The sequence below is a fragment of the Hibiscus syriacus genome, unplaced genomic scaffold (genome assembly GCF_006381635.1).
Source record: "Hibiscus syriacus cultivar Baekdansim isolate YM2019G1 unplaced genomic scaffold, ASM638163v2 tig00002880_pilon, whole genome shotgun sequence".
Lineage (NCBI taxonomy): Eukaryota > Viridiplantae > Streptophyta > Magnoliopsida > Malvales > Malvaceae > Hibiscus > Hibiscus syriacus.
In genome coordinates this window covers 546,749-618,837 of record NW_024061952.1, presented here as the reverse complement: position 1 = coordinate 618,837, position 72,089 = coordinate 546,749, and the positions used below count along the sequence as shown (strand labels likewise).

Below are 72,089 nucleotides of genomic sequence, written 5' to 3'. Positions count from 1 at the left end.
ACTTTGGGATCGAGGAATTAATAGTAATTTGGTAAAATATGTTTTTAAGGGAATTGATGAAATTTGATTAGTAATTGGATTTTAAAGGCATATTTGACTTGTCAAAGGTTTGACTAAGGTATTTGAAATATTAGAAAGGATTGGAAACATGATTGAAGATTGGGTATGATTTTTAGTTTTAAGTGTTCTATGGAGAATTTTAGATGTTAAAATGGATTTAATTTATGTAAGTTGGTTGGGATAAGTGTTAATGAGTTTAAGGATATGAATGGAGTTAGAAGTATGAGATTTAGGTGAATTTTGGGTCAAATTCGAAGTGAAATAAGTGAATTTTAGGCAAGAGTATCAGTACTGGAAGAACACTATTGATACCATATGAATTAGATGAACAACATCGGTACTGAAGGGGTAGTGTAACATCCCAAATTAGGGTCAGTGACTAAATTGCAAATTTTAAAAGCTATATGCTCGATTTTGAAATAAGTTAAAAGTTCATGGATTTAATTGAAGAAAGTTGATGTTGGGTTTAATGGTAAAGTTTGGAAATAACAAGGGTATTATGGTTTTTTCTAAGAGAAGATTTTTATTCTTTTTTTAAGGGATATAAAAACGTGGGAAATGAGATAATTTCTCCAGAGTATTCTTCAGTCTTCTTCTTCCTTCTCTCCACCGTGAAGCCTTGTATAAGGTAAGTGGGTCTTCAGTTGGTTAATTCTTTCGTTTTAAAGCTTGTTTTGATTCTTGGGATGTTAAGAAAGATTAAGGAAAGCTTTAGGTGGCTTAAAACTCAAAGATTAGCAAGTTATGAGAAATTAAGAAAAATGAGTTTTTAAGTGAATTTTTGAAATAGAAGGAGTTAATAGATTTTGAAGTTTAATTTGACTTGTCAAGGGTTAAATTAAGAGATATGAAATGATAGAATGGGCTTTAGAACATGTTGGAAATTTAGTGTGATTTTTGAATGCCATGTAAATGATAGAATTTTGAGTTTAAAGAAGTGATTATGGAGTAGAAATGAGTTTAAGTATATGTATGAAAGTTAGGAATATTAAAGGGAGTAAAGTATGAAGTGTTGAGCTGAAAATGAAGTGATTTTCGAGCTAAAAATATGATTTATAGGCAAGGGGAATCGGTACCCATTCAAGGGGAACCGATACCCCTTCAAACGAATAAAAATTTCCAGAATGACATGAGGGAATCGATACCCCCATAGTAGGGAACTGATTCCCCCTAAAGGAAAATTGTAAATATTGGTTTAATAAGTTCGTTTAAGTTGCTAGTATCAGATTACAAGGTGTAGGTATCTAATAATTATCTTAAAATGTATAATTATGTAGATTCAGAGCCTAAACGAGTTCCGGAATCATTAACAAGTAAGATCGATAAAAAGGGAAGATAAGAGATTGGAATGGACTAGTGAGGCCAGGTGAGTGCATATTAGTATTATATGATGTTAAATGGAAATAAGACTTGCGACAAGTCTAGTTTCCATAGTAAAATGCATGAATTCATAAATAAAAGTATATATGTGTATGATTTATATGTGTTGACATGTTATTGTATATATGTATTATATGGTTGATGTGAATATGTGATATGTTATGATGATATAAACCATATGATAGATAATAAATTTTATGAATATAAAAGATAAGTTATGTGATAAGATCTTTGATATATACATATATATAAATGAAATATTACTACGTGAATACAAGTTATGAGATAATTTAAGTAATAATATGAGAATATGGTAAAAGTGAGTTTATGAGAAAGGATATGAACTAAGTAAGCAAAGGTTACATAAATAATATATTAACTAGGAGACTTGAACTTCAGTGATACTATGAGCATATAAGATAAGATAGAGGAGAAAGATTCATATGCTTAAATAAAATTATGATACATTAGTTGTATAATAGAAGCTACGGAGTGATATGAAATGATTATAGGAGTTGTACGGAATTTAATTAAGTAAATATATTAAATTGTATATAAAAGAAATAATAGAAGTAATATATTCAGGTTTATAAGTATAATGTATGTTAGGTAATGTAAGTGCATACCAAGAAATACATAATAAGGTAGATGATATGATGTAAATTATATTATGAATTAGTGATGTAGGAATGAGATATAAATATGCAATAAAACTTATGTGTTATATGATAAATATGAACATATGAGAATAAGAGATTAGATAAGTGACTTGGTGATAGAAGCTATATGACCATGGATTAGGTAAATATGAATAATTTAAGTGATATGTAACTATGAGTATTTGAGTATGTATCCATGTGAGTTGATTCATGAGGTTATATGAAATATTATACTATATGACTATGTGAGTATATGAAAAAGAATATAGGTACATGCAAGTTATATCGAAAGGAGTTGTGTAACCATGCCTGATATGTATTACATGTATGAGAATATAAGAGAATAAAACATAAACTATATGAAAAGATATGATTCATGTGATGTGAACCATGTGAACATATGAGAAAGTGTATAAGTTATATGTATTACATGATATATGTGATTTTACAAGAAATGACTTGAGCTATGTGATTGCATGATTATAAGAGATCAGACATGTGATAAAAGATAATTAATATGCATGTGTGAATATGAAATGATATAAATGACAATGCTCATGTTGTGTGTCATGAGAGCTAGGGGTATAGTTGGCATGCCAAGAGTCGAGGGTTTACGCGGTCCTTCGGGATATATATATATTCTTTGGAACATGTGTGAAGTCTTGTGAGACACATACTTGATCCCTAGTATATGTATATGATTCTTAAGGAATGATATGTGGTCCTTATGGACATTATTATATGGCACTACGGTGCAATTCTACGCGGCACTACGGTGCAATTCTACGTGGCACTTCGGTGCATTTATATGAGCTGTGGTGACAGCATTAGTGCACAACCTCCATAGACTCACATATCTATAGTTCTCACATATGTACATGGGCTAATCAAGAGATATAAACAAATATATGTTAGTGATATGATAAATGTTATAGAAATGATATGATGTTGTGTGTGTATAGTGTTTGATTGAAAAGGTTAAGCATAAAAGTATGTGATTACATGATAAACTGTTAATGATGATTTATGTGTATGTATGTATTTATTGTAATTAATCTGATATGATTTTACATGATACGAGGAAATCATGTAATTTGGTATAGCATGATAGAACAGAACATGCATGTATTGATATATGTTATAAAGTGCATTATAAGTTTTATGCCTCACTAAGTCATAGACTTAGCGTGTGATTGTTTCACACGTAGGTTACAGAAGCTAGAAGAGAAGCGAAGAAGAGTAAGACAGGTCAACACCTCCCTTACAAAATTTCAGATCAGAAAATAGAGAATTTAAATGTTTTTGGTTATTTTGAATATAGTTGGCATGTACTAATTGGTTGAATTAGTTATGCTCTGATTGATTTTGGGTATTGTGGTCAATTTATGTAACTAAACCGCTTTTACTTTAGTGAAAGATTTAAATTTCTTTGAATTTTGTAAAGAGTCAAAGTTTGAAAAGTCAATGTGACACCTCAGACTCGTATCCGGGTCGGGTACGGGTTGGGGGTGTTACAGGTAGTATCGATATTAGGGGTATCGATACCAATAGTAAGGTATCGATACTGTAATTGAAAAGGAAATTCAAGAATGCAATTCAGGTATCGATACTGAGGTAGGTATAGGTACTATATAAGGGAAGTATCGATACTGGGGGTAGAGTACCAATACTGTTCAACTTAAATTTTTGAAATAGGTGTTTTTATTTAGTTGATGTAAATGCTAATTTGTTAGCAGTAATTGAGCTTCGATATTTTTTTTGTCATGTTAATGTGTAGATTTGGATCGAAAGCATGTACCGAACGAATCGACGTAGTAAAGAGATTGAACAAAAGTGAAAATGATTTTACTTAGGACTTAAGTGAGGCAAATGTGATTGCAACTTATTTTATATTTGATATGAGGACGGCTTGCGATAAGCCAACCTTAAAGGTTTTCAATTGAAAATTATTTTAATTATTTTATGTTAAATTTTATTATTTTACCTAAATTATATTTCATATGCATTGTTTTGATTTCGTTACTATGAGTATATATGTTCTATGTGAATGAATGATAATTTGAAGAATGCTATGTGAATACCTATGTGTTTAAAGGCCAAAGTATATGTTATGAGAATTAGAAGTATATTTGGCATACTAAGAGTCGAGGGTTCTACGCGGTCATTCGGGATAATTCTATGTGGTTCTTCAGGACAATTCTACAAGGTCCTTCAGGACAAATCTATGTGGCACTTTGTTGCATATTCTACGTGGCACTTCGGTGCAAATTCTACGTATCAGTTTCGACTGTAATTACCGTGCACAACCTCAAAGTACTCACATACCTTGAGTTCTCAGTGAAATGCGTTGGGCTAATAAAACAAATTGATATGAATTGAACAATGTATAACAATATACATTATTTTTATGAAGTGTATATTGGTTTCCGTATTCAATGTTTTCTCTGAAATATTTAAGCAAGTGTTTTTAATTTTTTATTATGCTCATTTATGTCTCACTAAGTCAACAACTTAGCGTGTGAGTGTTTTCACACGTAGGTTCAAAGAGATCCGAAGAGTAAAGCTAGGAAAGGACAATATACACTTTGAAGAAGATCAGATCACAACGATTTGAACAGTATGTGCTTCTTGTTATTTTGAAAACTTGTTGGCATGTAAGATAAATGTACTACGAAGGTTTAAATTGCAAATGCTATGATCTGTTTTGTAATTATACTATTTAAAGTTTATATAAATATATTAAATATTTATGTTCATCGTGAAATATTAATTTCCGATATTAATTTTTGTATGAGGGCTTCACCATTAAAATAAAAGTAAAAATTCAAATTTTAATCAGATTTTCAAAGAGTCAAAACTTTGAAAAGTCAATGTGACACCTTATATTCGTATCTAGGTCAAGTTCAGGTCAGGGTTTTATTGAAATAAACTATTATTTATGTTCTTGTTGGAACACACTAGACTCTCCAACTCCATATTCCGAATTTGTCTCTCTAAATATTTCTTTTGAAATGTAAACTTCATGATTGTTACTTGAAGAATTAATTAGTGAAACCTCAACTCATATATATGTCTTGTATATGCCTGGATAACTAAGAAAATTTCATGTTTTACCATATATTTGCTTGATCTTTAACATCATCTGGTAGTTCTGTATTACTGAGCTTCCCAAAGCTCACTCCGTTACTCACAATTTCAGGTTAAAGGAATGTATCTTGTGCAGTATCGACATTAGTATGTGAGTTTCTTTGACATTTTTTGTAGAGTATGGTAACAATATAATTAGAGGGCATGTAGGTCACATTTGTTTTTATGTTGAGGCTGTAACTTGTATTTATATTCGATATTAATGAATTATGTTTAATATATAAATGTTTTTTTTGAAATTGTTGAAAACATTTTGATATTTCGATATAACAAATTAAGTTAAATGAATTTTAAGATTTTCCAAAATGATTTTCTAAAGTATGTTCGATAAATTTATTCGAATATAAAAACATTACTCCAAATATTTCAAAAATCATTTTTAATCCTTACTTAAGTGTAAAATTAAGTTTTAATCTTAAAACAATTTCAAAATAATCTTTCATAGTATTTCGAACCATTTCAAACCCAAAATTTCCAGATTGCTCATAGGGAACCGATTCCCTCCCATAGGGGGTACCGATTCCCCCCTGAATGGTTTGACTCCGAGATTTCCAGAATGCTCGGAGGGAACCGATTCCCCCCTGTTCAACGGTCGAAATATTTGAATTTTACACTTAGGGAACCGATTCCCTATAAGGAGGAACCGATTCCCCCACGCTCCAAGCTGTTTTATTAATTGTTTTCACACTAAAACGGCTATATTATCTTCATTAATTATCCCCAACGTTCAGAAGTGATTCAATGTGTATTTAAACAAGTTCTGAAGCCCTTGATCAGCAAGAAATTATAGAGAAACAAGAGAGAAAGCATCAAACACAAAGTTTGTGCAATTCAAGCCAATTTTCATTCAATATTCATTTTGCTTTCAAAGAACACTTATTGTGCTCATTTGTAATTTTCTTTGAGTGTTCTTTTCTTGTTCTAGAATTATGCAAACATCTTACCTTGTGAGGTTTTCTTGTAAGTTTGCAAATTTGTAATCTTCTCTTTGGGAAAAAGAGTGTTCTCAAGAGTTGGGGTATACTCTTGAGGGAATTGTAAGGTTATCTCTTTGGCCTCAAAAGAAAGAACAAATTAGTGAATTTGTTGGAAAATCCTTAGTGTGGATAGCTAAGGTAGTGGACGTAGACTTTGTTTGAGAAAGTCGAACCACTGTAAATCGCTGTGCAATTACTTTCAATTTTCTGCAAAAGCTTCCACAAAAATTTTAATTGCCAATTCACCCCCCTCTTGGCCAATTCCGTCAATCGATTAACTCAACAATTGGTATCAGAGCCTAACTCATTTGAAGGTTTAATCGCCTCTTGAGTCGATTCAGGAAGAGTTATATCGATTATTAAAGTCATCAATGGCCTCCGCTTCAAACTTCGACTCTGGTCTCGATTCGATACCCGCCAACAAGCCTCCTTTCTTCAATGGAGCTAACTATGCCTATTGGAAGAATAGAATGATGTACTTCATTCAAGCAAGTGACATGGGAGCATGGAATGCTGTAGAAGAAGGATACATCAAACCTCTCACTCATCCAAGGTTGTGGAGTGAAGGAGAGACAAGAATGTTCCAGCTCAACTCCAAAGCCATCCATATTATTTTTTGTGCTCTTGGACCAGATGAATACGGAAGAGTTTCATCGTGTACAACCGCCAAAGAAATATGGGACAAACTTCAAGTCACACATGAAGGTACAGATGAGGTAAAGAAATCAAAAATTAGTATTCTAACGCATAACTATGAAAATTTCAGGATGAAACCAAATGAAGACATCAAAGCTATGACGGATAGATTTTCAACGATTGTCAATGGTCTCAAATCATATGGAGAGATCATCTCAAATGAAAAGCTTGTGAGGAAGTTAGTCTACTCCCTCCCAAAATCATGGCAATCAAAGAAGACGGCAATCATCGAGTCTAAGGACCTATCGTCCTTAACTCTTGAAGAACTTATCGGTTCACTCCTCACTCATGAGATGATGCTTGAAGATGAGGTGGACCTTGATAAAGTTAAAGAGACACCAAAGGAAAAGGAGAAGAAGAAAAATATTGGAGTTGCTCTCAAATCCATAAAAGATGAGAGTGATTCTAATAATGATGATGATGATGAGGAAATGGCATTGTTTGCCAAACGGTTCAGAAAAATGATGAGACCTTACCAAGGAAGAAAATTCAAATGAAACGAAGGCCTCAAAAATGAACCAAAAGAGAAGGACCCAATCATTTGCTATGAATGCAAAAAGCCGGGGCATGTCAAATATGATTGTCCACAATTGAAGAAAAAGGGTCAATCAAAGAATAAGCACAAGGCTCATGTGGCTACATGGAGCGATGAAGAAAGTTCCGATGAAGAGGAACAAGAAGTAGCAAACTTGTGCTTGATGGCATTCGGGGAAGATTCTAAGGTAACCTCTAACTCATCCGATTTTGATGATTTATCTTATGATGAGTTATTTGAGGAGTACAATGGGTTGGCTTCGGATTATGAGAAATTGTTTTTAAAATATAAAAATGATGTTTCAAAATTGAAAAATGAAAACAAACTCATATCCAAAACCAACAACGATCTTGAAAGTAAAATCAAAGATTTGCAAATCAAACTAGAAGAGTTTGAAAAGAAAAATTTAGATTTGCAAAATGTACTTTCAAAGATCAATGATGATCATCAAAAGAAAATTGATGATCTTAAAACTTCTTTTTGATAAAGTTAGAACAAAACATTTTGAAAGAAGTGGAAATTCAAAATCCAACTTTGTTAGAAAAAGTTTTAGAAACTACAATCATAGAGGTCCCCAAAGAACCTCTAATGGAAAAATCATTAGAAGTATGTGGGTTCCTAAAGAACTCATTACTACTAAAGATAAAAATATCCTACACAAATGGATACCTAAGGGGACTAGGATTTTGGAAACTAATGAATATGGACCCAAAAGAATTTGGGTACCAAAAAATCAAAAATTAATCTATGTTTGTAGGGAAAGGAGCATTGCTACAAAGCACGGGAAACAAATTCAAATTCATGGTACCTTGATAGTGGATGCTCAAGACATATGACCGGAGACAAAAGCTGGTTCATTGAGCTTAACGCCAAAAATGGAGGAGAAGTGACTTTTGGAGACAATTCAAAAGGTCACATTGAAGGTATTGGTACAATAGGTAATACCTATTCCATACAAATTAAGAATGTTTTATATGTGAATGGATTAAAGCATAATCTATTGAGTATTAGTCAATTATGCGATAAAGGATTTAATGTCTTATTTGAAATTAATGGTTGTAAAGTCATTGACATTGCATCTAATCGGATTATGCTTGTTGGTCATAGAATAGGAAACATTTACATGGAGCATTTAGATTCTATTGATATGACTAATTTATGCCTAGTTGCTAAGGATAAGCATGATAGTTGGTTATGGCATAGGAGACTAGGTCATGCTAGTATGAGTGTTTTGCAACGGTTAATTCAAGGAGACTTAGTAAGAGGGTTGCCTAAGCTTAAATTTGATAATGATAAAATCTGTGATGCTTGTGCTAAAGGAAAACAAAAACGAGTTTCTTTTAAATCTATTAATGATGTATCAACTAGTAGAGTATTACAATTGATCCATTTAGATCTTTTTGGGCCAACTAGAACTACTAGCTTGGGAGGAAAACAATATGCATTTGTCTTGGTAGATGACTATTCTAGATACACTTGGGTTCTATTCTTAAGTACTAAAGATGAAGCATTAGAAAATTTCATCACATTTTCAAAAATAATCCAAAATGAAAAAGGTTACTCTATCACTAGTGTTAGAAGTGATCATGGAACTGAATTTGAAAATCTTGGATTTATTGAGTTTTGTAATTCTAATGGTATTAGCCACAATTTTTCAGCGCCTAGAACCCCTCAACAAAATGGAGTTGTTGAGAGGAAAAATCGAACTTTAGAAGAAATGGCTAGAACCATGCTTTGTGAAAATAATTTGCCAAAATATTTTTGGGCGGAAACCACAAATACCGCTTGTTATGTTGTAAATCGAGTAATGATTAGGCCAATTCTAAAGAAAACTCCATATGAAATTCTCAAAAATAAAAAGCCTAACATTAGCTATTTTCATCCTTTTGGATGTAAATGTTTTGTTTTAAACAACGGTAAAGAAAATCTTGGTAAATTTGATGCTAAAAGTGATGAAGGAATTTTTCTGAGTTATTCCTTAAATTCTAAAGCTTATCGTGTATTTAATAAAAGAATTTTAGTTGTAGAAGAGTCTATACATGTTGTTTTCGATGATAATCCCCTTCCGATGAAGGATTCTTCTGTTAATGATGATGTAGGTATTGTACAAGCAAATGACGTTAGACATGACGTTGGAGAATCATCATCAAAGGAAGAAACAAAAGATGAGGAAACTCATGATCCCCTCGAGAATCCAACCATTGAAGAAAGGGAAGTATCTTTTCCAAGAGAGTACAACTATGTCAATGATGGTGAAATTATAGGTGATCCATCAAAAGGGGTAACTACTCGATCTTCTCTTAGAAATATCTGTAATTATGTTGCATTTATTTCATGCATAGAGCCTAAGAACATCAAAGAAGCATTAAAAGATGAACATTGGATTATGGCTATGCAAGAAGAATTAAATCAATTTGAGAGAAGTAAAGTATGGACATTAGTTGAAAGGCCTAGTAATAAATCTACTGTAGGTACTAGATGGGTTTTTAGAAATAAACTTGATGAAAGTGGTAATATAGTGAGAAACAAGGCTAAACTTGTTGCTCAAGGCTATACTCAAGAAGAAGGCATAGACTATGATGAAACATACGCTCCCGTAGCTAGGATGGAAGCAATTAGAATGTTATTAGCATTTGCATGTTTCAATGAATTTAAATTATATCAAATGGATGTTAAAAGTGCATTTTTAAATGGTTTTATAAAAGAAGAAGTGTACGTGGAACAACCTCCAGGTTTTGAAGATTCAAATTTTCCGGATCATGTTTTAAAATTGACAAAAGCTCTTTATGGTTTAAAACAAGCTCCTAGAGCTTGATATGAAAGATTGTCAAATTTTTTAATTGAAAAAGGTTTTTTAAAAGGAAAGGTTGACACTACATTGTTTTTAAAGAGAAAAGGTAAAGATTTATTAGTAGTTCAAATTTATGTTGATGATATAATATTTGGTTCTACTAATGATGTTCTTTGCCAAGAATTTTCTAAGCTAATGCAAAGTGAGTTTGAGATGAGCATGATGGGGGAGCTCTCATTTTTCTTGGGACTCCAAATCAAGCAAAGAAAAGATGGCATCTTCATTAATCAAGCTAAGTATGTCAAAGATATGCTCAAGAAGTTTGGACTGGAAAATGGGAAACCTCATAACACTCCAATGAGCTCTTCAACAAAGCTTGACTTAGATGAAGGAGGTAAATGTGTGGATGTTAAATTATATAGATCCATGATTGGCTCATTGCTTTATCTAACCGCAAGTAGACCGGATATTACGTTTAGTGTTTGCTTGTGTGCTAGGTTTCAATCATGTCCTAAAGAATCACATTTACTAGCTGTTAAGAGAATCTTTAGATACCTTAAGGACACTCCTAGTTTAGGACTTTGGTATCCTAGAGACTCTAGCTATAGCTTGCATGCCTTTTCTGATGCGGATTATAGAGGATGCAAATTAGATAGGAAAAGCACCTCCGGTACTTGCCAATTCCTTGGAAATATGCTAATTTCTTGGTTTTCAAAGAAACAAAATTGTGTTGCATTATCTACCACTGAAGTAGAATACATTTCAGCCGGTAGTTGTTGTGCACAAGTTTTATGGATGAAACAACAACTTTTTGATTATGGAATTGAAGTAGGTACAATTCCTATCAAGTGTGACAATACTAGTGCTATTTGTCTCACTAAAAATCCCATCCAACACTTTAGAACTAAGCACATTGAAATAAGACATCACTTCATTAGAGACCATGTCACTAAGGAAGATATAGTTTTAGAATATGTTGATACTTTGCATCAATTAGCGGATATCTTTACAAAACCCTTAGACAAGGAAAGGTTTTGGACACTTAGAAGAGAATTAGGTTTAACTAACCTATCTTTACTTAGTGTTTAAAATAATTTAGCACTTTTAATAAATACTGAAAAATGCTTATAATAATTTTTGATTGCATTCTTGCTATTAGTTAGGGGAGTTTATGATTCTTAATGAAAATTAATTTTATGTTCAAATAATGTTTAAAGATTAATTTAATTGTTTGAACATAATTATTTTTCAATATATGAGTTGCCTATACCACTAGAGAAGATTAATTTAGCATTTTATGTGCTTAAAAGTTAGATTTTAGCATTTTTGTGCAGAGGGAATCGATCCCCCCATGAGGGAACCGATTCCCCCTTTGAAGGGGAACCGATTCCCCCCACAGGGGAATCGATACCCCCCTGGGGTTCTGTTAAAATCGGGCAGAACACCCCAAAATTCCCAAAACCCTTATATTTTCTTCAAACCGTTTCTCACCCTCCTCAAACACTCAAATCTCCTTTCTTGCCTCAAATCATCGATATTAATCGGAATTCGCTTCAAATATCATCTTCTAAACCTGTTGGAATCATTAAAATCGTGCAAACAACATCTAAATCCCCTCAATCTTCATCTTTCAAGGTAAATTTTTCTAAACTCTCTATTTCATTGTTTTTGAACATAGGATTAGTTTCAATTAGTTCTAGGTTAAAATAGTGATCGGGCATTGATTATTTAGTGATTAGAAACTAGATGTTACAACTAATTTCATCAAAAACACAAGAATTTTTCAAAATTTTTTAAATTTTCGAAATAAAAAAAATGTTATTTTTCAAATTATTGTGTTTTGATTAAATTATGTTGTTGTTATGAAAAACTATACATATATTGTTTCTCAAAACCATATTTTTCAAAAGTTTTTCAAAAACTTTTCCCATTAGGATTGATTTAGAGAATCTTAAAATATTGAGGACTCATTTGAGTTTTGGGATTAATTGAATTGCATACATTTGTTTTTAAAATTGCAGGTTATCAATTCTATTCTGATTTCCTAAACCATGTCCACTCCTAAACGTGCTAGGTCTTCATCTAGTCGTTCTAGTCGTCAACCAAATCCTCCTCCTATTCCTCAAAATCCTATTCCAAATCTTGATCCTAACTTGACTATCCAAAATTCTTGTTTCAATCAACCGGGTCCTAAAGATTATCGTTATTGGTTTTACCAATATTTTGACTCGTATAAGATTAGGGAAGAACGTATCCCATCTCTTCAAACTATGGTTGACATTAACTTTAAATATCTCCCTATCTTGCACGAATGGAAATTTGATAAACTTTTCGAACTTGAACCCATTGTCTATCATCAACTTGTTCGTATCTTCTACTGTAATGCCGTTTGTATCAAAAATCGTGACAAAACCAAAACCATAGGAGTGCGTTCCTACCTCCTAGGTCAATATTTCCATCTTGATCCTGATTACATAGCCAATGCCTTAGGCTTGGATAATGAAGGTTTATCAAACGAAAAACAAGTTTTAGGCTCACGATATAAACGGAATGATAGTGCAAGTGTTTTAGATCTCCATGAGCGTTTTCTTCATCTTATGATCACTTGGTGGTTTCGACCATCCGGGGGTCATTATTCTACTCTTAGAGCTTTAGACCTTTGGTGGTTGCATTGTTTTGAAAACAATATAAAAATAAACCTTTCCGAGATTATCTTTGCTGAGATCGTTGAAACCGTTAACTTAGTGCCAAATAAGAAACTCTGTTCTTCACTAGTTTACGGTTGTATCCTTAGTAATCTCTTTTCTAAAGCCGAACTCCGAGTTGGTCTAGATGCCTCATTTCCTCTTAAGAAACAAATCAATCTTCTTTCTTTAACAAGAGCGGGATGGGTCAAAAATAAGGAAACTGGTACATGGGTTCGATCTTCTACTCCGGGAGCTAGTTCTTCACAAGCTCCACCCGAAGCTGACGAAGATCCCGAGTTTGAACAATTAATGAGGGATATCGATGAAGCTGAAGAAGAACCTGAACAACCCGAGGAGCACGCACAACAATCGACTCAAATGCCTCCATATTTTCAATCCTTTATGGAGACATTTGATTTCCGTTATGCGACAATGGATTCGCGTTTTTCCTCTATAGAGTCTCATTTATCCACAATGGGAGCTCAACAATTAGAGATTCTTCAGGAGATGCGTGCAAACAATGAAGCAACCAATGCTCGTATTAATGAACTAACTCATGAAATGGCTGCTATGCGAGCCCGTTTTCCTCCTACCGATCCGGATGCTTGATTTTGTGTTTAGCTTTACAACTTTGAACAAAATGAATATTGTTTCAACATTTTGAATTGTTTGATTTTGTGGATTTTGGATTTATGGATAGTGTGAACTTATATGTTTGGTGTGTTTTATTCGTTATTGCATCATTTACATCATTATTAGCAATATGACCAATTTTGCCATATCACATTATTTATGAATATTGATTACGGAACTAATGGCTAACGTTTCTCTTAATTGTGATCTTAGCAGCTTATGCATACATATACCTAATCAAATGGCTTAATATTTTTCACGTTTATTTGAATCTTTTTGATTTAACAAAAAGGGGGAGAAGAAGTGTGTTTAAGTGTGTGTTTTTAAAATGATAAATGGGAGAAGTGTTAAAGTAAGGGGGAGTAATTTCAAAACTTGATTTCAAAATCTTAAAATTACTAAAATGTTTTGTTATATCAAAAAGGGGGAGATTGTTGAAAACATTTTGATATTTCGATATAACAAATTAAGTTAAATGAATTTTAAGATTTTCCAAAATGATTTTCTAAAGTATGTTCGATAAATTTATTCGAATATAAAAACATTACTCCAAATATTTCAAAAATCATTTTTAATCCTTACTTAAGTGTAAAATTAAGTTTTAATCTTAAAACAATTTCAAAATAATCTTTCAAAGTATTTCGAACCATTTCAAACCCAAAATTTCCAGATTGCTCATAGGGAACCGATTCCCTCCCATAGGGGGTACCGATTCCCCCTGAATGGTTTGACTCCGAGATTTCCAGAATGCTCGGAGGGAACCGATTCCCCCATAGGGGGTACCGATTCCCCCTGTTCAACGGTCGAAATATTTGAATTTTACACTTAGGGAACCGATTCCCTATAAGGAGGAACCGATTCCCCCCACGCTCCAAGCTGTTTTATTAATTGTTTTCACACTAAAACGGCTATATTATCTTCATTAATTATCCCCAACGTTCAGAAGTGATTCAATGTGTATTTAAACAAGTTCTGAAGCCCTTGATCAGCAAGAAATTATAGAGAAACAAGAGAGAAAGCATCAAACACAAAGTTTGTGCAATTCAAGCCAATTTTCATTCAATATTCATTTTGCTTTCAAAGAACACTTATTGTGCTCATTTGTAATTTTCTTTGAGTGTTCTTTTCTTGTTCTAGAATTGTGCAAACATCTTACCTTGTGAGGTTTTCTTGTAAGTTTGCAAATTTGTAATCTTCTCTTTGGGAAAAATAGTGTTCTCAAGAGTTGGGGTATACTCTTGAGGGAATTGTAAGGTTATCTCTTTGGCCTCAAAAGAAAGAACAAATTAGTGAATTTGTTGGAAAATCCTTAGTGTGGATAGCTAAGGTAGTGGGCGTAGACTTTGTTTGAGAAAGTCGAACCACTGTAAATCGCTGTGCAATTACTTTCAATTTTCTGCAAAAGCTTCCACAAAAATTTTAATTGCCAATTCACCCCCCTCTTGGCCAATTCCGTCAATCGATTAACTCAACAGAAATCATATATTTATTTATAAATTGTTTCACGATTTAAAATGGTTTAACAAAATTTTTATTTTTTTTGGATTTTTATTGTGGGTAGCTCCAGTGGCCCTTACCTCGAATCAGATTGGGTTACCCGTATCGGTATGAGGGTATTACATTATTATAATCGATTAATTTATTGATTAAAAAGCGCGGGGAAATTCTTAGCATTTTGAAATGAACCAAATCAGAAATTAAAAAGTGGTCAGGTAGTAATTCTGAAAGAATCGCTGAATCTATTCAATAATTAGAAATGAAAATCCAACTTCTGGAGGTTTCACTTCAATCATGTTTATTATCTGCGAACGTTCTGGACTCTTTGGGGAAGTACAGGAAAGAACTATGGGATTTATACCGTTTAGAAGAAAGCATATGGAATAAGAATTCGAGGATAAAATGGGTGAAGTACGGTGATCATAATTTGAGATGTTTACATATTTGTGCCTCAAATAGGAGAATGATGAATTCTATTAAGGCACTTCGAATGATGGGGAGGACTGTCTCAGATCTAGAGCAGATTAAAAGTTGCATTCATGATTTTTTTCAAAGAGCCTACAATAGTTGTTGGAGAAGATGAATATGAACTTTTAAAGTTATCATATAAACAGACATCCATCATTGACAAACAGTTTTCGGAAGAAGAGATTAGGGAAACAATTGCGTAGTTCGATAGTAACAAAGCCCCTGGACCAGATGGTTTGAATACGGGTTTTTTTAAGAAGTTCTGGTTAGATATTAAAGATCCTATCCTGAAATTTTTCAAAGACTTTTATCTGGGTAAGAGTTTGGAAAATGGGATCAATCATGCTTTTATCACTTTGATCCCGAAAAAATCTTTATCGGAAGGTTTGGAATATTACAGACTAATAAGCCTGGTAGGAGGCGTATATAAGATTCTTTCGAAAGTATTATTAAGAAGATTGAGAACTTGTATCAACTCTATCATAAGCCCTAATCAATTTGCATTTATTTCAGGCAGACAGATCCTAGTTTTTTCATTCATTGCGAATGAAGGGATTGATTATTGGAGAAGAAAATGGTTAAAAGAATTAGTATTGAAAGTGGAATTTAGGAGAGCTAATGACTTCGTTGAATAGCCTATAATAATTCGAATTATGAAAGAAATGGGCTTTGGGGAACATTGGATTTCTTGGATTAATAAGTGTATTTCTACTTCTTCCATCTTTGTTCTAATTAATGGTGCAACTACAGATGAGTTCTCAATAACCAGGGGCCTTCGTCAAGGATGCTCTCTGTCACCTCTGTTATTTATTCTAGTAGGAGAAGTTTTGAATTTGTTACTGACAAAAGCATCAGAGGTTGGACTTTCAAGGGTTTCCTATTGGGCAACTTTGATAATTCCTTCGTTTTATCACATCTTCAATTCACCGATAATCTAATCATCTTTTGTAATGCCTCAAGGGGAGAAATCATTAATGTCATTTGGGTATTGAGAATGTTTGAGATGATGACGAGTTTCTATTTAAACTGTTCTACAAGCAGATTGTTTGGGAACAATTTGGATGAAGTATCCCTTAACGATTGGGCATTGGCAGCTAATGTTTCAGTAGGTCAATTTCCTTCTAAATATTGGTTTGCCCCTTGGTTCTAAACGAAACTATATGGCTCTTTGTGATCTCGTAATTCAAAATTTTTATGATAAGCTAGCGGGGTGAAAAATAACAACGATGCCTTTGGCTGGTATGTTGGTACTCTTAAAGTCATTTATGTCAGCTATGCCAATATATTTTCTTTATATCTTTAAGATGTCGGTCATTGTTTTCAAGAAGTTGAATGCGAACATGGCCAGGTTTATTTAGGGTGAAAAGAGTCGGATTCATTGGGTCAAGTGGTCTATAGTTTGTTTACCTAAAAATTATGGTGGTTTGGGGGTGCCTGATCTAAACATTATAAACCAAGCTTTATTAAGAAAGTGGTCTTGGAAGTTTGGAGTTGATTCAGATTCGCTTTGGAAAAGTTTGATATACAATAGCTACAACGTGGGTCCTCTGTCAATCTTAACAACCTCTATTTCAAGCGTCCACCATGGTTATGGAGATGAATTATCAGGAATTGTATGAACGAGGAAAGGTTCAGAGTGTGTTTTAGAAACCATATCAAAGCGAGGGTATGTGATGGAAATTCACTGAAGTTTTGGCATGATATATGGGTTGGTGATACCCTATTGAAGTCCCAATCCTACGAATTTTTTCTTTATCTTTAAATAAGGGTGGGAAGATTGCTGAATTTAAGAGTTTTGGTCCTCTAGAATGGGTATGGGGCATTCAAGTGAGAAAGAATTTAGATGATTGGGAGATAGATCAATGGTTAATTTTAATGTCTCTTTTATCAAGTATTAACCCTCGATCGGAAGCTAAAGACAGGCTTGTGTGAACCGGGACTGGAGAGGGTCTATACACTATCAAATTGTACAGGGAATAGAGAGAATGTGATACTATAATATGGCCTAATTGTGTTTGGAGAATGTTGAAAACATTTTGATGTTTCGATATAACAAATTAAGTTAAATGAATTTTTAAGATTTTACAAAAGATTTTCTAAGTATATTCGATGTAATTATTCAAAATATTACTCCAAGTCTTTCAAAGTTCATTTTAATCCTTACTAAAGTGTAAAATTGTGTTTTATACTTAAACTATTTTAAAACAATTTTACAAAGTATTTCGAGCCTTAATCGAGCCAAAAATATTTTTCTTTTTAAAGGGTTTCAAGAAAAATCAGATTGTCCAGGGGGTACAGATTCCCCCCCAGGGGGTACCGATTCCCCCTTGTCTAACGGTCAAAAATAGATTGCACTTAGGGAACCGATTCCCCACGAGGGAGTATCGATTCCCCCCACACTCCAAGCTGTTTTATTAATTGTTTCTCATCCCCAAACAACTCCAAAAACATCCCCAACGACTATATACGACTTCAAACACATTCCAAGCTATAAATACAAGCTAAGGACACTTGAAGAAGTAAGAGAACAACTATTAAAGCAATCAAACACAAGAGAAGAGTTTTTCATTCTTATTTCATCTTTCTCTTGTAAATATTTTGTTCTTGTGAGCTTAATTCTTGTAAACACATACCTTAGAGAGGTTTTATTGTTTACATCTTTTATCCTTTTGTAAAGGGGAAAGACTCTAGCTTAGCCCGTGTAAAAGCTAGGGAAATGTTCTAGTTTAGCCAGGAAAAACTAGGGAGTTTGTAAGGTTACTCTTTATCCTAAAAAAAGAACAAATTAGTGAATTTGTTGGAAAATCCTTGGTGATGAGCTAAGGTAGTGGACGTAGACTTTGGTTGAGAAAGTCAAACCACTATAAATCGCTGTGCAATTCTCTATCTTTCAATCTCCTTACTCCCTAAACACAAAACTGTTCCGACCCCTCTTTACAAACCGTTCCGGTTGTCGATTCGAGCTTCCGAAAATCTTAATAATTGGTATCAGATCCTAACTCGTTAAGAAGGTTTAATCACCTTGAGACGATCCTAGAAGAAACTCTACTAATTCCCGACGCAACCGACAAAGAAATGACTTTTTCCTTCGGTGCTTATTATCTTGAAGAATATCCTATTATGGATTCACAACCAGTCAACAAGCCACCCTTCTTCAATGGAGCAAATTATGCACATTGGAAGAATAAGATGATGTACTTCATTCAATCATACAATCTAGGAGCTTGGTACTCAATCATGGACGGGTACTCCTCTCCACCCGGCAAGTACAACGATTGAAGTGAAGAAGAACAGAAAATTTTTTAGCTTAATTCTAAGGCTATACATATTCTATTTTGTGCTTTAAGCCCAAATGAATATGGAAGAATCTCATCTTGTTCCAGTGCCAAAGAGATTTGGGATAAGCTCCAAGTCACTCATGAAGGAACCGACGAAGTGAGGGAATCAAAGAAAAGTCTTCTCAACCATAGCTACGAGAACTTCAAGATGAAACCCGATGAAGACGATGATGAACAAAAAGAAGAGATGGTCAAGCTCTTTAAGGAACTCAAGAGATTCATGATTTCCAAGGAAGTGAAACATGAATCAACCAAGAAGAAGAGTCCCCCGGTATGTTTCGATTGTCAAAGAAAGGGGCATATCATGTATGAATGTCCTCTTCTAAAGAAAAAGGGGAAGAAGGCATTTGTTACATCTTGGAGTGATGAAGATGATTCCAATGATGAAGATGAAGTAGTCAACCTATGCCTCATGACCACTCAAGAAGAATTCGAGGTATCTTCTAACTCAAATGAATTTAATTCATTTACTTTTGATGAGTTACAAGATGCTTATAATAGGTTGTATTTGGGATTTGAGACCATGAATTCCAAATATACAAAATTAATTTCAAAACTCAAAAATAAAGATAATTTGATTTTGAAAGCAAAAGTTGATTTTGAAAATCAAAATGAGATTTTGAAAATCAAAATGAAATTTTGAAAAATAATGTAGAGCTTTCAAAAATCAAAATAAATGATTTAGAAAAAGAAAATTTTGAGTTAGGTGTTAAGTTTGAAAGCTTAATAAAAGAAAAAGAATTAATTTCTAAAAACAACCTATTATGTTTAAATATGGCAAAATGTTCACATTGTCATTATCATGGTCATATGGAACATACTTGTCCTTTGAAGAAAGGAAAACATTTTAAAATTAGGCAAGTATGGGTTCCAAAAGGAACAAGGGGCATTGTAAGTAACGTTCAAGGATCCAAAGCAATTTGGATACCAAAATCTACTTAAATGCCTCTTGTAGGTGTGTGGAAGCAATTGTGATGAAAATGATGATATTCAAGATGCTCTAGACACACATGAAAAAGGAATGGGTAACCTCTAAACTTAATAATTTTAATTTTGGATTATTTGGTTGCTCATTTGATTTTAAGCATGCATGAGTTTTGGTTTTAAATGATTATGCATCATTTTTTTAATCTCATGTATGTTGAAAAGATGATTATGATGAACATTTTAAAATTGTAATGATTTTTCAGAATTTTTAGTTCATCATAATAAAATTTTGGTCAAATTTGTTTTAATGCAAATGATTTCTCTCTAACAATTGATATCAACTTTTCAAATACTTTGATTTTATAAATATTTAAAAAAATTGACCTAAATTTGAATGTTTATGCATGTGGTTTAAATAAAAATGATATCTCTCTAATAATTGATATCAAAATTTTTCAAATGCATAACATTTTTAGAAAACTTTATGCATATGATCTTAAATTCAACAATTGGTATTGCATAAAGTATTTTAGTCTTGGATATATTGAATTTCATATGCTACTAACATGTTTGTTATTCTTTATTGAAATTCAATTTTGTTTAAGTGTCAAGATCCTAAAAACAAAATTTTATTTGGAATGCATTTATTGAGGGGGAGCTTTGATTTTTTCAAATGATTTTTAAAATGTCAAATTTACTACTTACTCTCCAAAGTTATTTTGAACTTCAAAGATTAGAGTCTTTTTGATTTAACAAAAAGAGGGAGAAGTGTTAAGGTGTTAAAGGGGAGAAGTGTTAAAGTAAGGGGGAGTAATTTCAAACTTTATTTCAAAATCTTAAAATTACTCAAATGTTTTGTTATATCAAAAAAGGGGAGATTATTGAAAACATTTTGATGTTTCGATATAACAAATTAAGTTAAATGAATTTTAATATTTTACAAAAGATTTTCTAAGTATATTCGATGTAATTATTCAAAATATTACTCCAAGTCTTTCAAAGTTCATTTTAATCCTTACTAAAGTGTAAAATTGTGTTTTATATTTAAACTATTTTAAAACAATTTTACAAAGTATTTTGAGCCTTAATCGAGCCAAAAATATTTTCTTTTTAAAGGGTTTCAAGAAAAATCAGATTGTCCAGGGGGTATAGATTCCCCCCCAGGGGGAACAGATTCCCCCCTGTCTAACGGTCAAAAACAGATTGCACTTAGGGAACCGATTCCCCATGAGGGGGTACCGATTCCCCCCACGCTCCAAGTTGTTTTATTAATTGTTTCTCATCCCCAAACGGCTCCAAAATATCCCCAACGACTATATACGACTTCAAACACATTCCAAGCTATAAATACAAGCTAATGACACTTGAAGAAGTAAGAGAACAACTATCCAAGCAATTAAACACAAGAGAAGAGTTTTTCATTCTTATTTCATCTTTCTCTTGTAAATATTTTGTTCTTGTGAGCTTAATTCTTGTAAACACCTACCTTAGAGAGGTTTTATTGTTTATATATTTCATCCTTTTGTAAAGGGGAAAGGCTCTAGCTTAGCCCGTGTAAAAGCTAGGGAAAGGTTCTAGTTTAGCCCGAAAAAACTAGGGAGTTTGTAAGATTACTCTTTATCCTCAAAAGAAAGAACAAATTAGTGAATTTGTTGGAAAATCCTTGGTGATGAGCGAAGGTAGTGGACGTAGACTTTGGTTGAGAAAGTCGAACCACTATAAATCGCTGTGCAATTCTCTATCTTTCAATCTCCTTACTCCCTAAACACAAAACTATTCCGACCCCTCTTTGGAAATCGTTCTGGTTGTCGATTTGAGCTTTCGAAAATCCTAACAGAGAGGAATATCTCTACCAAGGGCGGAGACATTCATTTGGAAATTTGTTCATAAGAGAGTGGTGGTTAGAGAAGAATTGATTAAAAAAGTGTATAATCAAAAAATTGCTTTGGAAGTTGAAGAAATGGACTTGGTTTTTCCAAAACTCTCGGAGGTTTAACGTTCGATTCTAGAGAAGTCCTTTTTGGAGGAAGAGTTTTGGGATGTAATAACATACTTGGATAGTAACAAAGCCTTAGGACCTGGTAACCTGAATTTGGGGTTCTTTAAAAAAAATTGGTCGAACTTGAAAGAAGAGATTGTAGTTTTCTTCAATGGGTTTTACAATGGGAATGATTGGGAGAAAGGGGTAAATCACTCATTTATCACTCATATTCCAAAGAAGGTCAATCTAGATTGTTTGGAAGATTTATGACCTATTAGCCTTGTAGGAGGGTTATATAAAATTGTTTCAAAGGTATTAGTAAGAAGATTGAGGTTGTGCATTAATGATATATTACAAATGAGGGTATCGAATTTTGGAGGAAAAAAGGGTTGAAGGGGGTTATTTTTAAGGTGGATTTTAAAAGAGTGTACGATTCAATGGATTGGTCAATTTTGTTGAAAATAATGGAGAGTATGGGATTTGGTGAGAAATGATGTTATTAGATTTTCAAATGTGTGTTCACGGCTTCTATATCGGTGCTAGTAAATGGGACACCTACGGAATAATTTCAAGTTACTAAAGGGTTGCGTCATGGCTTTTCATTATCCCTTTTGCTTTTTAATTTGGTTAGCTAGTTGTTAAATCTATTTCTTATTAAAGCAGTGAACATTGGGTTGTTTAGAGGTTTCGAGTTAGGTAATCAAGAACGTTCCTTCTTATTGTCGTATTTGCAATTTGCGGACAATCTCATAATTTTTTGCAACGGCTCTTTACGGGAATTGAAGAATGTAAGAAGGGTGTTATTAATCTTTGAAATGATAGTTGGGTTGTAGTTAAATCTAACAAAGAGCAAAATTTTAGGCATTAACGTTGATTCGGAATTGATAAATGATTGGGCTAAGGCTATTGGTTGTTCGATGGGGTCATTTCCGACAGAGTATCTAGGTTTACCTCTTGGGAATAAGAGGAATTCAGTGGCTATGTGGGAGTCGATTGCTCAAAGATTTCATAAAAAGTTGGTTGGTTGGAAGGCTTCATCTTTATCCTTCACTGGAAGTGTGGTATTGGTGAAATTAGTGTTGTGTGCTCTTTCCATCTATTTCCTTTCTATCTTTCGATTACCAACATGTGTTTCGAAAAAGTTAAACTCCATAATGGCAGCTTTTCTTTGGGGGGATTCGACAGATAAGAGGAATATCCATTAGGGAAATTGAGCTTCGGTATATAGGCCAAAAAATTTGGGGGGTCTGGGTATTTCTAACCTAGACTTACTGAATATGGCTCTTTTAGGGAAATAACTATAGAAGTTTGACTGTGAGAAAGAATCGTGGTGGAAAAAGGTTGTATTTTGTGTCTATAGTCTAGATCCGAATGCAAGCAGGACAGACAACTCAATTTCCGCTAGTGTTTTGTGGATTCAGAAAGGGGTGGTGAAATTGTTTACTCAAGCGATGATTTTGGAGAATGCCTTAGAAATAATATGAGTTTACAAGTCAGCAATGGCAAGTCTGTTGTGTTTTGGCATGTCATTTGGTTGGATTCGATTCCATTAAAATATAGGTTTATGATATTATTGGCTCTCTCGATTAATAAAGATGGAAAAGTTATTGAATTCAGGGTTAATACTTCGATAGGATGGGTGTGGGATTTACAAATGAGAATGAAACTTGCTGATTGGGAGTTAGATCAATTGCTTCTGCTTAATTCTATGTTGAGTAACTCCTTATTGTCAGCTTCGTCGGAAGACTATTGGGTTTGGACAGGGAATGGGGAGGGAAATTTTTTAGCAAAGTTGTGTATTAGGAAATTTTTAGAGATTTCAAGTACTAATGTTATTTGGAACAGACACGTATGGTTAGGGATAGCCTCGCTTTGAGTAGAAACATTCATTTGGTAGGTCGTTCATCAAAGATTGACAGTGAAAGAGGAGTTGCAGAAGCGTGAAGTTACAGGGATCGAGGATACACTTTGTCCGTTGTGTAGAAAGTTCTTGGAGTTTGTTCCTCACTTATTTGTGCATTGTGAGGTGGTTTGGGGCTTATGGTATAGATTCCTACATCTTTGGAACGTTTTCTTTGTTATTCCGAAGAGTCCGACTATTCTGATCTTTGGTTGGGTAAATTTAGTTCTGCGATCCACTATTTATACTTTCATTCCTGGGGCGCTAATCTGGTCGTTTTGGAAGTGTAGGAATGAGATTATTTTTGAAAAAGGCAAGTTATATTTAACATTGTTGTTTTTTCTGGTAAGGTATATGATTGCAACCTGGTTTATAGTTAGATTTTTAGATACGGTTATTCATTTTGATTCTCTTGTGGCGATCCAAAAGTAGCAGATTTTGCCGTAAGTACTAAAAAGGACAATTATTCCTTGGAGCGTTGGGTTCCTCCTCCTTTAGGCTTCTTCAAACTAAATGTGGATGGTGATATGGTAAATGGGTGGTCAAGATGAGGTATTGGTGGCTTGCTAAGGGATAGTGATGGTGTGATGTTTTCATTCTCAGAGAGTGTTGGTTTTGGGCCTCCTATCCTAGCTGAATTATTGTCAATTAAAGGGGTCTGCTATTATTTATGGAATCCAATTGTGATTCAAGAGGGAAGATTGTTCTAGAATCAGATTGTTCTACTGCTTTGGAGTGGATTAGAAATCTTGGTCACTATACTTCGTTGTTCGAGTCATTCGTGAAAGACATTGCTACTTTAGTGGTTGAATAGGAAGTTATAGTTAGGTATATTTTGAGATCCACCAATTGGGAGCTGGATGGGTTGGATAAGGCTAGAATAGGATGATATTGTGTTGTAGGTCAGGGTATTTATGTTTATTTCTAGGTTTTATGGTGGTTGTTGTATTGTGTGTTTTATGTTTTTTGTTAGGTTATGTATTATGGTGGGTATTGTTTGTATTGTATTGGTTTTGTTATAAGTATTTCATTAATAAATTTTTTAGGAACTCTTTTCTTCCTTCCAATGCCCGTCAAGCTATAGATGTAGTTTGAAGGTTATGAAAGGGGTTTTTAATGAGGCCTCCCATATTTTTATAAAAAAAGTGATGCTCGAGGAGATATAATGATTGCACCAGATTGTATCACTGTTAATTCTTCATTTGTTGCTTTTGATTTGTTTATGAAAGTTCAAACTTCATACCAGGAGGAATATTGGCTAAACAGAAAGTTCAGTGAGATTATCACTGTTCCATTTTCCGTTGAAGGAGTTGAGTTGGACTTACGTATGCGTGGTTTTAAGTTTTTCAACCTGGTATCCTCCTATATTTTTTGATTCTCTGAAGCCTACACATTTGAAAGCAACAGGAAAAATAAAATTTCATGGAAAGGTTCTGAAGCCTTCTATTACAAGTGATGAAAATATTGGTTCCAGGACTGAGGGAAATCGAAGAAAATGACGGATAATATAAGTAAAAAGAGTCTTGTTGGTGACTTGTCTGTCTCGAGTCTCAGACTAAATCAGTTAATGTTGGCACCTCAGTTGGGTGGGCAGTTGAGCATCTCTCAAGACTCTATAAAGGTACTGTCTACAAATTGTCCACTAGGCAAGATACCTATTAGAACTTATATTGAGTTTATATTCAGGGCATCTTAGGGCTTACGATGGTAAATGTTCTGGTGTACATTTTGAGAGGGCTACATTATACTGCTAGATGAAACCTTTATCTCATGTTTGTTTACTATATCGAGATCGTTAATGGTTTTGTTCAGTGTATAGTTTTGAATTCAAATTCTAAAAAAAAAAGAATGCATCTCAAAATTTCTACAATCCAATTAGAAATTTATGTATTTATCATCAAGGGCCTTTATTTTAAATCAAGCTTTAGCTCAAATGGTTCACCCACCTCCAAGTAGATTCTTGCAAGCATGGGTTCTAATCCTTAGTTCTTGCAAATTATCCTTTCCCCAATGTCCCACCGGCCTTTGGCCTTTTTTTTATACCCTTCATCCATTCCATGACAAAATAATAATGAAAAGAACCCTTATTTTCCCTGTCAAGTCTGTTACAGTTGGGTTGGGTAAAATAGGAGTGAGCATTTTCTTTCAGAATGTGTAGTATTTCAATATAATAAATCTGGTAAAGGTTGATAGCTTATTCTTTTGTACCAATGTATTGCCATTTTTCCTCACTTATTTACAAAAGAATGTTTGTCTACTCTGGTTGTGTAGTTAGATGCCATAGGAAGGCCAAAAGAATATCTTGCAGTTGAGGTTGTGCGGCCCTTACAACCTGACTATGAGGAAAACTTGTAAAATGGAAAATTATTCTCATTTCCTCTTCAGAATGGGCAACTGAATATCAATGTTTGTTTACGTCTACTGCATTCTGTTACTTTTGAGGTATACTGAGATCTTTCCAATTTAGTTTGTATATGCTAGTCTTCTCAAGGAATAAAGGTCAGATGAACTCCAAAATTTCTTGACATGTGTTTTGTTGTAGATACGCTACTTGCCAGTTGATGAATTGGAGCTTGCTTGACTTCGTAGAACAATACAACATGTAAGGTTTTATGTGGGCTTTCTTGTTAGAAAGCTAATACTATAGATAGCAACTAATTGAGATGATATGGTTTTTCTTTAGGGAGATAGAGCAATAGAATACATTCATATTTTATTAATTTGGCTAGAAAGAATCCAAAAATAAGTCAATTCTATTTGGATGATGGTGGTACGTTTAAGTTTGAAGATAGTGGGAGTATCTTTTTACTCTTTTTTCTGTTCTTTTCTCTCTTTCAATCTTTGGGAATGTATTTCTTTCTTTCTTTTGTGTGTGTGGGGGGAGAGTTTTGCTCATTACACTAAAAATTTTATAGATTCTAAAAAAAGGTTTTATCATCTTATTTGGTTCTTGTATTGATGTTTTAAGTTGTTACTGTTAAAACATTGTGTTCCAAGTGAAGCTAGATTCTTTTCTGTCGATTGTGATTAATCATTTAATAACTCAGTCAGTATGGTGATTTAATCATTTATTTTTCTCTATTTTTAGGCTGAAATCCAGCTTAGTTTCCAGAAAAGAAGAGGTCACAATGTTCTATCCAGAAAAGAAGAGGTCACAATGTTTTATCTGTACTTCGGCCTAAATTTAATGGTGTGCTTTGTGAAGCCCTATATGCGACTGCTAGATGGAGTGGTGATGTTATTAGTATTTGAAGCTTTTATTTTATTTATATGTACATTATTTTTTGGTTAATTTGTTGGGTCATCTTCTATGGGAAGGTGGAGAATAAGACTTGAAGTTCCTAGAGATGAAGTTTCTAAGATGCTTCCCCTCGCAAGACTCTTGTCTCGAAGAACACTTTTGAGGCATATTAAGAATAATAATGACATAGCATCTTGGTAGTGTGATATCTTCTATGGGAATGTGGAGAATGAGACTTGAAGTTCCTAAAGCTGAAGTTTCTGAGATGCTTCCCCTTGCAAGACTCAAAAGTGTTATTGGGTTTTCAAATATGTGTCCACATTTCCATATCGGTGCTAGTAAATGGGTCTCCTACGGAAGAATTTCAAATTGCCAAAGGGTTACGTCAAGGTTGTTCATTTTCCCCTTTGTTGTTCAATTTAGTAGGTGAGTTGTTGAATATGTTGCTTAGTAAAGCAGTGAACGTTAGGTTGTTTAGAGGCTTTGAGTTAGGTAATCAAGAACGTTCCTTCATGTTGTCGTATCTGCAATTTACGGACGATCTCATAATTTTTTTCAATGCCTCCTTAAGATAATTGAATAATGCAAGAAGAGTGCTATTAATCTTTGAATTGATGATTGGGTTGCAGTTAAATCTAAATAAGAGCATAATTTTAGACATTAATGTTGATCTAGATTTGATAAAATGATTAGGCTACATCTATTGGGTGTTCAATAGGGCCATTTTCTACAGAGTATCTAGGTTTACCTTTTGGGACTAAGAGGAATTCGGTGGCTATGTGGGAGCCGATTGTTCAAAGATTTCAAAAAAAGTTGGCTGGTTGGAAGGATTCGTCGTTATCCTTAGCAGAAAGGGTGATATTGGTGAAATCAGTGTTGTGTGCTCTTCCCATCTACTTCTTCTCTATCATTCGATTACCAGCATGTGTGTTGAGAAAGTTAAACTCCATAATGATAGCTTTTTTTTGGGGACTTCGACAAATAATAGGAATATCCATTGGATAAATTGAGATTCGGCATGTAAGACAAAGAATTTGGGGGGTTTGGGTATTCCTAACCTAGACTTACTGAATATGGCTCTTTTGGGGAAATTGATATGAAAATTTGCTAGTGAGAATGAATTGTGGTGGAAAAGAGTATTTTATTGTGTCTATAGTATGGATTCAAAAGCAAGCTGGGCAGACAGCTCGATTTCCGCTCGTGCTCTGTGAATTTGGAAAGAAGTGGTGAAATTTTTTTACTCAAGCAATAATTTTGGAGAATGCCTTAGAAAGAATATGAGTCGGTAATGGCGAGTCTGTGGTGCTTTGGCATGGCGTATGATTGGATTATATTCCATTAAAAGATAGGTTTCCGAGATTATTTGGTCTCTCGATTAATAAATGGGGTAAAGTTATAGAATTTAGGGTTAATACTTTGACAGGATGGGTGTGGGATTTACAAATGAGAAGGAACCTTGCTAATTGGGAGTTAAATCAATGGCTTATGATTAATTCTATGTTGAATAACTTCATATTAACTGCTTCATCGGAAGACTGTTGGGTTTGGTTAGGGAATGGGGAGGGATGTTTTTCAGTAAAGTCGTTCATTAGGAAATTTTTGGAGATGTCAGGTACTAATGTTTTCTGGGACAGACACGTGTGATTATTAGGGATAGCCCCGCCTCGTATAGATATTTTCGTCTGGCAGGTCGTTCATCAAAGATTGGCGGTGAAAGAGGAGTTGTTGAAGTGTGGAGTCGCAAAGATCGTGGATACATTTTGTCCGTTGTGTGGCAAGTTCTTGGAGTCTGTTACTCATTTATTTGTGCATTATAAGGTGGTTTGGGGCTTATGGTCTAGATTCCTGTATATTTGGAACGTTTCTTCTGTTGTTTTGGAGAGTCCAAATATTCTGATCTTTGGTTGGATAGATTTAGTTCTGCGATCCATGATTTGGACGTTCATTCCTAGGGCGATAATGTGGTCGGTTTGGAAATGTAGTAATAAAATTATTTTTGAAAAATGCAAGTTGGACTCAACTTTGTTGTTTTTTCTGGTGAGGTATAGGCTTAAAACCTGGTTTATAGTTAGATTTCCGAATATGGTTATCCTTTTGATTCTCTTGTGGGTGATCCAAAAGTAGCAGATTTTGCCGTGAGTACTAAGAATGGCAGTTCTTCCTTGGAGCGTTGGTGTCTTCCTCTTTTGGGCTTTTTCAAACTAAATGTGGACGGTGCTATGGTAAATAGGTGGTTAAGAGGAGGCATTGGCGGCTTGTTAAGGGATAGTGATGGTGTGATGTTCGGGTGATCCAAAAGTAGCAGATTTTGCCGTGAGTACTAAGAATGGCAGTTCTTCCTTGGAGCGTTGGTGTCTTCCTCTTTTGGGCTTTTTCAAACTAAATGTGGACGGTGCTATGGTAAATAGGTGGTTAAGAGGAGGCATTGGCGGCTTGTTAAGGGATAGTGATGGTGTGATGTTCGATTTATTCTCAGAGAGCGTTGGGGCCTCCTATCCTAGCTGAACTATTGGCAATTAAAGGGGTCTGCTATTATTTGTGGAGTCCAGTTGTGATTCAAGGCGAAGGATCATTCTATAATCGGATTGTTCTACTACTTTGGAGTGGATTAAAAATCCGGGTCGCTGCACTTCGTTGTTCGAGTTATTGGTGAAAGACATTGCTACTACAGTGGTTGAACATGAAGTTATAGTTAGGCATATTTTGAGATTCGCTAATTGGGAGGCGGATGGGTTAGCTAAGGCTGGAATTGGATGATATTGTGTTATAGGTCGGGGGATTTATAGTTCTAGGGTTTATGTTGGTTGTTGTAGTGTATTTTATGTTTTTGTTCGGGTTATGTATTCTAGTGGGTATTGTTTGTTTGTACTGGTTTTGTTATAAGATTCATTAATAAATTTTGAGACACTATTTTCCTCCATCCAATGTCCGTCAAGTTACAAATGTAGTTTGAAGGTTATGAAGGGTTTTTTTTAACGAGGCCTCCCATATTTTTAACAAAAAATTGTTAGGTCATCTCACATGAAATTATTGTGTAATATATTGTGTTTGTTTCTAAATATGTTTGGAATTCTTTCAACTAATTTTAATTTTTGTCTTTTTACCAGCAGTGGTTTCTAAATAGGTTTGGAATTCTTTCAACTAATTTTAATTTTTGTCTTTTTACCAGTAGTGGTTTCTAGGCGATGAAATGTACATCCAATTCGGTATATGATAATGTTGGTTATTTATTTTACTGATCTTTATAATTGCTATTGTATTCTGCATATCAGTAATTAACATGGTTTTGCTTTGATTTGGGGGGTTTTTTGTGGCAACAAATTGATTTTTAATATTGCTTGCTAAAGAGTTTCTAAAATATTTAAAAGACGTCATTTTTAATCAATCTCCTATATTGCAACATATAGAAACTGTAAACTATGTGGCTGATGTTACCGCTGACATGGAATTTTGTAGATCACGCTTGAGAAAGCTGTTTTAGAGCAAATTAGTAGCTGTTATGAGCTTCAATGTGAATATATATTGCCTGGCAGCCGGGATAGAAACTTCTTTGAATTGGGAATGGATGGTTTGTTAAGAAGAGCACTGACAGCGCATTTTGGTAACGTGACATCTTCTATGGGAAGGTGGAGAATGAGACTTGAAGTTCCTAGAGTTGAAGTTTCTGAGATGCTTCCTCTTGCAAGACTCTTGTCTCGAAGTATAGATCATGTTTTCATTTCTAGATCAAAGGTTGTTTTTTTGTTTATTTACTGAAATATATTATATTCAATTTTCTCAAGGCAGCTCATATGCTCATTAGAAGCCACCCCAACTATTTTGCTGGAAGCCTGGAAGCATTTTGGTAGTTGCATAATAGTTTATTCTTATGAATTGTGCCTACTTCATCCTAACCAAGTTCTTCAAAATGAAAAATAGAGTGCAAATGGTTTCAATCGTCATTAGAATTCTCTATTGTTGTTTTTTCTTTTCATTATTGGAGATCACTCTAGAGTATTTAATCCTTTCAATTAAAAATCTTCATGTTTCTTCATATTATCTCCATGATCTTTTCATTCAAAGTTTTCCATCAGTGGGAGTATATACTGAGGGTCTTTAGGGCTTGCTTGAGGTACTTGGTCAATACCTGATTCCAGAAACTTCTATGACATGTATGCATATAGAACGCACCAAAGTTCACTTCTTGTACTTTTCCTATGCTTTTGATAGTTCTTTAAATTTTTAGGTAATTCGAGGACATTATACTCCATAAAATGAAGTTGTTCTTGAAGACTTGAGTCTTCTAGGTTTTGTTGAACTTAAAGGACGCTGGCATGGTTCTCTTAATGCAAGTGGCGGAGGCAACAGAGAAACAATGGTATGCATTTTCCATGTGCATGAGTAATTTTTAAAAATATTTGTTTATCGAACATGAATTATTAGAGCCGCTGTTAAGGTTAGTGTATAATCATGGGATTGAATTGCAATAGTTGTGTGAAATAGTCAGAATTTCTTGTTGCAAAGATTAATAAAATTGGATCTTTGATGCATATCTATAGTTCTTTGAATTGGAAAAGCCAAGTTTTTATTTGTTCATGATAATATGCAAGAATCAAGACTTAAATCCTCTTTATAACTATTATCTTAGGAACTATAAAATATGAATATTGCTGGTGTTTTTTTCAAGGTTATGGCCAAACACTCCTAAAACAACACACAGGAAGTCGATCTCAAGCACAAAAGTATATCCAGTTTTTGTGAATCATGATCTCAAACACAAGGCTACTATCGGGGACCTTCTCTTTGTCTGTTTTTTTTGGGTACCTGAACTTCATAAAGAGATCTTAAATTTCATATTCAATTTGCATATTTTGGAAGAAAGATTGCTATTAGATTTGGCTTGAAATTGTCAAATTTAGTAAGTTTGGCAAGTTGGAAATTTCATCTTGGTTGGTGGCCAACTTATTGGAAAATTCATCTTGGTTGGTGGCCAACTCATTGGAAAATTCCTTGGTAGGTGACTAACTTATTTTTCATATTTGGTCCCTAAAATATTAGGTTATTTATAAGTTTAGTCCTTAAAACTCAACTATAAATAGGCCTAAGTATTTCCATTAGAAATCATCCCAAAACAAGTTCTCTCTTCCTCTTGTTTTATTCATTATCTCATTTTGGGAATTTTAAATAATTCCATTTGTTGTAATATTTGTTGATAGTGAAGTTATCATCTGGTATGGTGCCCAATGAGTATACGATATTCTCGTCGAACCTCGTAAATTTAGTGCGTTCTCTCCTTTATTATTATTTTATTCGATTTTTCCATTGTGTTTCAATATTCAATAGTTTGACAGGTTTATCCGTTGTGCAACCTTTGGTGGTTTTGATCTTGACATTTTAGGTCAATTTTGAAACTACGTTCGTGTGGGAAATAATTCGGTTTCCCCAACAGTTGGCATCAGAGCTTCGGTTGAGGTTATCTTGGTAGTTCCGTTGATGAAAATATACAGTTTGTGATATTGAATATTGTTCGTTAGAATTAAAATGCCAAAATACGGATCAGTTGAGACATCAAGCTCTTCATCTAGAGCGGTGAGGAGGGTGATGTCAAATGTAAATTTCTCGATAGAGTTGTTCGATGGATCCGATCATTTTGGCATGTGGAAAGAGGAGGTGTTATATGTTTTATTCAAACAAGGTTTAGATATCGCCATTGAGGAAGAAAAGCCCGAATATATAGAGGAGAAAGAATGGGGAACAATAAATCATTTGGCGTGCAGTACGATTCGATCTTGTTTTTCCAGGGAATAGAAGTATGGCTACAAGAACGAGACTTCTACAAGCAAGATGTGGAAAGCATTGGAGGAAAAATTCCTAAAGAAAAGCTCTCAAAATCGTCTCCACATGAAGAAAAGATTGTTCAGATTTGATTATTAACCATGCACCAGTATGAATGAACACATCACTGCGTTCAATGAGCTGGTGACAGACTTATTGGGCATGAATGAAACCTTCAAAGATGAATAATTGGCTTTGATGTTGTTGCCATCTCTTCCAGATGAATTTGAGCACCTTGAGACAATGTTACTTCATGGTAAGGATAATGTTACCCTTAAATATGTAACTAATGCTTTGTATAGTTATGAGCTCAGGAAGAAAACCAAGAAGGAGAGCAAGTATGAAGCAGCGGAAGCCATGGTGGCAAGAGGTCGCTCGAAAAGTTAAAAGCCAAAGTGAAGAGGGAGATCAAAGTCGAAGTCCAGACTGGGAAAAGATGAATGTGTCTTTTGGCATGAGAAAGGCCATTGGAAGAAAAAGATTGTCCGAAGCTGAAGAAGAAGTGAAAAGCTGCTCTAGATGCATGTGTTGCAGAGCATGATGCAAATGACTCTGACATATCATTGGTTGCTTTATCAACAACATTCCATTTAGATGAATGGATATTAGATTTGGGTTGTACCTATCATATGTCCCCTAATCGGGAGTGGTTCTCCAATTTAGTAGAACTAAATGCAAGAGTTGTTTATATGGGCAATGATAATGCCTGCAAAACTATTGGGATAGATTCAATTCGATTGAAGAATCAAGATGGATCAACCAGAGTTCTAACTGATGTATGATACGTGCCCAGTTTGAAGAAAAATCTCATCTCGTTGGGAGCCTTGGAATCCAAAGGCTCAGTAGTCATTATAAGAGATGGAGTTTTAAAAGTCACATCTGGCACACTTGTGATGATGAAGGGCATCAGGAAAAATAATTTGTATTACTACCGAGGTAGTACAATTATTGGAGCAGTTGCAGCAGCTTCCGGAGGCGATGATTTGGACGCAACCCAGTTGTGGCATATCCGGTTGGGACATGCTGGAGAGAAATCCTTGCAAATTCTGGCAAAGAAATGATTGTTGAAAAGTACAAAGGCTTGCAAATTGAACTTTTGTGAGCATTGTGTTCTGGGAAAGAAGAAGAGAGTGAAGTTTGACACCACTATACATAATACAAAAGGTATTGTGGATTATATTCACTCAGATGTATGGGGTCCTTCAAAGACATCGTCTTTGGGAGGAAATCATTATTTTGTAACTTTTATAGATGACTTTTCCATAAGAGTTTGGGTGTATCCGATGAAGTCTAAAGATGAAATGCTTCGAATTTTCCTGAAATGGAAAAATATGATCGAGAACAAGACTGGTAGAAAGATCAAACGTCTTAGGACGGACAATGGAGGGGAATATAAAAGTGACCCATTCTTTGACGTTTGCCATGAGTATGGTATTGTTCGACACTTCACTGTTAAAAATACACCACAACAGAATGGGGTGGCAGAGCGTATGAATCGAACACTATTGGATAAAGTTTGATGTATGTTATCTAATTCTGGGTTAGGAAAGGCATTTTGGGCTGAGGCTGTGACATATGCTGGCCATCTCATCAATCGTCTGCCATCATCAGCGATAGAATGAAAAACACCATTGGAGGTATGGTTTGGAAAACCTGCTACTGATTATGATTCCTTACATGTATTTGAATCCACTACTTATTATCATGTGAAGGAATCCAAGCTTGATCCAACAGCAAAGAAGGCTCTCTTTATGGGAATCACCCATGAAGTGAATGGATTTCGCCTTTGGTGTTTAGACACCAAGAAGATAATTTGTAGCAGAGATGTTACCTTAGATGAATCTGCCCTAGTAAAGAAAGTAACAAATGAAGCTGTTCAAACAAGTAGTACTCCGCAGCAGGTGGAGCATACTTCAAAACAGGTGGAGTTTCAACAGACGATGATCCTAGAAGTTGATACAGCTGATTCTTCAACTCCAATAGAAGAATCAGAAGATGAAGAGGTTCAAACCCAAGAACCATTAGAGACACAAGAACCACTTGTAGTTACAAGGCCAATGAAACTGTGATTTTAGTTCCTGCAAGTTGACAATCTAAGCATCATTTTCATTGAACTCAGAGAGGAAAAGAAAAGCAATTATGTTTTCAAATCAAATGGTTGCAAATGAGTTTTATTCTTTCATGCTTTCTGGTATTGTGTTTTCTATGCATGTATATCGTATTCATGCTTTATATTGATTTTTCTGATTGAACAATAATTCGGATCCTTATAGGCAACAAGCACAGGAATCGAAAATATTAACCATCGACGTGAAGCCAGGGTGGAAGAAAGGAACAAAGATTACTTTCCCAGATAAAGGAAATGAACAGTCAAATCAGCTTCCAGTAGACCTTGTATTTGTAATTGATGAGAAACCTCATGATCTTTACAAAAGAGATGGCAACGATCTTATCGTCGACCGGAAGGTGTCACTAGCCGAGGCACTTGGGGATACAACTGTAAATCCAACTACACTTAATGGCCGTAAGTTGTCGTTGCCTATAACTGACATTATCCACCCGGGTTATGAGCTTGTTTTTTTTCTAAGGAATGCCAATTGTAGAGGAGCCTGGTAATAGGGGTGATCTTAGGATCAAATTCGATGTGAAGTTCCCTACAAAGTTGACACCGGAGCAACAAGCCGGACTCAAACGTGTTCTAGGGGGTTGAAGTAGGAAATCTTTCCCTATTGTACCGGCACCGGCTACAGCAACGAAACGTCAAATTTGGTTTGATATAGTCATTGATCGGCATCTTGGAGGTAGAGAGTTGACTTGCCTGTCTATCATAGTTTAACTGCCTCATCATTTTTAGTGCATTGTGGGCACTTACCTCAATCAAATATTATCTTTCAATGCCCTAAACCCATGTAACCTACTATAATTGTCTTTATCTTTAATCATTGTTTTTTTCTCCCGGTTGTATTGTGTAATTCTTTATGTATTCTAAGAGAAAGGGGTTGATTTTTTTCCCAATTTTTGTCTTTTATTCTTTGATTAATTATAAAATAAGTGTCGAAACTATACCACTTTTTCTAAATAGGTGTTCAAATTTTTTCGAACCATCCAAGTGTCTAATGTTACAAACATTACCACTTTAAATTTTTTCGTTAAGTGACACATGCCATGTTCTAGTAATTTTAAAATGTTGTATTAAAAAATAAAAATATTATTATATCTATAAAAAACCCTAATTCTTTTTAAATTAAAAAAACCAAAACCCTTATATTATTATTATATCTATAGTTGTTTTCAGTTGACTGTAAGGATCGCGTGAGGTCGCGATTTTCAACGTAGGGTTAGTAGGTTAGAAAAATCAATTTCGGGTGGAGCTTCGTCGACGGCAAAGGGTGGTGGACAGCGTGGGTTCAGGGGCTTTTTTAAAGTATGTCTAAATTTTTTAAAATATAATTTTATTTTTTCAATTTTAAATAAAAATTTTAAAATTATCAAAATATGACATGTGTCCTTTAACGGCAGTTACGGCCCGAACACCTAAAATAGTAATGTTAGGTACTTAAATGATTTAAAAAAATTAGATACCTATTTGAGAAAATGAATAACTAATTTTTATAATTAATCCTTTTTTTTATTTTGTAGTTTGGTATTGTAACACCCCCAACCCATACCCGACCCGGATATGAGTCAGAGATACTACATTGACTTTAAAACACAACTCTTAATAAATAATAGTAAAATATTTGTACTTGTATTAAGAAAATACAATAATATACATACTGTAATATATAAGTTTACCAAAATATTCAGAGCATACACAACTTAACCCTTTAATTACATGCCAACTGCTATTTACATCACAAAATGACCTACTGATTAAGTTGCTTCTGATCTGATGGTTGCAGGAGTAATACTGTCAAGCTGCTTCACCTGTCTCGTCTAATTCCTCGGATCCTACGTATGAAACACTCACACGCTAAGTCATCGACTTAGTGAGGCAATAATAATAACAAGGCAATTTAATGTAATGAAAATGTCAGGATCATATGAGATGAGATGCAAACATGTACTTAATCAATGTAGTATACTTCATCAATATCCATACCTGTAAGCGTATGACTGTAACATTCATGAATCTATTAATAAGTTTATTGGCCATGATAGCATATGAGAACCTAAGGTATTTGAGTAATGTGAGGTTGTGCACTATGCTGTCACCACAGCTCGTATAAATGCACCGAAGTGCCCCGTAGAATTGCACCGAAGTGCCCGTAGAATTGCACCGAAGTGCCCGTAGAATTGCATCGTAGTGCCATAATGATGTCCATAAGGACCACATAGAATTCCTTAAGAATCATACATATACTATGGATCAAGTATGTGTCTTTCAAGACTTCACACAGGTTCCAAAGGATATACATATGTCCTAAAGAACCGAGTATACCCTCTACCCTGGCATGCCAACTATACCTATAGTTCTCATCTACATAACATGGGCTTATACATTTCCCGTAGTTCATATCGCGTAGACATAGTATTTCCATACCTTTAACACATAGGCATATCATTTACATACCTTTATCACCTAGTTCATATAACTTTTTCTGCATATTCATGTCATGTAATACATATAATATGAATTCATGTCATGTAATACATTAATACAAATTCATGTCATGTATCATAATATGGAATGTAATCATATGTCAAAATATGGAATCTAGACTTATCACAAGTCTAGAACTGAATACTACTATATTCATGTTATGCATATGCACTCACCTATACTTCTTTGCCTTTTCCTCGATCGATTCTACTTGTAGATTGTTCCCGAACTCGAGTAGGCTCGGTATCTACATAAACATAATTTTCAAGATGATCATCAGATGTCTATATCTTGAAATTAAGCTTTAATAGCTTACTAATTTAAAGAATTTATAGCTTAGTCTTGCTTTTTCTTTTCTTCTTTTTTTTTTTCTCATGGGGAATCGGTTCCCCCCCTGGGGGTATCGATTCCCCTCAAGCATTCTGGAATTTCATATACGATGAGGGGTATCGGTTCCCCCCTGGGGTATCGATTCCCCTCTAGCATTCTGGAAATCATATTCGTTGAAGGGGTATCGGTTCCCCTTGAATGGGTACCGATTCCCTAGCCCGAAAATCCTAATTTTAGCTCGGAAATCATCCCATTTCAGCTCAAACATACATATTTCACTCTCTTTACTACTCTTAGCTTTCATACACTTACTTTAACTAATTATTATCCGTTAAATACCTCTAAAACTTAGAAATCTAATTCTCCATGTAGAATTTAAGAATCCAACCCAAATTCCAATATGTTCTAATTTGAATTCTAACACCTCATACTTCTTAGTTAGCTTCTTGACAAGTCAAAAATCTTATCAAACTTCAAAAACTCATTCCTATCAAAATTTCATCTAAAAATTCATTTTTCCAAATAATTCTCTAAAACACTTATCTTGTTGTTTAATGTCATATAAGCTTTCCTTTAGGGTTCTGGAACTAATGTCACACGTGGGTCTCATAACCCCATAACATTTTATTTTAATTAAAAATTACTTACAAATGACCATTTGGTCCTTACTTCCATCTCATATTTACTAACCATACATTTTAAACTAGATAATTATTCTACTTTATCACCAAATGTTGAAACTTTGCAATTAATCACTCCCGACATGGAGGATGTTACAAATCTCCCTTAAGAAAATTCGTCCTCGAATTTTCATTGCACAAACAAATGTGGGTATTGATGTCGCATATCTTCTTCATGCTCCATGTTGCTTCTTCTACTTTGTGATTTCTCCACAATACTTTGACCAAAGGAATAATCTTGTTCCTCAATTGCTTAACTTCATGTGCTAAAATTTGAATCAGTTCTTCCTATAAGTCAAGTCAGGACGAACCTCAATCTCTTCTGGTGTCACGATATGAGAAGGGTCAGATCTATATCTTCGAAGCATGAAACGTGAAAAACATCATGTATCTTTTCCATCTCAGGTGGTAAAGTTAGCTGATTGTTACAGGTCCTACTCTCTTTACAATCTCATATGGTCCAATAAACCGAGGACTCAATTTCCTTTCCGACCAAATCTCAACCTTCTTCCATGGAGACACTTTTAAAACACTTTATCTCCAACTTGAAATTCAATTTCTTTCCTTTTAAGATCAGAATAGGACTTTTGCCGATCAGAGGCCACTTTGAGGTTATACTGAATTCTCGAACTTTTGTTCTACATCTGAATTAAATCCGGACCAAGAACACTTCGGTCTTTGAGTTCATACCAATTTAATGGAGTACGACATTTTCTTCCATATAATGCTTCATAGGGGGCCATCTTTATACTAGACTGATAATATTGTTGTAAGCGAACTCTGCCAGCGGTAATACTTTTCCCATGATCCTTTAAATTCCATTACGCACGCTCTCAACATATCTTCCAATATCTGATAGTTCTCTCTGATTGCCCATCAGTCTGAGGATGAAAAGCCGTACTAAAGTTTAAACGAGTCCCCAACGCTCCATGCAAAGATTTCCAGAATCTAGAAGTGAATCGAGGGTCCGATCAGAGACTATGGAAACAGGTACTCCATGCAATCTAATAACTTCTCTAATATACAGCTCTGCATACTTTTCCATAGAGAAATCTGTTCTAACCGGGAGGAAATGCGCTGACTTAGTTAATCGATCAACAATTACCCAGATTGATTCTCTTTTGTTCGGGGTCAAGGGTAACCCGAAACAAAATCCATCGTAACATTTCCCACTTCCATTGAGGAATGAAAAGCGGTTGCAATATCCTGATGGAACTTGATGCTCGGCTTTGACTTGTTGACATATCAAACACTTAGACACAAATTTTGTGATGCTTCTTCATCCTGACCACCAAAATCGATCCTTCAAATCCATACATCTTGGTTCCACCCGGGTGCATCGTTAACGGACTGCAATGAGCCTCTGTTATATATCCTTCTTCAGTCGTCATTGTCGGGTATTACAATTCTTCCTTACATAGATTTCCATCTGACTTAATCTCAAAGTCTTAATCTCTTTGTTCTTTACTTGCTCAATTCTTTTCAAACACACTTCATCTTTACATTGCAATTCTCCTATTCGTTCCAACCATGCTGGTCTAAGGGTTAATTCTGCACAAAGACCACCGTCTCCCGTTAAAGATAATCTTGCATCCATAGCTCGTAAAGCTGCAAACGTCTTTCTACTCAGAGCATCTGCTACCACATTAGCCTTTCCGGGATGATAGTCAATTATCACATCATAATCCTTTAAGAACTCTACCATCTACGTTGCCTCAAATTCAATTCTTTTTGAGTCATCAAGTACTTCAGGCTCTTATGATCCGTATAAGTAACAACGCTCCCCATAAAGATAATGACGCCAAATCCTGAGAGCGAATACTACAGCAGCCATTTCTAGATCATGAGTGGGGTAATTCCTTTCATGTGGTTTCAACTGTCTCGATGCGTACGCTACCACTTTTCCTTCTTGCATTAATACACACCCCAACCCGTTATGGGATGCGTCACTGTATACTATAAAATTCTTGCCAGATTCCGGTTGAACCAATATCGGAGTTTCCGTCAGAATTCTCTTTAAAGCTTCGAAACTTTCTTGACATTCAGAAGTCCAACAAATGGTACATTCTTTCTCATTAGCTTTGTTAGAGGCAGCACAATCATCGAAAATTCTTAACGAATCTTCGATAGTAACCGGCAAGTCCAAGAAAACTCCGAACTTCAGACACATTCTTAGGAACTTCCCAATCCATTATAGCTTTAACTTTCTGAGGGTCTACTCTAATCCCAACTGCCGAGATCACATGCCCCAGGAAAATTACTTCCTTTAACCAGAACTCACATTTGGACAATTTGGCATACAACTTTTTATCTCTTAAAATTTGCAAGACGATCCTCAAATGTGTGCTATGCTCTTCATGGGATTTCGAGTACACCAGTATGTCATCAATAAAGACAACAACAAACTGGTCCAGATAGGGCTGAAAAATCATGTTCATGAGATCCATAAAAGCAGCAGGTGCATTCGTTACTCCGAATGGCATTACTATGAATTCATAATGACCATATCTCGTTCTGAAAGCTGTCTTCGGAATATCTTTCTCCTGAATCTTCAATTGATGATAACCCGAACGTAGATCGATCTTCGAAAATACCGAAGCTCCTTTAGTTGATCAAACAAATCATCAATGCGCGGAAGAGGATACTGTTCTTGATGGTCACCTTATTGAGCTGTCGATAGTCAATGCAAAGGCGCATTGATCCATCCTTCTTTTTAACAAATATCACCGGAGCTCCCCAAGGCGATACACTTGGTGGATAAATCCCTTCTCTAGCATTCTTGTAATTGATTCTTTAACTCTTGCAATTCTTTCGGAGCCATTCGATAAGGTGCCATTGCAATCGGAGCTGTTCCCGGCATTATTTCAATTTGGAATTCTACCTCTCTATCCGGAGGTAATCCTGGCAATTCAGCAGGAAAAACATCAGGGAACTCTCGAACTATTGGAATTTCCTCTAACCTTTTTCTTGAGCTCTTGAATCAATCACATTTGCAAGGAAACCCTGACTCCTTGTAGCAATAATTTCATGGCAGACATCATGATATTACATTTGCTAAAGGATTAAACTTTTCACTGCTCACATTATCTCTGTTCCTTGGACTTTTCAGAGTTACCTTTTTCAATCTACAAAACATCTCCATAATACGGAACACCAATCCATTCCCAGAATCACTTCAAACTCGTCAAAGGGTAATTTCATCAGATTAGCAGGGAATTCAATTCCCTGAACCTTTATGGGACACCCCTTACAGACTTTATTCACCCGGGCACTATGGCCTAACGGAGTTGTTACTATAATCTCATTACTTGTAGCTTCTAAGGGAATCCCCAACTCATTTACTAATTACTTGTAATATAAGAATTAGAACCGGATCAATCAGTACCAATACTAATTTATCATAAACTGAAAAGTACCTGCTAATATCAGGGTCATCACGGTCTTCACTGTCTTTAGGTTGTACACTCGAGCAGTGGATCGAACTTCAGGTTGAGCAGAGAATTCAGACGGGTTCCTTCCTCTTCCTCTTCCTCGTCCTCTTTGTGAGAAGAACCAGCTCTTCCAGATGGTGCCGGCTCACCAACAATCAAGGGACAATCCCGGACAAAATGTCCGGCCTCTCCGCATCGAAAACAAGTCCCAGCAGCCATACGACAATCCCCATAATGGTTTTTCCCGCAGTGCTCACACTGTTCCTTTGACCCGGAGTAGATCTCCCAGCACCGGATTCCACTGACTGCGTCTGTCTAGTTCTTGCCTGACTTGCTCCCCTAGCAGACGATGCAACTGATTCTGATCTAGTTGTGATCGAAATCCCGAGTCTCTTCCCCTTTTTGTTGGTGTTGAACAGAATAAGTAGTCGTCCTCTTTGATGTCTGAACCCTTGAGTCCCCAAATCTTTCATTCTGAGCCCTTTCAAGAGCTTTTGCACGATTGATCACCTCCTGGAACGAGGACAAGTTTAATACTATCAACATTTCTTTAAGTCTAGGGCGCAAGCCCTCCACGAACCACTCGCAAGCATCTTTTTCAGTAGGCAAGTTCAACTACAAACCTGCTCAGCTTATTAAACTCACATTCGTACTCATACACAGAGCGGCTCATCTGCTTCAAATTCATAAATTCCTTCATTTGTCGGATAAACTGATCTCCAATATACTTGTTTTTAAATTCTTCTAAAAACAAAGACCAAGTCAACTGGTCGGTTGACATCCTCATGGTGACATTCGTCCACCATATCCTCGCCTGACCCCTTAATAAAGACACAGCTCCATCTAATTTCTCCACTTCAAAACAGTGGAGTCTAACATGATTTTCAAATCATTCAACCAAAGATCCGCTGACACCGGACCTTCCTCAGTTCTCCCTTAAATTCGGGAGCTCCTAAACTTCTCAACTCTTTTGCTACATTAATTCGTGGAGTTAGTGGAACAGGAGGTGAAGACGCGTCAGAATAGCGTCTAACGTTCTGAAGAACGTATCTTGATCTTGTACAGGCACTCCTTGAGATGCCTGTTCTTCACCTTGTCTGGCCAGGGCAGGTGAATTACTGCTTTCAGCATGCCTATCTTCTCCCGCTTCACTTCGGGAGCTATTATGTCCGGACATCTAATAAGAAAACACATTGTTCTATTAGCAAAACAGCATACTCATACTATACCAGATCAGAAGTTCTCACTATTTGTTGGCATGTATTCCATTTAAAGACTCATAGACTCTGGTTTATGCCTAGAATCGGCTAAACCATAGCTCTGATACCATTAAATGTAACACCCCAACCCATACCCGACCCGGATATGAGTCAGAGATACTACATTGACTTTAAAACACAACTCTTTAAATAATAGTAAAATATTTGTACTGTATTAAGAAAATACAATAATATACATACTGTAATATAAGTTTACCAAAATATTCAGAGCATACAACTTAACCCTTTAATTACATGCCAACTGCTATTTACATCACAAATGACCTACTGATTAAGTTGCTTCTGATCTGATGGTTGCAGGAGTAATACTGTCAAGCTGCTTCACCTGTCTCGTCTAATTCCTCGGATCCTACGTATGAAACACTCACACGCTAAGTCATCGACTTAGTGAGGCAATAATAATAACAAGGCAATGTAATGTAATGAAAATGTCAGGATCATATGAGATGAGATGCAAACATGTACTTAATCAATGTAGTATACTTCATCAATATCCATACCTGTAAGCGTATGACTGTAACATTCATGAATCTGTATTAATAAGTTTATTGGCCCATGATAGCATATTGAGAACCTAAGGTGTTTGAGTAATGTGAGGTTGTGCACTATGCTGTCACCACAGCTCGTATAAATGCACCGAAGTGCCCCGTAGAATTGCACCGAAGTGCCCGTAGAATTGCACCGTAGTGCCATATAATGATGTCCATAAGGACCACATAGAATTCCTTAAGAATCATATACATATACTATGGATCAAGTATGGTCTTTCAAGACTTCACACAGGTTCCAAAGGATATACATGTCCTAAAGAACCGAGTATACCCTCTACCCTTGGCATGCCAACTATACCTATAGTTCTCATCTACATAACATGGGCTTATACATTTCCCGTAGTTCATATCGCGTAGACATAGTATTTCCATACCTTTAACACATAGGCATATCATTTACATACCTTTATCACCTAGTTCATATAACTTTTTCTGCATATTCATGTCATGTAATACATATAATATGAATTCATGTCATGTAATACATTTAATACAAATTCATGTCATGTATCATAATATGGAATGTAATCATATGTCAAAATATGGAATCTAGACTTATCACAAGTCTAGAACTGAATATACTACTATATTCATGTTATGCATATGCACTCACCTATACTTCTTTGCCTTTTCCTCGATCGATTCTACTTGTAGATTGTTCCCGAACTCGAGTAGGCTCGGTATCTACATAAACATAATTTTCAAGATGATCATCAGATGTCTATATCTTGAAATTAAGCTTTAATAGCTTACTAATTTAAAGAATTTATAGCTTAGTCTTGCTTTCTTTTCTTTCTTTCTTTTTTTCTCATGGGGGAATCGGTTCCCCCCCTTGGGGGTATCGATTCCCCTCAAGCATTCTGGAATTTCATATACGATGAGGGGGTATCGATTCCCCTCTAGCATTCTGGAAATCATATTCGTTGAAGGGGTATCGGTTCCCCTTGAATGGGTACCGATTCCCCTAGCCCGAAAATCCTAATTTGAGCTCGGAAATCATCCCATTTCAGCTCAAACATACATATTTCACTCTCTTTACTACTCTTAGCTTTCATACACTTACTTTAACTAATTATTATCCATTAAATACCTCTAAAACTTAGAAATCTAATTCTCCATGTAGAATTTAAGAATCCAACCCAAATTCCAATATGTTCTAATTTGAATTCTAACACCTCATACTTCTTAGTTAGCTTCTTGACAAGTCAAAAATCTTATTCAAACTTCAAAAACTCATTCCTATCAAAATTTCATCTAAAAATTCATTTTCCAAATCATTCTCTAAAACACTTATCTTGTTGTTTTAATGTCATATAAGCTTTCCTTTAGCTTATATAACATCCAAGCTTTCATTTCCAATCTTAAAAATCAAAGAAACTACCAAGGTTCAGATTCTTACCTTTACTTGCAAGCTCCACGTTGAGAGAAGGAAGAGAAGAAAATAAGGAAGAAGGGAGAAGAAATGGGAGGGTTCTGGAACCTAATGTCACACGTGGGTCTCATATAACCCCATAACATTTTATTTTTAATTAAAAATTACTTACAAATGACCATTTGGTCCTTACTTCCATCTCATATTTACTAACCATACATTTTAAACTAGATAATTATTCTACTTTAATCACCAAATGTTGAAACTTTGCAAATTAATCACTCACCCGACATGGAGGATGTTACAGGTATTTTTCCAAGTCCCTGTAGCATGAATAGTTCGCTATCGGTAGTATTCGTTGTCATGTATTTAAGCCATTGTTTTGAAAACTAGACCGGACCGGTCGGTTCAACCGGGAACCGCTACCTAGTCTGGTTTAATTTACACCGGTTGAATCGCTACTAGTAAACCGGACGAAACCGCTGAACCGTTCGAACCGGACCGGCTGAAAATCGGAAAAAACCGAAAAAAAACCGCCAATTTTTTTTTAATTAAACCAAACGACGTCGTTTGTTAAACGAGCCAAGTCAAACTCGAGTATTTGATGAGCTCGACTCGAACTTGAAAACTTTAAAAGTAAGCTCAACTCGACTCAAACTCACGAGCTAAAAATTATCAAGTTCAAATCGAACTCGAAATATAATATTGAAACTTGAACTCGAAAAGTCTTGAACTAAAAAAAATTTAAAAGCTCGATTGAAGCCTAAAATTCGGGCTTGATTAAAGTGAAAGAATAGTTCACTCAATGCTCACCAAAAGGCTCCATGATTTTGAATGTCAAATTACCTCAATTATTTATAGAAGTTAATTGGGATGCTCTTCTATTTTTCTTAGTCATGTGAGATTGCTTTGTTCTCATATTTTTACTCTTGAGACTTTTGGGATGCTCTTCTATGTTTCTTAGTCATGTGGGATTGTTTTTAAAAAAAATTAAACCAAACAATATCATTTTGTTATGATTTTTTTAGCCCCAAATTTATTTTTTAATTATAGTTATATAATTATATTTATTATTTAATATGTTTTACCTTAAATATTATGTTGTAGTTAATTTGAATCATTTTGTTTCACTTGATTTTATGGTTTTTAACTTATATATGTTATGATTTGCTTTGAATATGACTTGTGATATAAAAAATTATATTTTATTAAATATTTTTGATATTTTTATTTAATTTTTTAAATAATTATGACGTCGTTCGGTTCTTCCGACCGGTCGGACCGATTCGACCGATTGAACCAGTAAACCGGTAACATAGCCGGTTCGCTAACCGGTCCGGTTCTAAAAACCATGATTTAAGCATAAAGGACTTTTGTAATGATAGGTGATCACCATCAAGTAAATTCTATTTATCATTTTGGAGGAGTATTTGAGGTGTCATCTTTCGAACAGTTGATCAATATCATATTTTTAAAATATTTGTGTGTAATTTTAATCTCAAGATTCTATCTTTCGACCCCATAGGAGAATCTCGAGAATATTTCATATCATCATACGATTTATAAGACTATAACGTGGCCTTTTGTACTCCCATGTTTTGACCACCTCTGAAGACGTAGTTACAGCATGATGATCATCTCCATAAGAAGCTCTGTAACACAGGGAGAAAACGGCCTATACGGGACACTAAAAGTTGAACTTTTATCTTCTTGAGAAGACTGATACAACTCTTTCTGGGGAACTCGTTGTCGCTACGCATTTGAACTGTCAATTGTAAGAGAAAATCCTTTTTATCAGAAACTTAAATTCAGATATTTGTATATATATGTCTGTAAAATTTACCTTCTGTTGTCTGTACTTGTCGCGAAAGGAATTGAGGGAGCAGCCATTAGTGTTGAGCTGCAATTCCTCCAATGCAAGTACACTAGTTTTCAGCTCTGATGCCTTGTAACTAGTATAATGCTCCAAGGTTGGATTCTGCTAAACAAAAACCCCCAAAGTAAATGAATATTGTGTCCTTCGGACGGTGTTTCCAATTATCAGAAAGAACAAAAGAGAAAAGCTTGAGAGGGGAACAAAGATGAACAGACCCATGGATGCACTGATTGATTGAGGGTCCATCTAGCAAGGAATACAGCGGATGCTGCGATGAGTGAAGGCAAGAACTTTAAGAAGTTGTACTCAACTAGACTCGGCTCTGCTAAATAATTTGCTAAGAACTCTAGTTCCATGCACGGAACCTGTACTCCAACACAATTGCAATGCAAATTAGTTTTTACTGAACGTACCAATATCTTAAACACGAATACATTGAGTGCACCAAAAGAACACGAATTACTGTTTGTTTTTTCGTATTGAAAAACGAAATTCAAATTTACTAAAAGAATATGTATTTTTATAATAAACCTTAGATGTTCACTTTCTGATCAAAATGGTGCAAGTTATGACAAGAGGATGGGTCAACCCCTTGTATCAAATATTAATGGGGTTAAGTTAATGCATTGAGTTGAGCCGATCAAATGAAGGCAATAGGGGGCCACGGACCACCATCAAGCCGACAGGCAAGCATGCATGCACTCTGCTGCCCTATTTTTTCTGCCTATAAATCATTGTCAGATGGGACTAATTTATTACATCGATTCAGGTTTACGTAACAAAGTAATGGTATTAATGTTCCAACATGAACACGTCGTTTATCACATCGAAGAAGCCATGAGTTCATGCTCTGAAAAGAAGCCAGCACTCGGGAGTTCTATGGGATTCTCATTGATCAAATTTTAAATTAAAAAGGAGAAAAAAATAATTGCTAAACATTTAACAATTAATTTTTTTATATATTTGTGCGGGAAGGAGAAGCCTAAAAATGGGTTAGTCTCTCCTCCACGTAAAGGGATAATAACGGTACCGGTTAGAATCGGGGCTTTTATTAATCTGATCTGATCTAAAGACCATGTATTCTCCATTCAAATTTGATCCGACCAAAAATTTATATATTTTTCATCCGACCTGATCTAATCCAAAATATAATATCATTCACTCGACTTCGATCCGACACCAATCGACCTGGTATAAAATAAAAATTTAATAAATAATAAAAAAATTTAAAGAAATTACAGTATTATCCCCATATCGAGCCAGAATTTTTTCACGCTCCACTCGAACTCAACCTGACCCCACCCAACCCGAACTCAAAACATTTTTAAAAGTTCGTTCCTATCGAATCGGGTCGGATCAAAACCGTTGGTTTTGGGTTAAATTGTCATCCCTATGACTTTCCTTACCCAATATTGATATTTATGTAATGGGTAAACTATGTATTTAGTCTCTCTATTTTATCATGTTTCAGATTTGGTCATTCAATTTCAAAAATATGTTGATTTTATTACCAAACTTTTGAAATTTGTTTTTAGGTCACTAGGCCCTGTAAACGAACCGAACATTCAGCGAACCATTCGTGAACCATTCGGCGGAAGTTTGTTTATGTTCGTTTATTTATTAAACGAACGAACATAAACAAGATTTTGTGTTTATTTAATTAAATGAACGAACATAACAAATGTATCGTTCGTTCATTTACATTCATGAATGTTTGGTAATCCGTTCGTTTATGTTCGTTGATTTATGTCCGTGTATGTTCGTTCATTTATGTTCGTATATGTTCGTTCATTTATATTCAGCCCAATCTCCATACGCATTTAAAATATTAAGAATCAATCATTAATATTTTAAAACTCAAATAATTTTAAATTAAAGAAAATATAAACCATCCATTTAAAACTCAAATAATTTTAACTCTGAAGTTGTAGGTTGTATTAATGAATAATGAATTTTATGTGGCCATTGTTGTTATTGTTTACGTTCGTTTACGATCATTTATTGTGTTCGATTATGTTCATTTGTTATGTTCATTTATGTTCATTTATTGTGTTCGTTTATGTTCATTTACATTCTTTCGTTTATGTTCGTTTGTATCCGTTCGTTTATGTTCGTTCATTTGTGTTCGTTTGCATCTGTTCGTTTATGTTCGTTCATTTATGTTCGTTTATCATTTAAATGAACAAACACAAACAAGCTTCATTCTTTAATGGACGAACATGAACAAAAAAATATGTGTTCGTTTATGTTCGCATTCGTTTATTTGTTCGGTTAAAATTAAACGAACAAACATGAACATAACCCGTTTGTGTTCGTTCGATTCATTTACATGCCTATCGGTCACATTGTTGTCGACCAGCAGTACCAAAATTTTACATTTTGAGCAATTTATTTATATATAATTAATTTAATTTTTTATCCTTCTTTTTCTCCATTGGATGGCATCCTTCTTTATTGTGGGTTGGTCATTATCAACCATTATTTATTTATTTATAACCACTACCAAAATACTTCTCTTTCGCCCTTTATTATTCTTCTAGGTTTGATTTTTCTTGAATTTTTTAAATCGACAAAACTCAAATCTTAGCATGATATGCAATCTCCGCCGTTCGAAAAATAATACTTTAGCGTTAATGAAAACAAAAATCCAACGTGAAAATATTGATTTTTAGATCCACTTGTGTGAGCCCCAAAAACAATGTGTTGGGATTCCCTCACCGTACAGATCTTATGTATGATAGCTCTTGTTGTTTGGACCACCCTTTGTATTTCCAAGCCAAATTTGGATTTTAATTTGATTGGTGGATCTTCCCCGAGGGCACAGCCATAAATCTTTCGTTGGAAGTGCATGATAAAAATATAAACTGTTGGAAGTGCATGATGAAAATATAAACTGTTGGAAGAACAAAGGTAAAATTTTATGCCAAGGACTAAACTGAATTATCTATATTCAAGTGGGGCCTAAAGCACAATTTCACCATTTTTGTGCGCAGGAAATAGATGAAAAATAAGAGAAACAAAAGTCAAAGAACTTAACATACAAGGTCGCATATCATGCATACAACGGACAAGGCTGAAGGTTAGCAACTAGGGTTATGGGGGAAGCCAAAACAAGGAGAATCCACATGGACACAATGAACCACCACATCGATAAATTCGCGAGTTCTGCTAACAGTTGTACGACTTCCACAATTTAACGAAATTGTCATGACTAGCGGAAGAAACCAACCCCGTCACGGGTGAGACCGCCAATGCAGCTATTAGTCCTTCGTGAGCCGACAAGGTCTTAATCTTATTGTCTGTCATATTCCATAGCTCCAACGACTGCAGCAGATTAACAAAACAATTGCTATGTAATTGAACCCAACATGACTCCAAAAGTTTCAAACAAGGATTCGGAAATCAATGGTCCTGAAGCTAGTGAAACTATCCCGTGTACTACCAAGAGGATTTTGAGAAGCTCGCAACAAACAAGAAAGTTACTTGCCTGGTAACAGCCGATGACAAGCAATGATGGAATTGTTGGATGGAAAATACACGAGTGAAACTTGTTGCCACTACAGCTCAATTCATGAACACATTCCCCTTCGCTTCCTGATCCAAAACTCCAAACTCTGACAGAGTCCTCACTAACAGATGCTAGAAACTCACCATTAGAGTCCCAGCATACCGAATGGATCAGTTTCGTATGTCCCTGAAATTATAAAATGCATAAAAAAAATCACAATCCTTATTTCTATGTACATATAGAATTTCAAAGAGAAAAAGGTCAGTGAACCACCTGTAATGAGTGTCGACAAGCTTGAGTTTCTGCATCCAATATTGATACAACATTCTCTGCAGCTAAAGCAAGATATTTTCCAAGGCGAGGTTGAAATCTCAGCTGGACTGTACCAGGAGCTGTACCACCCTGATCAACATAAAGGAGACATTCTTAACAGGTGCACATCCACCTCAAAGACAGGCCTGAAATCAATTTAGTCACACTGAAAGGAACTCGGTTGCAAGATCATTACCCTGAAAACTCTCGCACAACTCCCGTTGTTGATACTCCAGTATCTGATTTCACCATCACCATCACAAGAGCAGATAAGGTCATCCTTAGTCGGGTGGAAGTCGAGTGACATAACATTACCAGAATGTCCCATAAAAGTGCGAAGTGAATAACCAGGCTGCAGAAGTCAAGAAAAGTAACTGTTAAAAATAACTGGTAACACCATGCTGATAAAGGACATAAGACAAAATCTGCAAAATACAATTGAATGGTTATCGAGAAGAAAGAAAAGTAGAAGAAAACATTAACACAGAAGTCCAAACAATTTTGAGAGAATGGAAAGGAAAAATATCTACTAACACTGTCAGCATCCCAAACTCTGACTGTTTTGTCAAATGAAGATGTTGCAAGGCGTGGCATGCTTGGACTGAAACGAACATCGGTAATTAAACATGAATGTTCTTCAAGTGTAGACTTTGGCTTCAAAGTATCTGTATACCATAATACAGCCTGTGTAGGGAAAAGAAGGTGCAAAGGATTTCAATTCTTAGCATGATTTGAAAATGAAAACCATCGTAAACTTGACAGTTCAGAAATAGCAAAGTTCCATCTCTTCTCTAGGTACTCACCTTTTTATCATGGCCACCACTGGCAAGCAACTTTCCATCTGATGAAAAATGACAAGAAGTGACTTTGCTATTGCTTGCTCGAATAGATTTTAATTCCATAAATGTGAAACCTGAAGAAAAAATTAAAATTTGGTACTGTTAAAGCATGGAATTGATCCACTTATGATCTGATGAATGTATAACCCTCAAAATTGCAAATAAGGATAAATATAAGCACCCATGCAATAGCTCAATTCCTTTTGTCAGATCCAATTAGCATTTTAATATATAAATCTATGTGGAAAACAGCCATGTGATTAGTTAGTAGAGTGCTGAATTCTTAGTTCCAGTGATCAAGATTCAATCCCTTGTAACCTCAAATCCCAGAAGATGCCAATGTGGAAAGATCATAAAATTAATAGCAATAAATAACAATTAAAAGGTCAAATCAGAAAGAATAACGCCAAAAAGAGCATGGAGAATCCCAATGAGGATGCACCAATTGTCATAATCATTTCACAGACAAATTAATACTGGAAAAAAAATCAAGAGAGCAGAACTACAATGTTCGAGAAAAATGGCTATATAAGATTTCCAACAACAGCAGAGTTTAACAAATCATAACCATAAAAGTTACTTTATACACCTTTAGTGACATCCACACATCGGCCAACTGCATCTCTAGGATCTGTATCATCATGCGATAAAAAAGACTCAACATTGTCAGCAAGTGAGCCGTCCTCCACAAATCGATCAATATCAGCCTGCAATTCAAGATCTTTATCATCCCACTGCCAAAATGGAATTCCAATGAGAATTCATGCAAGAAAATTTTAATTTTCATCAACATGCAAAAATAATATACTCACCAACTGGTTTGATGGTGCTGCAAGTGTGCCAGCACCATCAGCACCAAACATCATCATAGGCTTGGAAGAACTGCCACTATGAGGCATAGCAGGTATTGAAATCACATCTCCAGGGGTGTGCGTTGATGGCGTGGAAGGTGCTGAACTTGGGGAAGGGCCAGCTGTGTTTGCTGTCCCCGTGCTATTGGCAGGGCCTGAAGAAGACGCTGGCTGTTTTCTCTTTCTCCCATTCTGGTTTTTTGAAACCTTAAAAATAATTAAGGAAACTAAGTTAAGAAACTGCTCAAATATTTACTTAAGCCCAGTCTACTGCAATAAAACTTATAAGTTTTAAAGCTTAAAACCACACACTTCAGGAAAAAGACAGTAACAGTATGGTTTTTAAAACTAATTGATTATAATATTAGGGAAGAGCAACATAGAAATAAAGCATTCAAGGTTCTACCAAAAAATATTTAATAAAAAGGTTTCAGTATTCTAAGAGCGGGGAATGGAGTAGAAGAAATAATGGATATTTCAAAACCAGAGTTAGTCTATTAGCTAGAAATTTCACCAACAGAGACATTACAAATCTCTACCATGTGCTGAACATGCATAAGGCACATCCAGAAGGGTGCCACATAGAAGCAAGATAAAGCCCTCGGGAATCCTTTTCCTTTTGGCAAGATGAATTAAAGGTAACCAGAAAAGGGCAGACCTGATCATTCCCTCGAAATGAGTTTGACATGCTACCATCCATGGTTACACTTCCACCTCCACCAACTTTATCTTGCTGAAGTAGACTTGGATTAGAACTCTGTGGCTGCTGATTCAAGAGTGCCTGCTGCTGAAGCTGCTGCTGCTGTGAGTTACTGTTCTGTTGCTGTTGCAGTTGCTGATGTTGCAACTGAGCTAATTTTAACTGCTAGGCAAATTAGATATCTAAGAAACTGGAAGATCATAAAACTTATGTCATAACAAAATACCTAGAAAATGAAAGGGGGAATTTGAAATTTCCTTTCAAGATAAAGGGTAGGAAAAGCATACTTCATAGAGGCAATAATACCTTCATTAGCATATCTGCATCTCCCCGATTCATGAGCGGACTGCCTGCCTGCAAAGTCGATACATTTGGAACATCACCAATTGAAAGGTCCATGGTCCGATTATTATTCAACAGCATTCTCAATCTTCTGTTTTCATCGCTGCCAGCTGGTGATGTCAGATTCTGCTGAGCAAGCATGAGTTGCTGCTGGTGCTGTGGTGTCAACATCTGAAGTTGGTGGAAGGGGTGAGGAGCCTGTATAAAAGGCTTTTGCTGTTGTAGTAACCCAGATCGCAGCTGGTCCAGTCCCTAGAAACAGAGAACACAATGACCATTCAAAAGAGATACATGAAAAGTAAAATTTAAAATTCATAAATATATGTAACGAGAAAAAAATTATTTCAAATAGGCATAACCATGAGACTAAGAGTTATCAATCACTAAGGTAAAGCAAATCTTTATAAAACTTACTGTTAAAGGCCATCCTTTCAAAGTCAAATTATTGCCACCTTGATTTGAGCCTGAAAAAAATGACATCACATAATTTATCTTCCAAATTTCTAAGTAAACAGAGCCCAGCACAAGAACAAGAAAAATGTAGTTGAGGTTGAGTTAATACTATCATTTTTGTTCTATTTTCAAAGTAACCGATGCAGTTCAAACAGAATCCAAGAAAGTGAAATAAACGTACCTGGAATTCCCATTAAAGATCCATCTGGAGCAGCAGCCCTGGGATTCAATATGGGATTTATTTCACTCTGTATGTCCTGCTTCCAGATAAATTTTAGACCATGACTAAGAGAAGCAAGAATTGAAGGTCAATATAATGTGAGCCTACCGGTGTTGTTCCTGGCAATTGCTGACCCCGAGCTTGAACTTGTTGAGACATACCGCCCGACGTGCCATGCAACACTTGCCTGGAATTTGCATGATGCCAAATAAGTTAAATAGTATTAAAAAACTAAGTGCCAGATGCATGAACAAACCCTATATTTGTTACTGGCTATTTCAGATAAAAAGGTGAAACAGTTCCAATTTATTTGTGGTTGTTATGTGGTTCAAATTCATGTTACAACTAACCACAAGATTGAAGACAGTTACCCTAAAATTTATATTGAAAACCTTGCAAAGCATTGATGAAAACTGCCTTAGGTAACATTCATATGCCCTTGTTCAGATTGCAATACAAAATCATCCGCAGTCAAAGGCTATTCAGAGTACTAAAAAATTATGAAAAATACTCACCCTGAAGGTTGGCTGGTTGCTGCTGCAGGCTTCAAGATTGAGGCATGATTGGGATCCAAGAGCTGGCCCACATTCTCACCATACCTTTGCTGTAGGGAATTCCTTGATGGTTAACAACAAAAAGAATAAAATGTTTCTAAGAAATTAAAGATGATCCACCTACCTTTATGGCCGCTTCATCCAAAGAATCCCTTTGAAGTGGCAACTTTAGTCTTTCCTCGTACATCTTTGTTGCCATGGCATTAGCAGTTGCAGCAGGCTGACACATGAGTGTGTCATTTCCAACGAGTCCATTTGTGCTGCCATTCAGGAGATGAGACTCATCCCTTTTTTGTTGAGGCTGCTGCGACTGCTGGGGTTGCTGTTGCTGCTGCTGTTGTTGTTGTTGCTGCTGCTGCTGCTGCTGTTGCTGCTGTTGCTGTTGTTGCTGTTGTTGCTGTTGCTGTTGCTGCTGCTGCTGCTGTTGCTGAGCATGCCTCTGCAATAAAATCTGTTGCATCTGCAGTTGTTGCTGCTGTTGCTGTTGATGCTGATGTTGAGGCTGTTGAGGTTGCTGCTGTTCTCGTGCTTTAATCAACTGCGTCTGCAATACCACAATGCACCATAAGCATAAGCATATTTTAACACATAATTTGGAATGCTTAAGGATTTGATATACTATACGTGTAAATAGTTAAAAAATTTAGCAAAATACACCAATAACACTTGTCCAGCCATCGGTCACTTCCTTAATTTCAATGATCAAAAACCTTTAGTTAGCCAGTCATGCAACAAAGCACAACATAGAGGCTCCCATATTAAGAGCTGGTTATCAGCTAATATTTTAAGGGAAAACTTAAAAGGAATGTTCTCTCACTTAAAAGTTCAAAAAAGAAGAAGAAAGATTTGACTTACTCAGACACAAGAAGCACTACCATACTTTCTAAAGTTTTAAAGTAAGGTGTAAAAATAGCGAGAAATGAACACCAAAACAGAAGTGCAAGATGCCAGATGGGCATTAATTTCAAACCCAATCCTTTCTCATTTACCCCCTCTTCCCAACAAAAGATGCAAAAATGAAATTTTGATGCTAGGTCATCAAAATAAATTGACAGTTTAAAATTGAGAAAGTGAAACAATATCAAAACCGACCTCAATATAAGATGCAGCAACCTCAGAGTGCTTCTCATTAGTCCTGGAAATGAATATGTCCCAAAAAACGGACCACCATTCAAAGAGAAAACCACCTGGTGCATCAATAGCTGGATATCCAGGTTCAGTAATCAACATTAGAATCAATGAAAACATTAGATTTGCCCAACCAAATTTGGAGCTAAGGGTGAAACGAGGGAAACCTTAAAAAGTAAGAATAAGTCATCTTCTGCTTTAACATAATTCCTGAACCCCACTTAGTTTCTTACCTACAGGATCTGATGAAACCTTCCCTTCAGCTTGAAATGCCTGAGCTGAAGTCTTTAAATCCCTCTTCACTAAATAATCATGGATATAGACATCTAACCTATTATTGAGACAATAAATGGCCAATAATATTAATCACTTACTACAACAGCAAATCAAATTTCACAACACTATCAGCAAAGACATTCAAATCTATAGTACAAAAAAAAAGTAACCCTTCCTATGATCGGCTTTATAAAATTTTGGATTTTAAAGAGATATTGCACCAAAAGAGTTTCTCGGAAACAAAATAACACCAAGGGGATTTTGATGCAACAGTCTTTTCAGAACAGATTACTGACAATAAATATATAAAAAAAATACCCTAAATCAAATTTATTTATTCAAGAAAGTAAAGAACAAAAATACTGCAAAAGAGCATAAAAGGAATACCAACTTCAAAGAACTAAACTTGGAATCTAAAATACTTCAGAAAGAAAAAGCGAAAACCCAGAAAGGCATACATAACCAGAACCCAAATCAAGCAATAAAGAGAACTGAAAAGATCATTGAAGCCCCCCAAAAAACGCAAACTCTGATAAGACTTACATTTTATCAGCTTCCCAGTTGGTTTGAGACATCTTGTTGAGCCTAACAACTGCCCAGAAACACTTGAGAACAGCTTGAGATTCCTAGGTACTACTCCGAAACAGCTTCTCTTCAAGTTTTAATGGCTACCCAGAAAAATAAAAACAAAATACAAACTCATTAACACACTATGGACCCAAAAAAAACATTATTACAGTAGTAGAAAGAAAGAGAAGAATCTACGCCGAGGAATAATACATGGAAAGATGGAAAACCTCTCTAATTTTAGCAACACGAATTGATAGATATACCTGCAATCCATCAAACGTTTATCGGATTTTTTTTCCTCAGAACTTTCTCATATTTTTTTTAAAGTGAATTTACTTTTTGTAGCTTTTTTCCATTTGGCTTGCTGCTGCAGATATCATAATGCTTTATTAGTTGAATTTACTCAAAAAGCCCTTTTAGTGTAGATAATTTCCAAAACCCGCCCGATTTGCTGAGACAACTTTAAACTTCAATGACTATTGTAACCTTAACGTTTGCTTCAAACTACGCCGTGTTTTCGGCGGAAAGGTACGACTTAGTAGGAGGGTACAAAATTATCCGACCTGATTAATTAGATCCGTCGACCCGATACTTTATGAGTCGGGCTCAAGTCATAAAAATTGATTTTTTCGGATATCTGATTACCTGAATACCCGGTTAAATTTGTTTTTTAATATATTAACTCAGCAGCAGCAGCGATAGCAGTTTTACTCGGCACTCAAATTATGGTGGTTCATATACATCCATTTGTGGAGCACCCACGTGATTAATCTCATCCAGTTTATTTGAAAACTGGGTCGTATTGTTTTAACCATGCAGGTTTACATAGTTTATTTAGGGATTAATCATTCTCACAACCCCATCCTCACTTCCAAGTTTCGTATTCAAGTTCTCTGTGATGTGTTTTCCAGGCTTTTTTTTATCATATCTTATATAGTAAACATGTCTTTTGACTCTAAAATCTCCTACCTAACTTAAGTTTCTTTCAGTGAAGAAGATGCCAAGCAGTCAATCCTCTATAGCTACAGTAATAGTTTCTCGGGTTTTTCAGCAAAGCTCAGTTCATTTCAAGCAACTACCTTTGCTAGTAAGTAGCTACCTTTTCTAATATATATATATATGTAAAGCTTGCTAGTTCCTGAAGTAAATTTCTAAGTAAAAAATGTTTTGATGAATAGAAGAAAATATTGCAGCAGAGGTACTCCCTGCATGAGAACAATTAATGGAAACGGAAGGTGTTGGCAACACTGATCACCGATCGGTCGAGGCTGGTTGGTCCAAGCATTGGTTGTCCTAGAGTATCCATTTCATCTGTTATGTGAGAGAACCAAAGGATTAACAATAATATTTTTTATCTATTCACTTTTTATTGGATTATGTATTGTTTTATGAGGATGTTATCTAAATGTTGTGAATCTCATGTATTTTTTTTTTGTAAATGTACAAGTATAAATTATTTATTTATAAAAAAATTAAAAAAAAATTCGGGTATCCGGATACCCGGAACATCCGGGTCGAGATTGTATCCTTTTCTCGTTGTGGGGCTTGTATTCTTTTGTATTTATGAATAATCTCCAAATATGTTTCTTTTTACGATTTCAACCCTTTTATTTTATTTCCATTTTCAGCTGTACCCTTTGTTTTAGTCCGAATCTATATTTTTGGTGGGTAGCTTAATCTTTTGATTAAACAAATAGTTAAGATTGATTCAGTCCTTTATTTTCCATTTATATTATAATGATTTTGGGTTTCTGAATTTCTTCCGTTGAAAATATTTTTTGAAATGTAATTTTTTTTCTGGAAATTGATTTTTTATTGTTTAATTTATGTTATACAATTTTTTTTGTTTTGGATTTTGAAAATTATTTTATAGTTTGTCAAACTTAATAGGGGTAATACCTAAAATAGTTTTCAATGTTTATCAAAATATTTATTTTGACCCTTATTATTTTCTTAGAGCATTTTAGCTATTATCATTTTATTTTGAGAATGACTCTCTCTATAGATGAAAATTATTAGTTAACACGCAAATAGCGCTTTAAAATATGAATTTTTTAACCTAAAAAGAAATATTGAAGGCTAAAATGCTCCATAAAAAAATAATGGTCAAAGTAATTATTTTGTCAAATATCAGAGATTTTGTATCCTAAAATAAAACGTTAGATGCAAAAAAATAAAATAGAGAACAAAATAACCAGTTTGATAACAGTTAGATACTAATTTTGGTATTATATCAACTCAATAGTATGATCAAATTTTAAAAATTTTAAAATTATGCGAGTTTTATTCTAAAAATATTATATGTAAAATTTTAATTCTATTTAAATTTATTTTGGTTTATGTATAATTTATATATATATATATATATAATATATATATATATATATATAATATAGTTATAAGAACTCATTAAGCGAGCAATTTGACCAAAAAATCACCATATTAAAAAAAATTACTTATCAAACACCCTTTCCTAACTATTTCCCGATCTAACACCTTTTTAGGAGAGAGAAGGAGGCGCACGGCGGGGGACGCGCCTTAGTCGGGGGAGGGAAGGCGCGTCGTATGAAATGCGCCTTTCATGGGTTTTATGAATGGCATGTCCTATGGAACGCGCCTCTCATGCCTGGCGGTTTTAGGTTTAGGGTTTTATGTTAAAGTGGTTTTAGGGTTTTGTAATTAGTTTTAGGGTTTTTTAGTGGTTTAGGATTTTTAAAAAGGTTTACGGTTAAAATTGATTGTATCTTAGAATGTTTGTGTTTTAAAGTAGGGTAGGGTTAAAGTTGATTGTATGTTAGATTATAAGAAATAAATGTTAAACATTTAATTGGAAAATTATATTGATAGACAAAAGGGTTATCTTGTAAAATAAACAAGCTGAAATCACACTAATTGAAACTAAAAGAAAGTAAAATAACATAAGTTGAAACATTAGAAAATATGATTACATAAGTGGTGGTCAACGGTTAAGTAATGATCAAAGAGATTGATAGTTTCTCATATTATGGTCGAGATTTCTGCAATGGTCACATCTTAAGTTTTGTCTTGACGTCTCTCGAATATCCATATCGCAATGAATTCGAGTGGATTTTGGATGACATGACTCCTTTAATAAGTCCGGATCTGGTATAATTGGAAGCCAAGTCTAAACCTCATTTCGATCTTTGTCATTACCTATGGGGGAAACTAATATCCATATACCTTGAATACTTGTGAAAGTTGGTATACGGAATCCACATAACGTTTATAGTCTTGACGAGAAAATGTGAAAGTTGATATGACATGGGAGGCATGGATACTTCAAAGCTTGAAAAAACTCGCAGTTACAATATTTATCTCGTAGATTAACTCTGAAAGAGTTAGATTAAATCTCTTGCAGAGGTCGTGGCATTTCTATGACTCGAAATAATTCTTGGGTGCGACAAAAGCTTATTACGGACATGTTGTTTGATGATGCAATCTTTTGATGCAGATCTGCTACTAATCGTGGGTGATAAACATTATCATTTTGTATCAAAGTAAGAGCTTGGGAAAAAGTTAATCCAAATAAAAATACATCACTTTAGCCAAAATAATTACTGGTAAATGACGGGCCCCCTCTAAGGTTGAATTGATTGCCTCAGCCAAGTTGGTTGTCATATGTTCATATCGATATCCACCATCATATGTATTTGTCCACTTTTCTTTGTTGATTTCACTGATATAATTGTATCCATATTCATTTTTCCCTCGCAATTCTTGAATCATAACCTCAAACGTTTGAGGTGAGAGTTCGTAACCTAAGAAACATGAAGTAGTTAGTATAAATAAATAAAAACAAGTAAGAAATAAAATTGGGAAAATGTAATATACCCATGCGTATAATTAATTATCGTTCATTATTTTTCTTATATCTGCCATGATAGTTTGCAGCAATATGTCGGATACAGAGACGATGTTGTACATATGGGGGTTCCACATTGGACCCAAAGAGTCTATTATTGTTTTGATCTCAGCTCCTCAGTCTGAAATGATATAAATATGTTCCATCGTGATAACATGTAACCGTAGATTTTTCAAAAAACCCAAGACTTTATATCTTCTCCTTTGACAAGGGCAAAGGTAACGGGAAGAATGTTATGATTATCATCTTGGACAACTGCTAATAATAAAACTTGTTTGTGTTTTCCATACAAGATTGTACCATCAATTTGGACAACGAGTTTACAGTATTTCGTTGCATTGATGCATTGTTGGTAAGTCCAAAAAAACACGATAGAATTGACATCGATCTCGAAGAACTCGATCATTATGGTAGGCATGGCGAGTTTCAAACTCAACTACTATCCCAGGATTCAGTCATTGAACCAGGTTAAACCAACTAGGTAGTTCATTGTAAGATGAATCTCATTCGTCGTGTAGTTTTATAATGGCATTATTTTGGCCTTTGATTTTTTTGTAGGAGATAGTGTGCCCATATTGAGATTATATTGCAGAAATCAACACTGCAATAGGTATGTGGGAGCTTACTCTGACCAAGGGCATGATTTCTTAGCAAACCACGTTGGATTCCAAGTTTGGATGGTCCTGGTTGATCCTATATGCACAACATGTACGGGGACTACTGTATTTTGTTAGTTCTCATCTATTGTCCTTATTCCTCTTTGAAACACGAACCATCTAGTTGCAACCATTATCACGTTGGACACAATAATAGATATACTTTTCAATGATAGTTTGGTCGACTCTGAACTGAACTGAATTATAAATATTATAATTTTTAATTGCCATCATTGTTTCTTCTTTAGATGTGAACTTCATTCCACAATATAAATCACCATCATTAACTGATGAATGCCTTTTATAGTCTCCAAGATGAGGCATATCATGAAATTATGGCCCGTACATCGCATCATAGTCAGCTTCACACATGTATGCTGGAGGTTTGTATTGTACCATATTTGTAGAAACTTCATCCGCATTATCCTCATAGTCCATGTTGAATTGTGGTGACTTGGGTTTAAAGAATAATCCAGTTTCTGCACCATCTGCTCCTAGCTCACGAAGAGGTTCTTCTGTGACTCTGATGTTTAGTTCGAACAAGTTCGTAGATGAATGTTGTAACATCCCAAATTATGGGTTAGTGATCAATTTGTAAAGTTTCAGAATTTGATGACTAAAGTAGAAGAATAAAATAGTTCAATGATTATTGGATATATATGATGAAGGTTATTTAGTAATTATTAAAGGAAATAAAGGGTAAAATGGTCATTTGATCATTTAAGGAATTAAAAAATGGAATTATATACACGTGGAAAGGGAGAGAATTCTCCAGAGTTCTCTTCTCCTTTCTTCTTCTTCTTCACATGGAAGCCAAGAGTCAAAGGTAAGTTTCTTTGTTTATTAATGAATTGTTGATTTTAAGGTTGGGTTTTGATTAGATTTTAAGGTGGGTTTTGATTATTAGATGATAACTAAGCTTAAGGAAAGCTTAAATCATCTTAAAAACAATGGATGGTGGAATTAGGAGAGATTAAAGATTTTGAGTTTTTGAATGAAATCTTGAAATAAAGTTGATAAGTTGAATTTTAAGTTGAATTTGACTTGTCAATAGTTAAATTAAGAGATTTGGAGTAATAGAATTGGATTTGAAACATATTGCAGAATTGATGTAATTATTGAATTACATTTGGAAGATAGGATTTTTGAGGTTTAAGATGAAATAAATGAATATAGATTGGTTTAAGTATGTGTATTATAGTTAAGAATGAAAAAGGGATGATATATGGAGTGTTTGAGAGGAAATGAAGTAATTTTCGTGCTGAAAAATGATTTCTGGGTTAGGGGGAATTAGTACCCATTCAAAGGGTACGATACCCTCTCAAACGAGAATTCCAGAATGTCAAGGGGGAACCGATACCCCCACAGGAGGGAACCGATTCCCCCTAAAGGAAAATTGTAAATATTGGTTTAATAAGTTCGTTTAAGTTTCTAGTATCAAATTACAAGGTATAGGTATCTAATAATTGTCTTAAAATGTATAATTATGTAGATTCAGAGCCTAAACGAGTTCCAGAATCATTGACAAGTAATATCGATAAAAAGGGAAGATAAGAGATTGGAATGGACTAGTGAGGCCAGGTGAGTGCAATTTCATTGTACTTATGTTATCGAATAAGCATTGGCTTGCAATGAGCCAGTGACGGAGTTACTATGGTAATAAGTAACTCTTAAAATGTTATTGATTTGTGAATTTTATGCATGAGTATATATGACATGATTTATATGATTCATATGATATGTGATATTGAACTACATGAATATATGAGAATATTATATCAGTTGTGTGACATGTTTGACATGTTATTTTATGTGATACGTGTTTACATGATCACAAGACATGAGTTATATGAAAGAGAAAGTATATGTGATATGTGAAAGTGAATTCTATGTTTATATGAATATGAACTCATATGAGAATGGATATGAACTACTTGATTACATGTATATGCGAAGGAAACCATGAGCTTATATGAATATATGATATGGTTACATGAATATGTAAAAGGATATAAAAGATAATGCCCATGTTATGTGTCATGAGAGCTAGGGGTATAGTTGGCATGCCAAGAGTCGAGGGTCTATGTGGTCCTTCGGGACATATATGTATTCTTTGGAACATGTGTAAAGTCTGGTGAGACACATACTTGATCCTTGGCATATGTATATGATTCTTAAGGAATGATATGTGGTCATTCGGGACATATATGTATTCTTTAGAACATGTGTGAAGTCTGGTGAGACACATACTTGATCCCTAGTATATGTATATGATTCTTAAGGAATGATATGTGGTCCTTATGGACATTATTATATGGCACTACGGTGCAATTCTACGCGGCACTCCGGTGCAATTATTATATGGCACTACGGTGCAATTCTACGCGGCACTCCGGTGCAATTATATGTGGTACTTCGGTGTAATTATATGAGCTGTGGTGACAGCATTAGTGCACAACCTCTATGTACTCGCATATCTTTAGTTCTCACATGAGTATCATGGGCTATTAAATAAATAATATTAATAAAATGATATGATAATATGTTTGTTTCCTTGTGGAATTTCATGGGTGATATTGATTGTACAAATGGTAACTTATAAGATCATATGATGAAAGGAATCAATGATAGTGATAAAATAAGAAAGAAATGAAGATGATAATATAATTGCTTGGGTGTACGTGTTTTATGATAGTATATATATATAGTGTACACGACATGATATGTATATGTGCAATTGGTTATGGTATATGTTATATGATATGGACATAAGAGATCATAGGAATATGATATAAGAGATATGAATGATAACGACATATATGTATGCATATAAGATGATATATAATTGCTTGGGTGTACGTGTTTTATGATAGTATATATATATAGTGTACACGACATGATATGTATATGTGCAATTGGTTATGTATATTGTTATATGAATGGACATAAGAGATCATAGGAATGATATAAGAGAATGTAACGACATATATGTATGCATATATTTGTTACATGTAAAAGTATGAGCGGTATGAAATGATAGTAGTAATTGTTTAGGTATGATTATTAGTTACCGTTTACCTTATATGTTTATATGCCTCACTAAGTCTTTGACTTAGCGTGTAAGTGATTTACACGTAGGTTACAAGAAGAGTAAAGAGCAATGTGGAGCAAGACAGGTCAGTTCTCCTTACTAAAGGTCAGATCAGAAAAGATGTGAATAATATGTATTTTATTATATAAAGTTCTAGTTGGCATGTTTTCAAAAGAATATATTGTTTAAGCTAGGAACAGTTTTATAAATGTTTCGAATAGTTATATGTAAATAAATAAGTGAAATATACACGCTCTGATTGGTTTTGTAATAATGAAAATGTCTTTTATGTAAATTAGTCATTTATATGTCATAAAAGTTTTAAATTACTCACTATTTTATACAAGTACATGTTTTAAAAGGTCAATGTGACACCTTGGATTCGTATCCGGGTCGGATATGGGTTGGGGTGTTACAAATGCCTTCCTCTGGAGCTTGAAGGGATGTCACCATATGGGTTACAAATTGAGTGTTGTGTGGAAGACATTGCCATATCGAGGTCGAAGGTGCTGCCAGATGAATATCTCCCATTGGAACTGGAAGACATATCCATATTGAGGTCGAAAAAAGTGAAAGATAATTGTCTTCCCCTGGAACTTGATGGTATGCTAACATGAGGTAGGTTAGAGATTAATGACATGAAATCATTATAGATTGTTTGAGTTGGACTATCAACTTGATCAACTAGTTCATACAAACCATAGTGGGAAGATAAGAACATACCCCAAACTAGATGCATTTCAACAAAAGTGGCATACATTTGTTATAGAGTTGGAATTTTGACTGAAAGTATCAACTATCATAGTAACATCATCATCGTTTTACATATTGAATGATGTATATTAATGAAAAAATTTCAGTCGGAAATATGTACTGCAGTGTGGCCAGTCTTCTACTGTTTCCAACACGATCTTTCCTTGAGATTTTTGTGATTAAATCATAAAGAGTAATGTTTCTTCTGCATGATAGAAGGATATAATGATATAATCGGAAAACAACCTCGTATTTATTTTCCCCAATTTCCCCATCATAGCAAACAACAACTGAAATAGGAGTCATTTTCTTAGTTTGAGAGTTTTGAAGTTTGAAAGTTTAAAGTTTGAGAGTTTAAAGTTTGAGAGTTTGAGATTTCAAAGATACAGAGTTTTAGGATTGAAGAGTTTAAAAGATTGAGGGTCGAAGAATAAGTCATGTCAATTATGTGAAACTGTAGAGATTCTATGAATAATAGTGGAACACGCGCCTTTTATTTTTGATGGGATGGAACACTATGGCATGACATAGATTCTCTGAATAATAATGGAAAACGTTTCCCCTAGAACGCGCCTTTCATTTTGGATGGGATGAAACACTATGACATGTCAGAGATTCTCTGAATAATAATGGAAAATACTTCTCTTGAAACACGGCTTTCATTTCGGATGGGATGTAACACTATGACATAACAGAGATTCTCTGAATAAAAATGGAAAATACTTCTCCTGGAACACACCTTTCATTTCAGATAGAATGGAACACTATGACATGGCAAAGCTTCCCTGAATAATAATGGAAAATGTTTCTCTTGGAACACGCAATTCATTTTGGATGGGATGAACCACTATGACATGACAGAGATTCTTTGAATAATAATGGAAAATACTTCCCCTGTAATGCGTCTTTCATTTCGGATGAGATGGAACACTATGACATGATATAGATTTTCTGAATAATAATAGAAAACGCTTCCCCTAAAACATGTCTTTCATTTTGGATAAGATGAAACACTAAGACATGTCAGAGATTCTCTTAATAATAATGGAAAATGATTCTCTTGTAACGCGTCTTTCATTTTGGATGAGATGGAACAGTATGACATGACAGAGATTCTTTTAATAATAATGGAAAATATTTCCCCTCAAACGCGCCTTTCATTTCGGATGGGATGGAACACTATGATATGGTAAAGATTATCTGAATAATAACATAAAATGCTTCCCCTATAATGTGCCTTTCATTTCGAATGGAATGAAACACTATGACATGACAGAGATTCTCTAAATAATAATGGAAAATGTTTCTCCTGGAACGTGCATTTCATTTCGGATGAGATGAAAAACTATGACATGGTAGAGTTTTTTAAAATAATGAAAAACATTATGACATGGCATATATTCTGTAAAAATGGGGAAAGCGCTTCCAATGAAATGCACTTTTCTTTTTCTTCAGATTTTATCTTATCCAACATAAAACATATATATATATAATAGATGAAACAAGTGGTCATGAGTAATTTACCTTTCGTGTATTTTTCTGATTATGTTATCTATCATTTTCATAGACTTTTTCATCGTTTTCAATGGCAGTAAATAAAAGCAGACACATACACCTAAACTAGTAAATAAAAGCATACACATACATCCAAAACATACTTTTCTTAATGATATTACAATGCCCAAATGTATTTGAACCATGATTTCGGGTGTTCATCATTTATCTCTGTGTTCTCGAACTCATTTTGCTTAATTTGTTGGGTATTCAAACTCGAAGCATCAACATCCTCAAACTCTACAAACAAATCCACTTGAGATATAGAATGACAGTAGTATGTCTCAATCATACCATAAAGGTTGACGTCATTGTTTAGAAGAAACCTCTTAAATGATACTGACAATCTATAATATAGCAAAGAGATTCTTCTTTTCCTCCCAAGATTAACCTTTATTTCTATTTTAAGCTTCAACTCCTCAAGTGAAATTTTTTGTTGAAAGACATGTTTAAATATTTGCAATAAAAAAAATATTTGCCTGAATAGTAGTCATCCTAGCTAAACAACTAAAGTTTTTGCATGAATAGATAAAAATTAGCTTTCACCTCACACATATATATAGGCAATAAGAAGTTGTCCTATAAAACGAGTTTACCCAAATTATTGTGTCTTGTTTGTTATTGTTCACAAAAAGATATTAAACATCATACAAAAACTTACTTTATATAAATATAGAATAACGAAAAAAAAATAAAAGGCAAAAACCAATTAAGAAGAAAAATCTTACTTTATATAAATACTTAATAAAAAACTAAATAAGAGGTAAATACATCAGAGTAAACACACAATAAATAAAAAGATTGTTGTGGTTGTCAGATTCATCGATGTCTCCTGGAATATATTCCATAGGGTGGTGGTCATCTACTTCTAAGAGGGTTTCTTCTTATATGTTGCTTTTCCTCGTCCCTATCGTCATCCTCCTCCTCTTCCTCCTCCTCATTTTCATCATCATCTTAATCCTCATCATCATTATCATTCTCAACAACATTGTCTCGATAAGGGCTGAATGTTGATATATGACCTTTGTAAAATAAGGACCCTTGAGGTGGATGACTGATGATCCCACTACTCGCTGAGAATTAAGAAAATTGTGAAAAACCAGACATCGATGTTTGTAACGCTTACTGCGATAGAGGTGTTTATGGTAGAAGACCACCCGTAACATAATTCGTGTAGGAACTAAATGTTGGTTTCGTAAGCATAGTAAAAAAAATTCGCCAGTGGGTGTTATAAAACCCTACGGACTCTGTGTATAACCAAATTATGGTGGCATCTTAACCGACGGATATGGAATCTAGACATGTGGATGTGGCATATGAACTGATTTTGGTGGCGTCTGAAATGGTGATGTCCCCATGTGAATTGAAAGACTAGGGATATAAACGATGACGTTAATTGCTGGTGTGATGGTTTCGGTGGCATAGATAAGGATGATCCGGAAGCACCTGTTCTTCATCCAGTAGTGGGGGAAGAAGATATTGTGACGTCGGAAGTTTTTGTTGACGACGATGAATTGTCACCCCTTGTGCTTCCGCTGAAAGTAAGAATGACTTCCCGTTTGCGTTGAATCATTCAATATAGCCATATGAAACCATCAAACTAGTTTATGTTATATATTATCAATGGGGCAAGCGTTGATGTTGGTTTTCCCATATTGCCAACCAATCTTTATGTTTCACCAACCAATTTACCTCTTTCTTGCCCGTCTATCGATGTTATACATATTGTCGAGGTTCCTTGGTGCTTTTGGAATAAATTGTGTAAACCCAAACTGGGTAAACACTCAATCAGTCGGATGCCACTCAACAATAGCATAACAAATAAGGGGCACAATCGCCACCAATACATCCAATATCCCACTAAGGTTAAGTGGGTGCAAACCCTCAATGCATCGTCCAAATATGACAACCATTTTAACTAAAATAAAAATATAGATTTCTTATCAAAATTAAAATGAGATTCAAATTATATAAATATAATTAAATAAAAAATTAAAATTAAAAAGATACCTCTTCACCAGCTTTCTGGTCAATGAGTAATTGTATATCTTGTAATTCTGGTGGGATATCACGATGATTTTCCATATTACTTGACCACTTATTTAATATATATATATATATATATATATATATATGTCATCCTATAATAATCAAAAACATTATTTAAAAATAAATTTACTATTGATACCTTGAAAGTAACATAAAGGCATATGGCTCAATCAATATCAGGCACAAAAAAGACATGTGGTACCATGCCCACGATTGAAGAAGCATGAGACAACTATCAATAGCAGTCTTCTTATAATTCGCAGCCCGACACATTTCTCTAAACAAAAATGACAACAATGCAGGCCCCTAACTCAATGTGTCAGCTACATCAAAATCAATCAGATGCCTCAGCCACATATAATGGAACTGGTTTCGAGATTTGGCAGGCATCAATATACATCCAATAAGTAGTAGTATATATGCCTGGGCAAATGTTTTTGCCTCATCCTCCGAACAATCTTCGTGCAACTCTTTAAATTCATTTTTCAGTCACCCTAATGTTATTCAGCCACCGTTGAAAATGGGCGGACAACTTCCAAGATACTCTTTGCATAAACCCTCAAATCATCATCTGCCACACCACAAATGACAGTTCTATCGACCAGGAGCCTCAATTGCATTGACACATCCTATAGCGTAATGGTACACTCCCCATGTGGTAGATGAAACGTGTGCGTCTCTGGCCTCCATCTCTCAATTAGTGCAGAAATCAGAGAGGATTCAAGTTTACAACCTCATTCAAGCGGGGCAGGAGGGGGAAGGCGCGCCTCATGGGATGTGCCTTCCAAGGTTGTCAAAAAACCCCGGTAAGGCGCGCCCATGAGGATGCAACTTCCGAGAGTATCAGCGGTTTTATCGGGTGTCAGCGGTTTTTGGCTAAGGCGCTTCCTACCAATCGTGTCTTACTCCTAAAGCGCGTTTCACCGAACGCGCCTCCTTCTCTCAGGTGTTAGATCAAAAAATAATTAGGAAAAGGTGTTTGATACGTATTTTTTTATATGGTGATTTTTTGGTCAAATGCCCCATTAAGCGAGTTTGATAGTTAAATGAAATATTAAAAAAAAAACTACTTAAATAACATTTGTATATATATATATAAATTGATTAAAAAATTTCAAAACAGGTTTCACCCACATCGTCTCTTTGACAAGATACTAATCCTTACCTTCTTGGAAGCGTCGTAAAATTCAGTATCAAAGTTATTATAAAAAAACATAAACTTTTACATTGATATTTCAATATGTTATTATTATATTATAAAGGTTATAAACACTAATAAATATTTTTAAATTTTAAAATCAATATTTATATTAATCATTCCAATTCGTGATGAATGTTAATTTTTATTACTATGAAAATAAGACAAACTACATAAAATTCAAGGAAAACGGGTTATTCGGATCGAGTTTGGGTTGGGTCATTTCGAGTCTAGATTACATTCGGTTTAATTTTGTTCGGGCCGGATCGGATTTGGTTCATATCTAGTTTAGGTGTACCGTAAATCGGGTCGGGTCTGGTGATTATCGGATCGATTATTTTTTCGGTTCAGATCAATATCTGATCAGTTGATTTTTTGGTCAGTTCAATACCAGATTGGGTTAATATCAAATCAATTGATTTTTGGTTCAAGATAACAGATCGTTTAGATTTTGGGTCGGATAAATATCAGATCAATTGATTTTCAGTTTAGATCCGTGTTTAGATCACGTCAATTCAGGTTGAATTGATTATGAGTCTAATCAAGTATATATATAATTATTGATATATTATTGTAAAAAATATGTCTTATTGTATGTTAATCTTATTATTTATGCCTAATTTCAATTCTCAATCATTCAATATTTTGAATTAAACCATAATTTATAGATGATAAATCGATAATTTAACACAAATACGATCCTATAATGAGTGTTAGAGCTTATTATCAAAATTTTATATCGATCCTGTATGAAAAGCTTATCTATTTGATAAAGAAATTTTTTTATTAAAATTTTTATTTCCAATTATAAATTTAATATTTTTATTAAATTTTAAAAATAATACATAACTTTATTTTTTAAGTTTAGTCTTAAAATAAGTAAATTTTATATTATTTTTATTAAAAATCTAATATTTTTATTACAAGTAAGATATGTAAACTTTATTTGTTATTGTTTTCAATCTTAAAATAAGATTCTTATTTTTATATTTCACTAATGTAACATAAGTAAACTTTCTATTATTATTTTTATTATAAATCTAATATTTCTATTACAATTAAAATAAGTAAACTTTATTTGTTGTTATTTTTAATCTTACAATAAGATTTTTACGTTCGGTTCGGGTTAATTTCAATTTGGATTCTATTCAGGTCAGGTTAAATTCGTTTCATGTTGCTTTCAGATCGAGTTAAAATTTGGTTCAAATTTTTTTCGGTTCAAGTTAATTTTGGTTCGAGTTGCTTTCGGTTCGGTTTGCTTTCAGTTCGGATTAATTTCGATTCGGGTTGCTTTAGGTTTTGCTAAATTTTGGATCGGGTATGATTCGGATCGAATATGGGTCAAGTATCGGATCAAATTTAATTATCATATTAGGATTAATATTAGATATTAGATCGAATAAATCAATTCAAATAATCGGGTTGGGGTCAAGTTTGTCAGGTCTAAATTCAAGATGTTACTTGAGCATAATTCAGGGGTGAGCTTGGGAATTATATTTAAAGGCCCATAAGTTTGTTCATGGCTTTAAAGAGTTTGGGTCACTTTTCACTAAATGTCCAGCCCAGTTATTTTGGATATGGTGTGAAAAATGTTTTTTTTTTCTCACAATACAGCAGCTCGAAAGCAAATTCCGTAAAATAGGTTATCAGACTTTTAATTTAGGAGGTACTGTGTTAAAGAAACTCGTGGAGATAAATTTGTTCAAATAATATTTTTATTCAAAGTGATAAGTTTTTAATAAAATATAATTTTTTTTATTAATTTTTATCACATCGGGGTAAAAGTTTAAAAAAAATATTTTTTATCAGAACTCGTCACCTCGAAGTAACGAGTTTTGTGTACTGTAGAAAATGTCGTAGATCCTAAATTAAAAGTTTGACAACCCTATTTTATAAATTTTGTTTTCGGACTGCCATATTGGACTAAAAAATGTGAAACATTCATAAAGATTATGGATTAGTTCATTTAATCACGATATTTAAGATAATTAATTGACTTCAGAGAAGATTGTTATTTTTATAGATTTCGAATTTGAACGTGATATCTATAAAAATATTTGAATATTTGGTGCCAAAAGATTAAGAATATTTTAAATAGGTACTACGTTATAGTTTCCTTATTTTAATTTTAAAAATTTAAATTTATTTACTTTTATGAATGGAAATTAAATGTTTAATTATTATAATTAAACATCTAGATAAATAGCCACCGCGTCATATCTTATGATTACTTATGGTAGAGATTTAACCTACCAATTGTGTTAAAGGTTGTTTTTTATTTTATTTCATTTCATTTGT

The 72,089-nt window shown here is 34.6% G+C and overlaps 2 protein-coding genes across 2 annotated transcripts; both read right to left on the bottom strand.

The window, feature by feature from the left end:
• Positions 1 to 36,550: 36,550 nt before the first annotated feature.
• LOC120161876 (transcriptional corepressor LEUNIG-like) lies at positions 36,551 to 56,896 on the bottom strand. Its single transcript, XM_039172088.1, has 21 exons — positions 56,871 to 56,896; positions 55,995 to 56,092; positions 55,726 to 55,835; positions 54,758 to 55,177; positions 54,595 to 54,683; positions 54,188 to 54,266; positions 54,041 to 54,116; positions 53,821 to 53,870; positions 53,371 to 53,658; positions 53,023 to 53,226; positions 52,326 to 52,571; positions 52,103 to 52,247; positions 51,478 to 51,587; positions 51,209 to 51,358; positions 50,871 to 51,026; positions 50,636 to 50,764; positions 50,342 to 50,548; positions 50,013 to 50,178; positions 44,670 to 44,677; positions 42,437 to 42,443; positions 36,551 to 36,556 (listed from the first exon to the last, which is right to left on the bottom strand). Exons 1-18 carry the CDS (start codon positions 56,879 to 56,881, stop codon positions 50,023 to 50,025), a joined length of 2,724 nt encoding a protein of 907 aa, XP_039028019.1. The 5' UTR covers positions 56,882 to 56,896; the 3' UTR covers positions 36,551 to 36,556; positions 42,437 to 42,443; positions 44,670 to 44,677; positions 50,013 to 50,022.
• On the bottom strand, positions 46,747 to 47,232 carry LOC120161153 (cyclin-A2-4-like). Its single transcript, XM_039171417.1, has 2 exons — positions 47,070 to 47,232; positions 46,747 to 46,956 (listed from the first exon to the last, which is right to left on the bottom strand). The coding sequence occupies exons 1-2, from the start codon at positions 47,208 to 47,210 to the stop codon at positions 46,747 to 46,749; spliced, it is 351 nt and encodes a 116-aa protein (XP_039027348.1). The 5' UTR covers positions 47,211 to 47,232.
• Positions 56,897 to 72,089: the final 15,193 nt, after the last annotated feature.

Excerpts from the sequence above, each read along its gene's own strand:
- LOC120161153 (XM_039171417.1), bottom strand. The coding sequence starts at position 47,210 with ATGGAACTAGAGTTCTTAGCAAATTATTTAGCAGAGCCGAGTCTAGTT. Across the intron at positions 46,957-47,069 it reads ATCAATCAGTGCATCCATGG|AATCCAACCTTGGAGCATTA; the intron begins GTCTGTTCATCT and ends TTTGTTTAGCAG.
- LOC120161876 (XM_039172088.1), bottom strand. Across the intron at positions 54,684-54,757 it reads TGGATGAAGCGGCCATAAAG|CAAAGGTATGGTGAGAATGT; the intron begins GTAGGTGGATCA and ends AATTCCCTACAG. Across the intron at positions 53,227-53,370 it reads ATGCAGATATGCTAATGAAG|TTAAAATTAGCTCAGTTGCA; the intron begins GTATTATTGCCT and ends TTTGCCTAGCAG.